Source organism: Pinus tabuliformis, chromosome 7 (genome assembly GCF_031772625.1).
Source record: "Pinus tabuliformis cultivar Carrire ecotype Pingquan chromosome 7, CPIR1, whole genome shotgun sequence".
In the NCBI taxonomy this organism is placed as follows: Eukaryota; Viridiplantae; Streptophyta; class Pinopsida; order Pinales; family Pinaceae; genus Pinus; species Pinus tabuliformis.
In genome coordinates this window covers 432,343,162-432,415,250 of record NC_142293.1, presented here as the reverse complement: position 1 = coordinate 432,415,250, position 72,089 = coordinate 432,343,162, and the positions used below count along the sequence as shown (strand labels likewise).

The 72,089-nt window shown below is 37.2% G+C and overlaps 1 protein-coding gene and 1 pseudogene across 1 annotated transcript; one reads left to right on the top strand and one right to left on the bottom strand.

Annotated features, from left to right (window-relative positions):
• Positions 1–10,257: 10,257 nt before the first annotated feature.
• LOC149247810 (pyrophosphate-energized vacuolar membrane proton pump 1 pseudogene) lies at positions 10,258–11,020 on the bottom strand (annotated as a pseudogene).
• Positions 11,021–17,198: 6,178 nt separating this feature from the next.
• LOC149247809 (uncharacterized) lies at positions 17,199–39,822 on the top strand. Its single transcript, XM_089445743.1, has 5 exons — positions 17,199–17,319; positions 36,421–36,744; positions 36,817–36,909; positions 37,054–39,348; positions 39,482–39,822. Exons 1-5 carry the CDS (start codon positions 17,199–17,201, stop codon positions 39,820–39,822), a joined length of 3,174 nt encoding a protein of 1,057 aa, XP_089301869.1.
• The last annotated feature ends 32,267 nt before the right edge of the window (positions 39,823–72,089 follow it).

Here is a 72,089-nt window from a genome sequence, read left to right as displayed (position 1 = left end):
ATAATAGCATAATGGCTGTATGAATGCATCTTTCTTTGAATAGACAACTTTCAGTCTGCTAGGGTTTCACCCAAAAAGCCCTAGGGGAGTAATTCCTTCTACCAGTTTTCATTACTCTATACATTTACAAGCAATTCTATTGTCATCATCCATATTGCCTATATTTTTTGTATATTTTCTTGTTCTCATGTTGACATTATTTGGCTCTGTAAAACCCCTTTCATCTGCAACATATTCTAATGAAGTTTTGTTGGAAACCTCACGAAAGTCATTGTCAAGCTCTACAAGCTAAAAAGATCTAATTTTGGCTTAGGGTTCTATAAAATTATCACTAAAAATGAGATTCTAAAGGAGCAATTTTAAAAAATGAATTCTTGTTTTGTTGCAAATATGAAAGCCCTCGTGCAAAATTATGTTTTAATTCATCCATAAACCCTTATACTCAACACTCAACTCCTTTATTCATCTATCATTTCAATGCCCCCACCATTACCCTATTTATGAGCTTAATCCCTCAAACCCTTTAAAAAATCCTAGCTCTGATAACTGCGTATCATGCCATTCTCAATTGTTTGAGCTATTGTAGCTATAAAATTTGAACAATTGCACTCAATTCCATAATTTTTGTGGTGTGCTATCAAATACAAAAAAAAATTGAGCCCATGATTAAAAAAAGGAAACAATAGGAGTTAATATCATAATGGCATTTGCCTAAAGAAAAATAAATAGCATGCATATTTGAAGAATTTTGAAAAGGGTTTTATCGCCTCGTTCTATCCTGTGTTACTATTTTTAATTGTACTTGTCTTTCACTCCATGAAACCTCATTTCCCCTGAAACAAAGCTAGTTGGTCAATATTCTTAATGCAAAGCTTACTGTAGAAATTTTGAAGGGAAATGTATTGGTAGTTTAAATATTGACTTACAATTTTAGCTATATATTATTGTTAATTTTTACAGCTCACTTTGCAAAAATTATCTTTCATTCTTGTTGACCACGATGGTCCATGGCAGAGGGAATAGGCTTCATGGTTTGTGGGAAAGTGGAAGTAGGAAGAAAAATATTTTTTATGTTCATTTTAATGTATACTCAAAGGGATTCCAACAATTGACCACTACTGGGAACTTCTTTTTAGGTTCCCCTAATATCACTTGTCAACCTTTACTATTTCAAAAAAGTGCTTCTTCTCGTATGCACCCCCATCCTAATGTTCATGAGATCCCTGTACAAAACCCTACCACTAATGTTTGGGATAATGATTTTAATGATGGGTGGAATCCTTTTCCTGACACTTCTCATGAAAATATAAAGTTTGGAGACAAATTGTTACAAGCCCTACTTTTCATGTGCTTGATCACATTCATTCCTCTATTGGTTATACTCAGTCTTCTCCGTCTAAAGCATCCATCCCTAATTCCAATATTAAACATATTTTTCCTATTGTTACTGAAATTGTTAATCCCACTCCAACTAATATTGTTGTTACTAAAGCTATTTTTGTTGTTCATCCAACTCCTAAATTTTCTAATTTAGCTAATCTCGGTCCTTTTCTAGTAATTTTTGTCAAACTTGATGTTGAAAAGTCCATTGCTAATCTTGAACACTTTAATTCAAATCTTCTTTCTACAATTGCATCCTTTAAAGAAAAGGTAAAAGGAAAGGAGGTTGTGCCTAACATAAATTTGTAGAGTCATCTATAGGGCAGCCAATGATTACAATTGAGAATTTTGTTTTTGAAACAACATATAACTCAATTTTTTTCTCATGCTTATTTTGACATACAAGATGGATCTTTCTCATTTGTAAAGTTTTGATGACAGTTATATGATGGTTTAATTTTTTATGATCAGAACATATGGAAATTTTCTATGCACTTATTTGGATGGACACACACACACACATATTTGGAATCATTAGATGAAAGTAAATCTCTTAATGGTTGACCATAATGTGGTGCATGACTATGTGGGGGGACACAAGGTGTTATTGTGCATGATGCAAATTTTCTTTTAAAAAGAAAAGGGTATATTAAAATAAGCAACATGCTATGATAATGGAAGTGGGTCCTCACTTCCTCTTGATTCATGTGATGTTTCCTATTTTTTAAGAGTTCATCGTTTTAATTATGTTGAGAAATGGCAACAAGAAATTTGAGTTTAAATTTGTCCTTGAAATTAAACTGAGAATTAAAATTGAATTCTACTCTCATAGAAACTTGTAAATAACTAATTAAGTTTAATTAACTTAATTATCTTAGGAATTTGAATTTGGAAGTCTTTCTGAAGTCATGTATATGTTCTCCCTAATTTTTAGGGGTCCAAGATGAGTTTAATTGTGAGTTGTAATTAGATCACTCAGTTTACTGAGTTATGTTCAGTTAAATTAGTTCCAAACTGTTTGTGGAACTAATAGAGAGTTAACAGTCAGTTGGTGCACTAGTGCATCCACAAGTGTCACTCTAGTTAACTGAAGATTCCCTCATCAAAAACTCATGCATGTTGATTCTAAGAAATACCCGGCTGAGACTAGAGTGCAGGGACAGTGTACTATTATATGTATGATTTACTGAGTTGTAAATATCATACATACAATCAGAGAAGGACCTATGTTTGGATTGCACAATTTTGGAAGCATGAATTCCCTTTAAATATGGGTTATTCATCCTAGGAATTACGCAAGAGATTAGGGGCTTGGAGAGTTGCTGAATAGGCTAAGGATTTGGCTTGATCTAGCTTGTGAGCTGAGAGAGTTGAGCATACTTGTGAGAAATTGTTCTAGTGAGAACAAGCTTTGTATCTTTATTCATATTTCTGATATATATAATACATATAGGGGGGTTTTGAGTGGTGGCTTTCCCCAGATACATATTTTGTTATGTACCATTGATTTATCTTCTTCTTGTTCATATTGTTTTCATCGATCTATTGGATTCCGCTGGTTGAAAGTAGAAGTAGATTCTTGTCTTATGCTTTAGTACATTGCATGAGCTTGTGAATCTACAAGATTTTCTACAAACTATGTTACTTCTTACCTACTAAAGAGTCATTTTATTAATAAACCTAGGTAAAAGTAAAACATGAAACTATTGCATAACCATCTCATGTGAATATGATTACAAATACTTACATGGAGAAGTAAAATGAGATGGAATATTCACATAGGGTATGGTATGAATGAGTGCGATTTTTTCAGTTTTGGGATAATTTGCGGTGTTACTTAGATATTTGAGTCTCACGAAACTTTTGTTATAAGACTTCTTTTAAATAGTAGCAATGAATGGAGGTTTAAAAGTTTGCCTTGCTAAGGTATATTTCACTTTGGTCATTGATGATATTAATCAATGTTGTTTATCTATCATTACTAATCATAGAATTTTTTTATAGTAGTCATACCAACGGCCAAAAGGTCTCACTGAGCTAGTTGCAGTAGGGCCAATGATTTTCTTTTCATTGCTACTTGCATTTGACTCATATGGTTTATAGACATTGTCATTTTTCAAGTGTATTATTGTCACAAATTATTATTAATTTGTTAAGTTTGGCTCATTATATTTGATCAATATTTTCAAATATACTCAATGAAGGATCTTTTTCTTATCTTACCATCCTATGTCTAATTCTTGTTGTTTCTTTTCTTCACTTTTCTAATTTCAGTATCTTTTGTCTTGTACATAACATCTCTTTTGTTGATAAATTTCTATTTTAAATACAAACAATGAATGTTTTTAAGGTTGATTCAACATGGTTATAGCTACTTGCCTTAACAACTTACTATGCATGTTTTATGTTTTGTATTTGTAAATACATTTTCTATCATATGTTTGATTTAGTTTCTTTGAAGCTTTTTAGTAGCATTTATGGTTGGTGCATGCATGCTAATATAACGATCGTATTAATGTTGTTGGTTTTTATTTATTGGGTAGTTACTTCGAAGTTGTAATATATATAAAGAAGGCTATAAATTTTGGGATACATTCCCATTTTTTTCAGTCTAGATCACCAAGGATTCAAAAAATATTTAATGAATAAAATTTCTCTTTTGGACATCAATAATATGAGCTTTATTTTTTTAAAAGAAGCCACATGAAGAGCTTTGATTTTGGCATACAGGAGAAATTCCAAAGTCTCTTTTCCCACCAAGGAGGAGGAAGCATTTTTTGTTGTTGAGTAAGGGATAAATACCCAAAATTTGGGTTGTAGCGACCTGAGGGGACCAATAACCAGACCAAAGTATCATTAGTTGGTGATAATGAGATGAGACTTAGCTCAAATGATTCAATGTAATGTGATCATTCTGTATCTATATCATCTTCAACATGTAGCTCTTGTGCTCCTTTCCAAGATTCCAATCCTTAGAACCCAAATCTATTTGAAACTTGGTGAAGATAGAAAAAAACCTTATTCATTTAAGATATGAATAAGGTGATCAAAAAGGATATGAGTATCCATGCTCCCAATCCATGGATATTTTCCAATGAAAATATTTTTTCCATCACCCACTTACCATATAAGATCAATTATGAAGAGATACATCGATTTTATGATGATCCTCCACATAATAAATCCATTTTATGATCATTTCTTAGGAGTTTTGATCCATTAGAGAAAAGAGGAAGGGAAAATGTATTTCTTTTCCATGATATGAGACCAAAGTCCATTCCTATTTATAATTTTCCAAGATCTTTTTTCTGCTAAAGCCTTTGAAGCCATGTGAATTTCTTTACACCCCATCCTCCCAAGGATTTTGGGAGGGAAATTGAGGACAAAGTAGTTAAAGAAAAAGTTATTTGATCTTGTTTTCCAGCTCAAAGACATCTCAATGATATTTTCTTTATATAGTTTTATATTCCCTTTGGAATCCAAGCTAAGGAGGCCCAATACATTGGGATAACTTCCAAAACATACTTACATAAAACAAGCTTTCCTACCCTAGAAATCCATCTATTTCACCAACTTCTAATTATAAGTTCCACTTTTGCAGTAAGCCAGGCCCAATCTTCTTTCTTGAACTTATTTAGTTTTATAAAGAAGCCCAAATATTTTAGTGGATCTCCCAAGGGAAATGGAACCTTAGATAGAACCCTATGGACAAGATCAAATTCTTCCTTATCAAGGGCATTCCCAAGAAGAGATATTTCTCATGATTTATCATCATACCTGTGGCCAAGGTGAAAGAATCCAAAATATGATTTATGTCCTAGAGGCTTCCAAAATCCAATTCAATAAGCTAATGATGTCATCCAAAAATAGTATATGCATCAGGGAAAATTTTTGAGTAATTGTAATTCCTCTTAAAATATGTCTTCTTTTTGCATCAAGAATGGCTATGCTAAGGGATTCAACAACCAAGAGGAAAATGAGAGGGGACAATGGGCATCCTTGTTAGAGCCCTCTTTTAGGATTGAATAGTATGGAAGTTGAACCATTGATTAATAGTTCCATGAAATAGGATTTGATACAGTTGTATATCCAGTCCACAAATTGAGGATTGAGGCCTAGATGAAGTAAAATTAGTTTAATGTAGAGCCAGTCCACCTTGCCAAAAGATTTTGAAAGATTTAATTTATAGATGAGGAACTTTTTTTTTTGAATGTGAATGGAATGGAGACATTCCTAAGCTAATCAAATAGCCTCATGGATATGACAATCCCTTAAAAAGAAAAATTTCTCAGGGGAAATGTGTTTTGAAAGAATGGGCTTCAAACGAAGTGTAATAATTTTCAAGATAATTGTGTAAATAGAGTTGTATAAAGAGATAGGATGAAATTCATCAAAGGAATCAGACGTGTTTGATTTTGTAATTAGAACCAAGAAAATGGAATTAAAGGATGCTAAAATTCTTCCATTTATTCTGGAGTACTCAATGATACCCAATAAATTCTCCCGGAGGAATTCAAAGCATGCCAAATAGAATTCAATTGGGATACCATTAGGGCCTGTGATTTTGTATTTTTAAAAGCTCTTCATCACGAGTTTTAACTCCTATCTTGTGTCCTCCCTCATTAGATCATCATTATTCTTCATCAACAAATCTAGACAAGTAACTAATCATTTGCAGGATTTTGTCAATATTAGCTCAATCATTCATTTTGAAAATATTTTGAAAATAGGAGAATCCTTCCTCAATGATGTCATTGAAGGTGGAAACCTTGATCCATCATATTTGAAATTTCCCATTTAGTATTAATGGAATTCCTGTGATTGGAAACTAAGTGAAATTAATTTTTGTTTTCAACCCCTAACTGGAGCCATAGAGCTATACTTTTTAACCTCCACTCATTTTCCTCTTCAAGAAAAATATTCCCCTTTTTCTTCTCAAGAGATTTTAGGATTGTTCTTTGATCATCAATGAAGGAGGAATGATTCAAGTTGGAGTGGAGGTTTTGTAGCTTTCTTTCTATATCAAAGAGTAGTTTCTCATCTTGAAATTTTTTTTCCTTTTCCCAAATGATTTTCTTTTCCTTTTTTAAATTATCCTAGAACTGAATAGGAGGAGAGGATCCAAGGGAAGGGTTGAAATGAACCCATGCCTCAAATTTTTCTGTGAGGGAGGGATGATCAAACCATCCTGGGTTTAATTTGACCCATAGGATTTTCAAGACTTGAGTCCATGTCTAGGATAATAGGTTTATGACTCGACTCTCCTCCCAAGGAAATCCATTGTCTGATTTGGAGATTGATATCCAACAAAATTTTATAGATGAGAAAATGGTCCAAGATATTTGCTATATAAGCATTCCAAGTTCTGTTATTTGATCAAGTGGGAGGGATTTTTGCAGGGAGGATGTCCACAAACCCCAAAGAGTCCAAAATACCCACAAAATAATCCTCCAAGGGATTAGATCGGGTCAAAGTTTACCATATTTATGAATGACCTGTAGTGAAATTTAGATTTCCCCCGATTCAAATAAGATCAAATCTAAAACAAGAAAGATAGAACATGTTGTGCCAGAATAATTCCCTTTCATTATATGGACCATATATGTTTAGACCAGTGAATGAGAAACTATTATCCTTGTGGATGAAGGTTGTAGCTAAACATGGCTAGGACGCCCATGCCTGAGAATAATGAAGGAGATAGGCCTTCCAACCAGTAATAAGCCCTCACGATTTACCCAAAGCCTTCTGTGTGATGGATGGACCAAGCATGAAGAAAAGACAAGAAGATAGATTCCACTTTTCCACGCTCAATCATAGTTTCCTGAATGAAAATAACTTGAGGAGAGAGGGAGGAGATCAATATTTGAAGGGTTATAGTTTTGTTGGGGTTGGCCAATCCCCTGAAGTTAAATATAATATTCTCATCCTAAATCCTTTACAGGGGTTTTATCTCTAAGCGGCCTAAGGATGGACTTTTGCTTCCCCAACTTAACCCTAAAGAGTCTTTCTTCATGGATAAAGAATTAAGTGACTTTCTTCTTTGATTAGAGGCTTGTAGAAATTGGTCATCTAAGAACCATAAACCTCCACCAGGATCAGGGAAAAAATATTCCAAATATGAGCATCCTTCGGCCTGTAGGGAAGAGTGTGATCACTAGTAGTATAAATGGGAGGCTGCTGAGACCAAGGAAAGACTGGTGGGCTCCAGTATTGTAGCAATAATGCTACAACTCCTGGAACTCCCTTCTTTAATTTTATCAACCCGGTAGTTCGTAACAAACTTGGAAGCGACGGTGTTGTATGCACAAGTACTAGCTCTTGCCGCAGCTGTCACTTGGTCAGCTGGCACAAGTCCGCTAGGGGCTCAAGCCAGCTTCTATGAGCTCTTAGAAGAAGCTTTTTAACTGATGGACGAAAGCTAACTCAAAGGAAGCTAATCTACTTCCGGAAAGAAACTGAAAGCCAAAAAGAAACGCAAACCCTAGCAAACCCTAGCAAACCCTAATTCTACCAACTAGTCGTACTGATGCAAAAATGAGAATGCAAACTATGAGAAGAGATTCCACTACTTCTAGGAAGGTAAAATGCATGTGTCTAAGTTATCACTATCTGAAGAAAACATCTTTTTGTATTTTTTATTAAGTTATAAGAATTGTCATGCATGTGCTTTTAACTAGTTTTCCACCGTGCAGGGATGGATCAAGGGATGAAATGCTTTGGGAAAGGCTGGGATGGTACAGAGAGGGTCTAAGGGATACCTGACATTCTCTCTGAGAGTTTCACAAAGTTTGGATGACATGCAACCATGTTTATGAACTTCTACAGGAAGTCTGCAGGGGTTTCTACAGGAAGTTTCTACAGGATGTTCTGTAATTCTTCTACAGGATGTTTACGAATTGGATTTTTGAGGATGGATGGTTGATGGAAGATGCATGGATGGTTATGGAGGTAGGATGGGGGTCTGGAGTGACCTAGGAACTGATGGATGGAGTGGTGAGATGATGTGGAAGGCTGACTTGCATCAACGAAGGTTCTGTAATTCTTCTACAGGATGTTTACGAATTGGATTTTTGAGGATGGATGGTTGATGGAAGATGCATGGATGGTTATGGAGGTAGGATGGGGGTCTGAAGTGACCTAGGAACTGATGGATGGAGTGGTGAGATGATGTGGAAGGCTGACTTGCATCAACGAAGGTTTAGGCAATGGAAAAGCAAGAAGGTAGGGTTACGTGGCAAAAGAGCAGATGGGAGATGAAGAAACAGACTTGGTGATGGAGGAGCTGACCTGAACGAGGCTCAGATGAACGAGGAGGTGATGAAGGTGATAGAGATGCCCTGCACAATGCTCATTCAAACAAATCAATGAATTCTTGCAAACAAACCAAGTCCTAGCTAACTCAATCCAACTGTTAATGAATGAATAAACAACAACCTTGTTTGAAAAGAGAACCATATACATCATAGGAGCAAGAACATGCCAAAAGATCTAAATGCATACAAACTCCTACCAATCGATTCTAAGCATAAAAAGCTACGTTACCCATCAAAACCAACTACAATGACAAAGCAAGATCTAAAGAGCAGATTTTATTTCAAGAACGCAGCAAACACATGAATATAAACAAGGGAGGTACTGGGCGCTTGAGATGGGCCCAACCCCAAGAGCTACAGCCTCCCAAGAGAGATTTAGAGCTGGTGCAAAGCTGGATCCATCTTTATTAATCAAGAAATGAAAAGTTACATCAAAACTGTCCACAAGGAGAGCTTGAGCATGAGCTGAAAGCAAAGCTATTCTATTGCATAAAAATCGAACTACAAACTAGCTAACTAAACAAAATGACTAATTGGCTAACCAAATTGACTAACTAGCTAATACCAAAGATGACTACCAACTAGCTACAAAATGAGGCCCTAAGCCTTCTTATTTATACAATTTGAGGACCCAACAGTCCTCCTAAAATTTAGGGACTTGGCTGCCCAAGACTTGTAGTTAACAGCAGTCCAACTTGACTTGCTTGGCTGCCCTTGAGCTGATTGCTTCGGTGGCCCTTGAACTCCGAGCTGATGGTGGAGAATTCGAGGTAAGGGCCCATAAATGAGGGGGACACCTTCCTACAAATCCTCTAGCTTGTTCTCCCACGAATTTGGCTGCCAAGTGCTCATTAAGACCTTCAATTTTGTCTCCAAGTTGACCAAAAAGGCTACACAAAGCACCCATTAGACTTGTTGGCATAATGACTAACCAAATTCACTCTATTAACATAAAAATAATCAAAAACATGCAATAAACAAATGAGAATGGTGGACTAAGCCAAATTAGGAGGTTGAATGAGCCCAAATAATTGTACATTTTTGGGGCTCATCATCACCCCCTACTGAAAGTGTTGCTCATCCTCTGAGCAACCAAATCTCTCCCCTTGTCCTTGATGGCCCTGGTGACTTCCTTGGCTAGCATCTCGGCCGATTTCTCCTTTGGCTTCCCGCTTTTCAAACTTTCCTGTAGAAACTGTTCGCTGGCTTCCTGTAGAAACAGTCTCTGTCTTCCTGTAGAAACAGTCTGCTAGCTTCCTGTAGAAACAGTCTGCTAGCTTCCTGTAGAACCAATTTCACTGATTTTACTTGCTTGGCTGGGGGTGCCTTCTCCTTGAACTGCGCTGCCTGAAAGCTGACGAATCCAACACAAATGGCAAGTCTAATGTATTATAAAAGCACACACTTACAATGAACTGCCCGAGAATAGATATTGCATGCCGAAGCTGGATGGGAAAAAAGTGTTTCCAGGCCTTTAAATCACTGTTTTTCCATTGGTTAACGTTGATTCACGTTTCTGTTCCTGACATGACAATACTTTCCGACTGCGGCCGCTTTCTTTTCTTCAGAAAATGCTTACTGCAATAGCAAATATGGGAATAATAATAGATTTGTATCCCAAAGCCAACCCAAATATAACATTAGTTGCTTCTTCCAGTCCTGCATGAATCGACAACATCTTGGACAGGGCTGTAAGCATTACTAGTGTAGTATTCAGTGACAAAACCAATAACAAGGCCAGACCACAAACCAATAGCACCACAGAAGAAAAGCTCCCAGTTCTTTACAACCTTCTGGGCACCAAAATTGAAGATAGTGAAGGATGAAGGCAATGCAACTAGGCTTACAGCAGCAATGCCAATAGTCATCACTACTGTGGAGATAATAAGTTGCTTTTTCAATGCAGGCTCAATTTCCTTCACAGCCTTGATCTCAAATATGTTAGTTGCAAATAGAGTTGTGATTAAGCAAGCAATGATACCCATTGAACTAATAAGCAAGGGATAACACATGGCAGTAAGATCATGAGAGTTTCCAAATGATGATATGGATGCAACAACCAGAGCTGCACAGGAAGATTCAGCATAGGACCCAAATAGATCTGATCCCATACCAGCGATATCTCCAACATTGTCACCAACATTATCAACAATGACAGCTGGGTTGCGTGGATCGTCTTTAGGAATGTTCCTCTCAACCTTTCCAACAAGATCAACACCTACATCTGCTGCTTTGGTGTAAATACCACCACCTACGCTGCCAAACAGAGCCATGGAAGAACCGCCAAGACCATATTTGAAGATGTTGAAATAAGTTTTGCTAACCATTTCATATATTTTTCTTCAAGATGTTCTGCTAATTTTCGTTTATCTCCATCTTGAGACAAGACAAACAATAGTTCCACAGCATGAGCTCGCATTTCAGAGTATGTAACTTCGCAAAAAGGGAAGCAATACCTGAATTTGAATACACTTCGAGTGAATCATGTTGCAAGTGCAAGTTGACTAACGGTCTTTGAACTTAAGCCGAGCGCTCAGTGATGTCTGCGTGATTTTTGGAGTGAGGTGGCACATACGTGTGCTGGCTTATGTGACTGTTGTCTCCACTGCAGTGTTTAACTATTTGTTTTCTGCTGTTAATCTCATCCATCAAGCATGCTGAAGTTTAACTGTCCATCACTACCTGTTTTCAATTTTCTTCCTGAGATGGCTGAGCGCACGTGTCTCATTCACCCACCAAGTGCTGTTGAACTGGATGAGGGTGGCCAGTTAGCTGGCCACCAATTTGTCTAAATCCAATCATCTCATTGTTCACGCAGTTCTCGAATTACATTCATGAAACAGAGGAATTAGTTTAGTCACGTACCTGCAAGTCAACTGGCTGCTATGAAGCTTTTTGCTGCATGCATGTGTTGATCTTCATTTGCTGCATGTATGGTGGCTTGACTGATGATTTATGGATGTTTTTTCTTGTGCAGGTGTCCTCTGGACAGATCTAAGCTGCAGGAGTTCATTTCCACGTTCAACTCTGCCCGTTCAAGCTGCTGCTGCTGCATGGTCACAAAACCAGAACTTCTTTTTGCCATTTCTCCCAAACGGTAGATCGGTTTGATCTGAAACTCAGTGAGCATGTTCCTACCATCATTATGCGTCCCCCATAGAAAATTCGTGATCAATGGATGCACAGATTTCGAGAAAAATGGAAAATGGCTGAAGATTTCAGAGCTCGATTTCTCGGAAACCGTGCATCGGAATCGGCTGAAACTGCTTGGGTAGGTTACCATCACTCATATGCATATCCCCATGAAACAGGTTTTGAAACGGATGCACGGTTATGGAGAAAATGCAAAAATGGCTGATGGTGATGGAGGCTGATTTCTTGGAAACCGTGCACCGGAATTGCATGAAACTGCTCAGGCATGTTGTCATCAATCTTGTACAATTCCCCATAAAACGGTTTGTCAAATGGATGCATGGTTTTCAAGTTATGGCAAAAACAAATTCTGCTCTATGTGTTTTTGCTTCAAGGCACTTTGCATTTTGGTTGCATGGGATGACAAAATGAATTTTGGTTGTGATGCAGGTATAGAGATGATGGAAGAGGAGTTGGAAGACTGCATGAGGACTTCTGAACCCTTGAGGAAGCTACCATGTTCGCCAAACCACTTTTTGAAATGCATGCCTAGTTTCCCACAATTTCTACAGGAAGTTCCTGTAGAAGCACAATGAGAAGCACAAGGAGGTGAAAAAATGATGGATGAAGGCAAGGGATGGACACACAAGTGCTTGTAGGCCTAATCAACAGATTCCCACCATCAGATTCACTTTTGAAATTGGATTTGGCTCGTCCAAAGGTTCTACAGGATGTTTCCTGTAGAAATACAGAGCTTCCTGTAGAAGGCACAATAAAGAGTCCTTTGACCTTGATTTGAGTGCTCCTCCTGTCATGAAACGCCCTTCTTTAACCTGCAATGTCATTGCTGCAACATGAAATAGTTCAATGGAGATTAGCTTTATTTTTCTTTTTCTTTTTTTTTTTTTTTTTTTTTTTTTTTTGAAAAACAACTAGGGCGCCTCATGGAGGTTTTCACCCTAATTGCCTGCCCTGGGTGCCTCCAAGGGAGGTTTTCACCCAGAGATCTTATTCTCTTTTATTTTCTCTTTTTCCAACCCATTGACCGCCTCATGGAGGTTTTCAATCAATGAGCCAATCTAAGGCGCCTCCAAGGAGGTTTTCACCTTAGATTTTTATTTTTCTCTTTTTTCATTTTTTTCTTTTTGTTTTTTCTCTTTTTTCTTTTTTTTTCTACCCTACCCTACTTGAAAAACAAAATCATTCTCAAGTATAAGAATACTTCCAATGGAGCCATGTGCACATCGAGATTAGAGACAAGATGATGTAAAGGCTCGGAATGCATGCTTTGACAACTATCCAACTTTCAGAGACAAAATGATCTGACTTTGAAAGTACAAAACATAGCTGAGGAGGAGAGTACTGCTGCAACTTAGTGACCTTCTGAAACCATATCTCAATATAGCTTTGATATCCTTGGTTCTTTTGCTGATCTGGATCATTCTTCATGTCACCTTCTATCATGACCTTCTGATCTTCCTCTTTTTGTTGATCTTTCTCTTGAATACATGGAAGATTTGATGGTAACCATGAAGGATCTTTCTTTATCTCTGATTCTGATCTCTTCTCTTCATCAAGTGCAGCCCATGGTTCTTTGATCTCCTCTTTGGAATCTTCTTTTTCCTTTGGTCCTTCAATAGAATCTTTGTTTTGCAACACTCTTCCTGAGCTTTGGTGAACATCGTTGAGCTCAAGAGGAGTCATTTGCACATGTTGTGCCTCAGATTTGCAATGGGGTTGAGCTGCTCCATTGTGTGGTTTTGGAAATGGTACGGGTAGTTGAGTGGAGGTGTGAAATTGAGATGGAGATGGATGGCATTGTGGTTGGGTAGGCATTTGGGGTTGCCTTGGTGGAGGAGGAGGCGATGGTTGTGGATGAGCAGGTGGTGGAGGAAAATGAGCGGGATGAGAGTTGTACTGGGGCCTCCACCCCTGATAAGGTGCATTCCACTAAGGCTGTGGCTGAGCATAAGAGTGAAATGAATGAGCAACTGGTTGGGCATAATATGGATCCGTGAAGGAACAAGGAGAATATGACCAAGGAGGAGGTGTAGACCAGGAAGGATGAGCAGGGGGATCCCAAGAAGGCATGAAAGTGGCTTGATAAGGGTCATAATAGGTCTCGGGTATCCCTTGCAGTTCCTGCTGGTAAGATCTAGGTCCATGTGGCCTCCTTTGGTTCATATAATAGAGTGATTCAGTGGCTCCCTTGGCTCTTTGATATGCAGCTTTGATTCTGGGCAAGGAAGGGCACTGATCTGTAGGATGGTATTCTTCACAGATGAAACACACTTCTAGGGAGTGCATTGGACATTCGTTCCTAGGATGCTTTCTAGTGCACCTAGGACAAAAGATGACCAAAGCCCTCTTGGCTTCCTCTTGCTTCTTTTGGATCCACAAGGTATCCAGTTGCATGGCAAGAAACTGCCTCATATCACTCTTGAAATCTTTGATCTGATTTTCAAATTCATCTTTGGACAAGATGTTGCTCCCAACATCTCTACTTGTAGCCATTTGCTCCAGAGGAATGTTTTCTTCTTCTTCTCCACTAGAGGTTCTTTAAATATGCCTTGATGTCCACCCAGGGGTTCTTCTTAGTCACAGCCATCGAAGAAGAGCGAAGGCTGTGTGAAGTAGTGGGGGGTTGTGCGATCATTTTTCTAACTTATCTCTACTCCTACAAGACATGAAATGAAATCTTTTTGATTGATTTTTGTTTTTTTCCTACTTCTACATGCAAAACTGAAAAAATTGAACTGCAACTAACTATCTTGCGAAAATGAAAATGCGGAATTGAAATGAAAGCAGGAAAGGACTAATCTATTTTGCTCAAATGAATTTGCAGGAATGGAAATGCTAGTCTACGCTTGCGGAATTGAAATGCTAATCTACGCTTGCAGAAATGAAATTGTGGAATTGAAATGCTAATCTATGAAAGCAAGAAATGCTAATCTACTTTTGCATAAATGAAATTGCATAATGGAAATGAAATATACTACATAGCAGAAGGTTGTAGTAGAAAATAGAAGAATAGCAACAATCACCAATACTCTGCCGCTTCCCCGGCAACGGCGCCAAAAAGATGGTCGGCTCCAGTATTGTAGCAATAATGCTACAACTCCTGGAACTCCCTTCTTTAATTTTATCAACCCGGTAGTTCGTAACAAACTTGGAAGCGACGGTGTTGTATGCACAAGTACTAGCTCTTGCCGCGACTGTCACTTGGTTAGCTGGCACAAGTCCGCTAGGGGCTCAAGCCAGCTTCTATGAGCTCTTAGAAGAAGCTTTTTAACTGATGGACGAAAGCTAACTCAAAGGAAGCTAATCTACTTGCAGAAAGAAACTGAAAGCCAAAAAGAAACGCAAACCCTAGCAAACCCTAATTCTACCAACTAGTCCTACTGATGCAAAAATGAGAATGCAAACTATGAGAAGAGATGCCACTACTTCTAGGAAGGTAAAATGCATGTGTCTAAGTTATCACTATCTGAAGAAAACATCTTTTTGTATTTTTTATTAAGTTATAAGAATTGTCATGCATGTGCTTTTAACTAGTTTTCCACCGTGCAGGGATGGATCAAGGGATGAAATGCTTTGGGAAAGGCTGGGATGGTACAGAGAGGGTCTAAGGGATACCTGACATTCTCTCTGAGAGTTTCACAAAGTTTGGATGACATGCAACCGTGTTTATGAACTTCTACAGGAAGTCTGCAGGGGTTTCTACAGGAAGTTTCTACAGGATGTTCTGTAATTCTTCTACAGGATGTTTACGAATTGGATTTTTGAGGATGGATGGTTGATGGAAGATGCATGGATGGTTATGGAGGTAGGATGGGGGTCTGGAGTGACCTAGGAACTGATGGATGGAGTGGTGAGATGATGTGGAAGGCTGACTTGCATCAACGAAGGTTCTGTAATTCTTCTACAGGATGTTTACGAATTGGATTTTTGAGGATGGATGGTTGATGGAAGATGCATGGATGGTTATGGAGGTAGGATGGGGGTCTGAAGTGACCTAGGAACTGATGGATGGAGTGGTGAGATGATGTGGAAGGCTGACTTGCATCAACGAAGGTTTAGGCAATGGAAAAGCAAGAAGGTAGCGTTACGTGGCAAAAGAGCAAATGGGAGATGAAGAAACAGACTTGGTGATGGAGGAGCTGACCTGAACGAGGCTCAGATGAACGAGGAGGTGATGAAGGTGATAGAGATGCCCTGCACAATGCTCATTCAAACAAATCAATGAATTCTTGCAAACAAACCAAGTCCTAGCTAACTCAATCCAACTGTTAATGAATGAATAAACAACAGCCTTGTTTGAAAAGAGAACCATATACATCACGGGAGCAAGAACATGCCAAAAGATCTAAATGCATACAAACTCCTACCAATCGATTCTAAGCATAAAAAGTTACGTTACCCATCAAAACCAACTACAATGACAAAGCAAGATCTAAAGAGCAGATTTTATTTCAAGAACGCAGCAAACACATGAATATAAACAAGGGAGGTACTGGGCGCTTGAGATGGGCCCAACCCCAAGAGCTACAGCCTCCCAAGAGAGATTTAGAGCTGGTGCAAAGCTGGATCCATCTTTATTAATCAAGAAATGAAAAGTTACATCAAAACTGTCCACAAGGAGAGCTTGAGCATGAGCTGAAAGCAAAGCTATTCTATTGCATAAAAATCAAACTACAAACTAGCTAACTCAAACAAAATGACTAATTGGCTAACCAAATTGACTAACTAGCTAATACCAAAGATGACTACCAACTAGCTACAAAATGAGGCCCTAAGCCTTCTTATTTATACAATTTGAGGACCCAACAGTCCTCCTAAAATTTAGGGACTTGGCTGCCCAAGACTTGTAGTTAACAGCAGTCCAACTTGACTTGCTTGGCTGCCCTTGAGCTGATTGCTTCGGTGGCCCTTGAACTCCGAGCTGATGGTGGAGAATTCGAGGTAAGGGCCCATAAATGAGGGGGACACTTTCCTACAAATCCTCTAGCTTGTTCTCCCACGAATTTGGCTGCCAAGTGCTCATTAAGACCTTCAATTTTGTCTCCAAGTTGACCAAAAAGGCTACACAAAGCACCCATTAGACTTGTTGGCATAATGACTAACCAAATTCACTCTATTAACATAAAAATAATCAAAAACATGCAATAAACAAATGAGAATGGTGGACTAAGCCAAATTAGGAGGTTGAATGAGCCCAAATAATTGTACATTTTTGGGGCTCATCAAAGACAGGGACTTTTCAGTAGAATATAAAGGTTTGATATAGGAAACAAAGGATTGAGAGGGATTGGGCAGGGGTAAAGGGGAATACCATAGGAGGTAGGAGGAATAATAATCTTTTGGCAGATTGAAATGGCGCAAACAATAGAGGAATCAGGGGATGAATCAACATTGCAAGGAGGGGAACAAACATTAAAAGAAAAGGAGGGAGAAGAGGAGTTGTTTTGTGCATATATTCCTTCTGCAGATAGAAGTAATCTCCCTCGACCTAGTGGCTTAGCCTAGAAACAACCAAGACAAAAATACAATGTTTTCCTTAGATATGTTTGAAATAGGGAAGGAAAGCCTACTTGGGATCCAATGCCAACTTCCTCCTTCTCCTTACTTAGCTGTAGTTGCAACTCCAATTTCTATAAGTGGAACCTGCAAATCCTCCAAAAAAATCAAGAGAACCAAATATACAATATAACATATACAAACAAATATAAACAAGAAGTCAAGGATTCATGTCCTACATATACATAAACAAGACATAATGTATAAGAGAACAAAGAACTTTTCTATTAATAAAGGAAGGAAAATATTACAAACCTTGTAGGCCTTGGCCTTGTAAATTTCTCCCAACTATCTTGTCCTTCCTTTGCCACAATAGAAATCCTTCAATCACACCTCAAGCACATGGATGGATTCTCAATCTCTAGGCACAAATGAGCAACATGAGGGCATAACTAAGAGTCTCAAAAAGCAAACTCAGACTCTATGGGAGGTAGTGAATTTATAGGGTAAATGAGGTGTTTTGGGATTTACTATTCTAGGGCTTAGATCCACATAAGGGGGAGGTAAGTTCTAGGAGATAAGAGATAAGACCTCAATATTAGGAGTTTGAGATCTGATCCAATAGTAAATGGTTAAAACCACTTCTGAAGCTTCTAAAAAGAGAAACTTCGATTTTTTTTTTTTTACTCATTTCTAGCTATCATCGCACTTTTTGAGAAAGAAACTTACATTGACCAGCACATTTTTCATGTGTGCAAACCATGCCATCGCAGATTTCCCTAAAGGGAAGTGCGTTGATTCACAAAAATAGGGTTTTTAGCCAATGTAATTCAAGTTCTTAGAGCTTATAGAAAGGACATGCTTTTATATTTGTAGGGGATGATTTCAAAGTGTGAATGGATTATGATTGTTCCAGACTCAAGGCCATTTGGTTGGATGTGGAAAAATCATGTGTAACGGATTGCTCCCTAAAGTACAAATTCATAAGTTGTGGTTGAGGACTGAAGTGCTTTACCATGTGAAAAGTTTAGATCAATAATCGACTAGTTGAGATCACCAATTGATTGTTACAATACATTATCATCATGATATCACTTTTTAGGTAGGCATACCCGTACTCAACATATAAGCTAGTTTATATGTATAATGATCAAAGTCACGTCCACTAATGACATATTGTGGACCCATGATTGGATGAGTTTCTATATGACCATAGCCATCATAATTTGTAAATCTTGTATTAATCCCAAAATCATAGCTCGGATGGATGAAACTAGATCTTAGGTCTTCTACCTCATCACTCGATTGTATGAGTCTAACCATGTGAATAGATGTGCTGGATTCGAACATGGTAGACACCATATAATTACCGACCAATGATGAAAGGCATTAACAGATGAGTGAGGAACCACCAATAATGATAATGGCCCTCAAGACACAAGAATGCAATCTATGAGGTGTGAATAGATGAGATGAAGTTGAACACCACACAAAATCTTCAAGTCAAAGGCCAGATGAGAACCTATCTCCGAAAGCGAGGAGACTTTCCATTGAGGTATGCAAGTTCTAAGGCACTGGAGGGAGTTTCTAAGTCAAATTCCTGAATAATGTGTTGATGTCGATAGTAAGCGACTTGTCGTAGGAGGGCCTTAATGCATCCCCCATTAATGACACAAAACAAGAATCAAGATTTGAGATAGAATGTGATGATCTAGAGCTGGTTCAAGGGTGGTAGAGATGAAATAATGATAAAGGTATTGTAGTAGATGTAAACTAAAGGTAGTATTCTCTTGAACATATCGGCGACACTTTTGTGGATTTGGCTACATTAACTCAAATACCATCATGAAGGATTTCAATGAGGTGTGATCAATAGAGAGGCAAGTAGATTCCCCAAACCAAAACAATCATGAAGGTGAAAGAGTGTCATGTCTAAGAGTGACTCGCTAACATAAATAGGATTTGTACCCTATTTTTCCCAATTTCCCCACCATTTATGGAAAGTACCTCTTTATTTTTAACAAGCTTGAGGAGGATGAAATATGCTTGATCTATAACTTCACCCTTCAAATGAATCCTTCCAAGTATTTTTAACGAACCCTGGGAAGAAGTGGTTTGGTATCATCATGCTTGATGAATCCTATGATGTTTATAGTTTTACGAGCCCAGTGAAGGTATAACTTGACTTCTTTTTCATGTTTAGAGAGTTTGAAAAGGTGGCAAAAAATAAAATTCCAAAAGGTTCATTTTCGTGTATTTAGTCTCTTAGGCCCAAAACTTGCATAAAGAAACACCCAGGAGAACCTTTTAGCCATGTTTGACTAAAGTATTCTTTTTTTATAAATAGTCCAACCAGTCCAGAAAAGGGTTAAACTTATACTGGGCATATGTCCTTTCATTTACTTTAACCACTGTGAAAGAGACAAGTACTCGGCAATATTTTCATATTTTAGGAGTCTAAAAAGAGCTTAAAGAGGACTCCACCTAGAGGAATGAGTGGTATAAAGGGTAGCAACTGGTTCTGGTCACGATGGAACTACTCAAAACAAGTAGAGTTAAAGAGGTGGGCTAATAAGACCACTCATCGTAGTGATTCCTCCAAGAAAGGGTAAAACACCAAGTGAAAGTGAATGAGAGGCCAAGCATATGGTGACAATGGAATGAGAAAAACAAGGCTCATCTTGCAAAAACAGGTAGATAAAAAGTGGAAATCATGAGGGATAAACTGTGGAATCCTTCTAGGGTAAATCCATAAATATGACAAAGAAGAGGGAAAAGGGTTTAGATTCTAGATCATAGCAGGTCAGAGGAGGGATTTCAAAAATATAAAATGACTGCATGGATACCTAGATGGAAAAAATGTGTTATGGTAGGGAATCCATGATTAGGTAGTCTCTACCATCAAGCTATGACATGCATAAGAGAGAGGGATAATTTCACAACTTGATAGGGTCAGACCTAAGGCACAATGATGGCGAACCAAGACTAAGCTCAGAATAGGTTTCATTTTTACACAACCTTGAAACAAAGAAAAACTATGCTTGAGAGAAATACATTTCCCCTAGAAAAATGGTAGAGGCATTCCCCCCCAACTTCATTTCATCTTCCAACTCTTCTCATGGACCTAGATAGACTGTTGGTTACTAATAGAAATATTTTCACTAGGAAGGGAGGAAGAGGATCATGTGATATGGGGGGGTGAAATGAAGGTGAACAGAAAAATAACTATGTTCATAGGTTTGTTTCATTTTTATGGGAGCTTGAAACATAGAATAATCCATGCTCATAGTCACTTGTTTCATCTTTTAATGAGCTTGACATAGTGAAAGAACTATGCTCATGGAACCTTTTTTCATTTTTTAACGAGCTTGACACAAAAAAGGGAACCCTTCTCATAGGTTTGTTATTTACCTTTTTCATGGATTCCAAGAGGCCAAGGTTATGGAAGGAATACATGTCAAAGGCTTAATCATGGATTCCAAGAGGTTTTCATCAGATGGAAGAACAATATTCTGAAAGGAATACATATCACCTACTAGATCGAGGTTAAAAAAATTCGATAAAACAGTACGTTCTTCTTCATCAATAGGTGTAGGCACGAGATAGGTTGCCACATAATTAACCTATCACTAGGGGGATACCACTTGCATATTAGGAATGTTTAGGGAATTTCGATGGTTGGAAATTAAATTAGGAGCAATGAATGAAAGTCGGTCAATAGTCACAATTTTTTCATCATGTGGGAAAGACATCACTTGAACTGAGTGTGGGCATGACAACATTAATGGAATAAAATAGTCTTGCCCAAGGATCAAATTGAAATACAAGGGGCCTTACACTACCATAGAATAAATACAAATAGTTTTTCCTTCTAAGGTAATAGTAAGTTGAGGAAGGATCCCTAAAGGTTCACTATTTCTTCTGTTGAAAGCCAAGAGATTCTGACTAATGGATGCAATTTGCAGGGAACCTAAAGCTTGTCAAGTAGGCAAGGATAGAATACTAACAAAATTTCCTTCGTCTATAACAATACGATATATGTTCTTATCACAATCCTTCACCATGATTTGGAAGGGCATGTAGTTGTTTCCAATCAAAGAAAATGACCTCATTACTTGGATGGGATTCCATGAGAACAAGAGAAATGCCCCCTTGTTCAGTGTGATATGAAGTAACAAGAAGAACCTGAGTGGTATTAACTTCACTCTCTAAAGGGAGAGTACAATTTACAGAAGATGAAAATGAGTCGATAACTTTCTCAACCAATGGTTGGATGGAAAATGAATCATGGGATTAACGCTCAGGGAGAGTAGGATTGACTGGAGATGGATTTTGTAGAAATTAATGTGTATATTCTAAATTGCTCATGAAATTTACTAAATCACAAGACTAGAAGCTACTCTATTGATCTGCATAAGAAAATTCATGATCGGGAACACAAATCATTAACATGAAAGAAGAAACATCACACATGCACATATATTTATATAGGAGAAAGAAATTTCTTAAAACCACTTACTATTTGTATTTCATTAATCAAAGAATCTTGATGAATACAATATGCTTGCTCAAGCTTGAGCACAACCTGCACATGTATCTTCTATCCTTTGCCTAACTAAATGAACCTGACCAATACTTAACCAAAATTTCAAGCCTCTAAGATCCTATTTCCTTGCACTATTCATTGAGGAATTATCCCCTTCTTTTTAGGTAAATTCCTCAATTAGATTACATAATTCCTGTAGGCCCGTCCTTTGACTGCATGCACCACTTGTACAACTTTGATTAGTTTACAACTAATAGTGCATTGCCCTTGAAGTCCAATATCAACCGGGTAACTCGAATTCTTTGCATACATTAGTTATTTTGAGTTGATTGATCAGTTAATAGATTGATCATTCAGTGTGGTTGAAGTTTCACTTCCACAACTTGACCTCCACAAGTTTCTCCAACAGTTGGAACTAGTTTAACTAACAATAACTCAACTTAACTGAAATAGATTGCTACAAATTAGCAATCAATCATTTAAAACTGAAATCAAGTGTCTCCAACTCAAATTGACTAAGTTAACTGAGTGACAAGAGCCATGTCACCTCAGTTAACCACCTCTAGGTATTATGATGAAATTGAAATTCGAATTTTAATCTAGTTTGACCAAGGAAAAGTCAAAACTAGATTTTCTTGATGCATTTTCAACACTCCCTCTTAGAAAGAAAGGGATTATCTGCCACCCCAATCTTGCCTCTATGGAACTCGAATTTACCTCTTGACAATTTTTTTGTCAAAATGTCTACATCTTGTTCCTCTGTCAGAATGTACTGCAACAACATGATCTGCCTCTACACACAATATCATAGATGGTGGTACTGGATATCTATGTGCTTGGATCGATCGTGAAAATAATTATTTTCAGAGAGTTTGATGTAACTCTAATTATCACAGTAAATCACAGTAGGATCCATCATCTGACCAAATAACCCAACAAGAGTCTTTCTCATCCAAATCGCCTGACATGCTACTTGAATGGTAGCCATGTACTCTACTTTTGCTAAGTTGAGTGCCACAGATCTCTGCTTCCTACTATACCAAGAAACTGCTACAGACCCAACACTAAAAATTCCTCTTGATGTGCTCTTATGGTTTGATGGACTCCCTACCTAATCTGCATTTGTGATGCCACATAGCTTTACTCTACTATCCATCTATACCATAGTCCAAACTGAGTAGTGCCACTGAGGTACCATAGAACATGTTTAGCATCCCTCCAAAATAATTTGGTTGGTCGAACCATGGCTTGGCTCAACTGGTTGACTACACAACACATGTTTGGCTGTGTGTTATGCTCTTTCCACTTCCTCACCTAAAGTGGCATGTTCTTTCCTCCAATTGGTCACTAGATGAGTCTCCATGGTTTTGCATCTATCCATGCAAAACTTGTGAAGTATCTCGTTGGTATACTTTCCCTAAGAGACAAACAATTCCCCTTCTCCTTTCCATACTTCCTAACTAAGGAAATAGTGCACGAGACCCATGTCCTTCATTTTGAAATCTCTTGCAAGGACCTCCTTGCAAGACTTGATAAGTTGTTCATCATCGCTCAAAATCAAGTCATCAGCATATAAGACAATAATACAAAATTTACCTTTTACCAAAATGTGGTAAAGGTTTCCATCTGCTTCACTTTTGGTGAATCCCAAACTGGTGAGGTAGCTATTGATCCTAGTGTAACAAGTACAGGGTGCTTGCTTCAACCCATACAATGCTCACTTGAGTTTGCACACTTGTGACTCTCTGTCAAAGGTCTCAAAACCTTCATATTGTTTGATGTACATATCCTCCTCAATAACTCCATTGAGGAATTTTTTATTCACATCCATCTAGTGGATCTTCCACCCAATTTATTCAGGCAAAGCAAGAATTGATTTGATGGAAGAGTACCTTGCTACAGGATCAAAGGTCTCTTCATAGTCAATTGCTTCTACCTAAGAGTACCGCTTGGCCACAAAATGGCCTTGTGCTTCTCTACGATTCCTTTTGCTACATGATTTACCTTGTAAATCCATCTTGAACCTACCACTAATTTTTCTGCTGGTCTTGGGACCACTTACCAAACACTATTTCTGACAATGGAATCATATTCCTCTACCATAACATCAACCCATACATGCTTCTCTACTACTTCCTTGAATGAGGTTGGTTATGTCTCTACTAGCTTAGTCATCAGTGCCATGTAGTCGGTGTATCGATCCAGTGACCTCCTCTACCTGTGTTGTGATGTGGGTGTTCTCACATTCTCTCTAACATCCTGCAATAATCCATTAGCTTCCCTACTTTGTTTTCTTGATTCTCTGGATATCTCTGCTTGATGGCTATCTCTACTCTTTGCTCCTCTGCTTGTGGCTGCTCCACAAATTCTTGAGGTTCTTCCTTTGGAGTCAAAAGATCTTTATCTACATGAAATTGAAGCTCCCTCTCAAGAGAACACCTCATTTCCTTTTCCTCATTGAACTTCACATCCCTTCGAACATCTGTCATTTTGAGTGATGGCAGGTACACATGATAATTGTGAGGTGTATTATTGTACCCCACAAATATCCCCAACTCTGTTGTTGGCTCTAGCTTTTTCCTTGCTTCCTTCAAGACATGGAAATATATTGATGCTCCAAAGATCCTAAAGTGTGACACATCTAGTTTATTCCCTTTAAAATCTTCTTGTTTTGAACTCATCCCAAAAATCCAATGAGGATCCCTGTTCTAAAAATAAACTGTCGTGTTGCATGCTTTAACCCACAAGTGCAGAGGTAGGCCTTATCCATGAAACATCGCCCTTTATTCTCCCACAATACTTCTATTCTTCCTCTCAGCCACCCCATTTTTTTGTGGGTTGTGGGTTGCTTCCAACTCCCATCGAATGTCTTCCTTTGCACTTTTTTTTAATGTCATTCGACATGAACTCACCTTTGTTATTGCTCCTTAGAGTCTTCACTTTCTTGCCAGCTCCTTTCTCAACAAGTCCTTTAAATTCAATAAACTCGGAGAATTTTTGTTATTTCTTCTGCATGAAGAAAATCCAACACTTTTGTGAGAAATCTTCTACAAATATAACATAATACCTATGCTTGGCGGTCGAGGTTGTCGAGAAAGGTCCATAAACATCAAATGGGATCCTCTCAAGGGTTGCATGCACCCTGTTGTCCTGATCATTGAAGGTGGATTTTGTGTACTTCCTAAAGGTACACCCTTTGCATATATTATGTTGCTCTAGTGCTCCTTTGGGGAGGCCCGCGGTGATCTCCTGCATGATATTCAAAGCTCCATGATGAAAATGGCCAAGTCTTCTATACCATAATCCGGTGACATCTCAGATCTGCACCTTCTCTGCATTTGTGCTCAAAGTAACACAATCTTCCACATCTAGCTTGTAGAGCTTCTTCACTCGAACCCCAATTTGCTTCACTTTCCCCATGGCGATGTGTCATGGGAATGAATTTCCTTTGCTGAATATCACATCGTAGCCATGGTCTTCCAACACCATGACAGAAACAAGATTATTCTTTAGACCCAGTACAAACTTCACATCCTTGAGCCTGAGAGGGGAGTCTGACTCCCTCTGAAAGGTGATTGTGCCAATACCGGTCGCGTTGTACCTTCCATCATCTCCCATCTCAATGTGCATCTGGAGATCTTTCTCCTCCAAGTCACTGAAAAAATCTTTGTTCCCCGTCATATGGAATGAGGCACCGCTATCGAGATACCACAAACTTCCCATCACTGTGTTGGCCATGCATGCAATGAGAGTAAAATCAAGCTCGAATTGTGAAGCCAAAGCTTCACCTACTGCTCCTCCTGAGGTCTTCTTTATTTTATTCTTGTGTGGAGATTTCATGACATAATGCGTGAATTCATGACAGTGAAGGCACTTGATTCTGGACAAGTCTCTCTTATTGCCCCCTTGACTAGATTCCACTTTGGATTGGGATTTCTTTCCTTTCCCTTTATTTTCCTTTCCATCCAAGGCACAATTCTCCTCATCCTCGCCCTTGGATGAAGTCTCGTCTTTGGTATTCTTCCTTATTTCTTCCTGCACTAGATCAGATCATAATCGCTCCCAAATTGGTAGTTTCTCTCTACCATTTACTGAATCCTGATAACTATGTCAGCTCTTGTGAATACCCAAAAGGATTAGCTACCATGTCTTAGTCAGGGAAATTAACATCGACCCTGCCAAGTTCATCATGACGCTGTGTAAACCTGCTCAAGTACTGCAGAATTGTGTCATTCTTTTTCATCTTAATGCTTTGAAGCTTTTTCTTGAGTGCCAACTTCCTGTGGTCACTATTGTTCTCGAGAAACTCTGTCAATATTTTCTACATCGCGAACAGAGTCTCTTTCTCATGGAGATTCGAGAAAATATCATCCCATACTCCCTCCAATAAGATTCTCCTCACTTTAGGCACATCCTTCTTCCATTAAGCAACCCATTTTCATCCAATACTTCCTCCACGTGGTCCTTCAAAGCAACAAAGTTTGATGTGCCTTCCAAGGCATACTCGAGCATGAGTCCATTGAAACCCATCTTCCCAGTCCTGAAGAAAACCTATAACAATAATCTTCAAATTCAAATCTCTTGCAAATACAACTTTGAAATATCTTCTCTACTGTGAAACTACCTCTGATACCATGTAGAAATTAATGTGTAGATTCTAAACTCCTCTAGAAATTTATTAAATCACAATACTATAAGCTACTCTACTGATCTATGGAAGCAAATTCATGATATGGAAGCAAATCCAAATCGTTAACATGTAAGAAGAAACATCACACGTGCACAGAGATTTATCTAGGGGAAAGAAACTTCTAAAATCCCCTTACTATCTGCATTGTATTGATCAAAGTATCTGGATGAATACAATATGCTTTCTCAAGCTTGAGCACAACCTGCACTTGTTTCTTCTATCCTCCACCTGACTGACTAAATCTGACCAATATTTAGCCAAATTTTGAAGCCTCCAAGCTCCTATTTCCTTGCATTGTTCATTGAGGAATTAGCCCCTATTTTTTAGGGAAATTCCTCAATTGGATTGTGCAATTCCTGTAGGCCCATCCTTTGACTACATGCACCACCTATACAACTTGGATTAGTTTACAATTGGTATTGTGCTTCCCTTCAACTCCAATCTCAGTTGGGTAACTTGAATTCTTTGCATGCATCAAATATTTTGGTTTGATTGATTAGTTAACTAGCTGATCACTCAGTTTGGTTGAAGTTCCACTTCCACAACTTGACCTACACTAGTTTTCCCAACAGTTGGAACTAGTTTAACTAAAAATAACTAAACTTAATTGAAATAGATTCCTACAAAATAACAATCAATCATGTAGAAATGAACTCAAGTGTCTCCAAATCGAATTAATTGAGTTAACTTAGTGAAAAGAACCATGTTACCTCAGTTAACTACCTCCAAGTATTTTGCTGAAATTCAAATTCAAATTTTAATCTAGCTTAACCAAGGCAAAGTCAAAACTAGATTTTCTTGCTACATTTTCAACAGATTCAGATCAATCACTTCATCCACTAATGGAGGATTGGGGGAAAGCTTGCGCTAACGAGTTAGAAGTTGCTGTTGAGAAATATTAAGGTTTTCCAACAATTTTTAGGATTCATCCATATAAGGGAAAAGTTGAGTTTGATGACTTCCTTCACATAACCTATAGGGAAATTTAGCTTTATCCTTTTTTCCCGTAAACCTTATTATCACTAGTTGATGGTTTGTCACTAGCATGATCTCCATATGCTAATGAAAAGGGTTGATGTGAGCCTCTAGACCACACTTCTAATACTCGGGGAATACTAGGGAAATCTCTAAGAAGCGACCATGCAATAAATTCCTTTTGCGAACAAAAGCAATTTCCCTAGGCCTAGTGGCTAATCCTAGAAACAACCAAGACAAAACTGCAATTTTTTCCTTTGAGACATTTGAAAACAACTTGGGATAAAATGAAAGCTTGCTCCTTCTCCTTACTTGTTATCTCTAGCTCCAACTCCAATTTCTATAAGTGGAACCTGCAAATCATCGAAAACAAACAAGCAAACCAAATATACAAGATAACATATACAAACAACTCTAAACAAGAATTCAAGGATTCATGTTCTAAATATGCATAAGTAAGACATAATGTATAGGAGAAACAAAGAACTTTTGTATTAATAAAGATAGGAAAAGATTACAACCCTTGTAGGCCTTGACCTTTTAGATCTCTCCCAACTATCTTCTCCTTCCTTTGCAATAATAGCAAGCCTTCAATCACACCTCAAGTACATGGATGGATTATGGGCCTATAGGCACAAATGAGAAGCAGGAGGGCATAACTAAGAGTCTCCAAAAGGCAACCCAGACTTTATGGGAGGTAGTGAATTTATAGGGTAAATGAGGTGGTTTGGGATTTACCATTCTAGGGCTTAGATCCACATAAGGGGGAGGTAAGTTCTAGGAGATAAGAGATAATACCTCAATATTAGGAGCTCGATATTTGATCCAACAGTAAATGGTTAAAACCACTTTTGAAGATTCTAGAAAGGGAAAATTCGAAAGTAATTTTTTTTTACTCATTTCTAGCTATCATCGCACTTTTTAAGAAAGCAACCTACACTGATAAACACAGTTTTCATGTGTGCAAATTATGCCATCACAGATTTCCCTAAAGGGAAGTCCGCTAATCCACAAAAATAGGGTTTTGGGCCAATGTAATCCGGGATTCTTGGAACTTGAAAGGAAGTTATTTTTTCTTTGTAGGGGATGATTGCAAAGTGTGAATGGATGATGATTGATCTGGATTCAAGGCCATTTGGTTGGATATGACAAAATGACCTATAACATGCGGAAACATCCATACCCAAAATAGAAACCATTGTTTCCAATTTGTGGAACCTTTGAGATAGAGATTCGCTCTAGAGGAGGTTCCAATGCATCCATCGATGCTTTTGAATTTGATATCATGGGTAAAATTTAGTTGTAGGAAGGAATCAAATCAAATCCTTTTTCCCTATCCTTGCTCATAATCCTCTGAAATTGGAGAAGGGAAACTACTAGAGTTCAAGGCCTTTGGAATTTTTCTTACCAACTTCTTCCTTGAATTATCGAGTGTGAAATATTCTCTGAGATTCCCATACGAGTGACACCTCACACATTTATATAGAATCCCTTCGTATTCTAGTTTCTGTTTGTGAATATTTGAGTTGGTCTGAATTGAGATGGTAGAAGGGAGCCTAAAAGAAAAATTTAAGCCCACCGGGATTCTAGCCATGCGATGTATCATGTCTTCTTGTAAGAATTATCTGCTTCATAGTAGAAGCCCAAAATGTTCCTAATTTTCTCTAGATACATCGTCTGACTAGAAATATGGAGGGAGGGCCAACAAATGTACCTAAATGGGCACCACCAAGAGCCTTTCTAAATGGGCATCGAGTTTAGTCGATCAATTATTTAAGAAGAGTGTCTCCAAACCACACTACCATCACAATTGGAGAAGCTTTTCCAAATATTCTTTTGATTCCATGAGCCAACCCATCCAACCCTTGGCTAGAATTAGACTTTAAGGTGAGTAGCCCAGAATGGGGGAAATTTTTTTGTTTCCAATTCCTCATCATAGACATAATCATCGTCTTGCTTGCAAAATTCCTAACCACAGTTGTCTCTTCCATTCTGGAAATGTTGTTGAGCTTTATCCCTTCACTTAATACAAGATTTGGCTCTTCTGCCTTATGTTTTACACAATTTTTGTTGATATTCATTACATCCTTCCCTTCCAACTAGAGGGATGATTATCAGGTAGGATATGGATCCCCACTATGCATTTCCCACATCAAAAAGTCACACAGGAAACTGGAAGAAGGATGGGAGGAGAAACAGGTAGGAACCAAACCAAAATGGGGATGTGTGGCTGGGTCCTTGATATCAGTTCTCGGGGAAGTCTGTATGCATGTCAGAGGTTCTTAACCAAGTGGCAAGGGAAAATTTTGAGCTACTTCACGCTAGTGGGCCCAAAAATCGACGTATTCATATGGGTCCTCTAAGTCAACGAGTTTGTCCTCCATGACATAGTGTATACAAACTATGTGCCAAGGATGAGGGAGGCGTTTGTCGTGGCAGGCCCCAAATCTAGGAAGAGGGACCCTAGATCATATGAGGGCTTGGCATAAAAAAAAATTCATAGTTGCATAGCCAAATCCAACCATTTTCATTGACATAATTTACTTAACAATATATATTGAAATATTTTATTTATGGTAGATGCCGATTTTTTTTTATTAATATTTTTTGAATGTCACATATCCATTTCATATTAAAAATTAATATTAAGTATGCAACTATGGAATAAGGATTCAAATCATATTAAAAATTAATATCAAGTACCCAACCATTGACTAGGTATTCAACAAGAACACGTCTATGGATTCCACCATGTTGATGAACAAGATTTTGGATACTTACTAGGTTTTCAGGGAGGTTCAAGAATCGTTGAGTGCTAACTAATGCTCCTTGTTATCTAGGTAAATTTAAATCTCCAAGTTCAACCATTGAAATTGGTATGTTATTTGTGTGTAGGTGACCAAATTTGAATAATGTGTGTTTTCTCAACTATGAGAAATGTGTGTGGAGACATGTTTGATAATCTGATAATTAACCAAGCAACCTATGCTCATCCTTACCCTCCAATGAACCACCCACAATGTCATGCATCCCCTGAAAACCCCAACCACTGTGTTCCTCATGCTGCTGCATTGGGGGACATATCTACTTTCCAAACTGGATTGACTACATCCTCTGGGCAACTGCCTAGGTTGTAGCTAAGGTGAGCCAATGCCACTACTTATTTTTCTTTATTCCCATCTAGTCATCAAATCTCACTTGGTGTGAAAATATGAATGTTTGATTACTCATAATATAGTAATTGGAGTCAAGATGAAAACTTAGGAAATAGATTAAAAGAGAAACCATGGAAAAGTTGAAATGACTGTTAATGGATTCAAGCATAGTAGATACAATTTTTTTCATCACTAGCATTGGCATGAGGAGTCTTCGGTTGAAGTTGTTGTAGTTAGCAACAATAGTGCTATAAAAAATATAAGTTAAAATAAGAGAAAACCCTGTTCAATATCTATTGTTTGTTTTTGTGGGGAATAACTAGATTTGGCCACCTATTTATGAAGCAAAATTACCTGTACATTTCAATTTTAGAAATATTTTTATAGATATATAAATATGATTAATTATATCGTATAATCTCCTGTGAACTAAAATAAGTGAACCAAATTCAAATATTTTAGGATTTTTGTTTGAACTTTTACCTTATGAAGACTAAAAAGTCCTTCGAAGTTGCATGCCTATGATTACTCTATAAGAGTAGTTTAAGGAGGCCACAAATTCGCTTGGAAAATAGTGGGAATTCGGCATGATTTTTGCGAAAATTCGACATAAATTTTGGGAAATCTGAGTTACAACTGTCAAACTTCAGGATTTTGGGTGCCTAGGGAGTTTTTGATTGTGACGAATCCATTTCCACCATCAAAAAAATGATTCAAACGCCCCTATGATCATATTTTTTGAAAATAAAAATCACAAGATTCCAACGAAAAATAACTTTCTAGGTGAATTTGTGGCCTCAATAGACAATGCCTTACTCTATATATGATCAATTTCTCATAGGAGCTATACTGTAATAGAAGATGAAGTCTAGAATTAGTGAGATAAGCTTGTTTTAGCTAACATTTGTTGCATGTCTCACTCTATCACCATTTGTTTGGGTTATAATCATAAGAATGATAGGGAACTTGCTTGTTTCTCTTCTAAGATTAAGTGTTTAAGGTATACACACAATGATAATTAAGGAAACGTGTGTAAATGGTTAGAATTTTCTCATTAGAGATTTGTTTCAAGTAAAATGAAATATAAAATTGTAAAATGTTACTCCGAGTGGAGTGCCAAGAGAAAGAATTTTCTTTGAAGATATTTGGATGGAATACATGGTCGGCACGAGCATGATAGGGGATTTGTTTCCATTAAAATAAAACATGAAATCACATGTAATTATTAAGAGCTGAGTTTTGAGACATGGAAAAAAAAATTCTGAAGATATTTAGCTTGAATACAGGGGTGGCACTAGAGGGACAGATAGGGCTTTTTTTTTGGGAAGATATTGGTTGAATACAAGATTAGCACTAGCGTTTATTTGTGGATAAATGGGTAGTAGTGATTTGCGGATGTTTTTTTAAGGCGAGTATTAGAAATTGAGATCCAGATCACATAGTGCAATTGCACACAACACAAATCACTCTTCAATGTTTTATTGATCACAAGAATTACAAATATATAGGACATAATACACTGACTATGACACATCTGGATCATGATTCCAACTCACAACATAGGAATCAATAGCTTCTAGACTGATGCCTAGGGACTCACAATGACAACTACATATGACATGGAAGCATTACTTCCAACACCCTCCCTTAATTCTTACATGGAAAACATATTACAACAACAATAAATAAATATATGTCTGACTGGTCTTCATCAACACCCACATCCACTCTGGAATCTCGCAAACACCGCTCTTTCACCACCACATCTTCGAGCTGTTACTTGACCTCCATTTAAAATGTAACCACCTCTGACCATCGTTGATGAACTTTGCAAGATCAACAATATTGACACCTCAACTTGTTGGGGCTTCCGCGATAAGAGCTGTCAAGTAATGAACCATCCTATGGACCAACCACCATCTGTCAGATATTTCTCTTTCGGCTATCCGTCAGTTGATAGGATGGAGGTTTGGATACTGAATGTGCTCAAGAGTTGATCAAACAACTTGACCTTACACAAGAATTGATGTTTCGAATACCGGCGCTTCCAGTTTAAGAACCACCAACCCTTTTTTATAACGAACATTACAAACATACAAGAATTGATGTTTTAGACACCGGGGCTTCCATTTTAAGAACCATCAATTTTATAACCAATAAAAAACACACAATCAACTCACACCACACAATAGAAGAACTTAAATCTCTTTTACTTTTAAAATAGCTTGAGAGGTGATTCCGATGGCCACTCATCACTATCTGATTCTGACATGTCATCCATGTTGGCTATGTTTGCAGTTTCCTTTCCATTTAGAATATCCCTTGCACGAGTTCTACAATTCTAGGCGGTATGTCCATATTTGTGACAGTAGAAGAATTATGTTGAACCCTTTGTTTTTTTCATTTTGCCTTTGGAAAATAGTGCAAGTTCATGTTGACCGCCAGCCTGAACCTTCCTTTTGTATTTGCCCTTTTTTCCTCAGCGAAAATTGATGATACCATTCCTTCTAATGATTGAGAAGACATTTGGCTTAATGTGAATACAATATTGCTATATTTGGGAGATAAGCTATTTAATAGAATTGCTTTAGCATCATCTGTTTCTACCTTAGCACCAATTTTAGCCAATTTCCCAAAGAGAGACATTAACTCATTTATATGATTAGAGAGAGGTGTCTCATCATGCATTTTGAGACTAAAGAGATGCAGTTTTAAGGAGAACTTTGCATTCATAGCCTTTTCCCCAAATAGCTTACTCAAATGTTCCTAGATTTCATAAGCTGATTTTGTTAAATCAATCAAATGCATTTGAGTGTTGGAAAGACCCAATCCAATTATAGCCTTAGCCTTGTCTTCTTTCTTTTCCCATTCAACGAAAAGCTTGGCATCAATAGGAGCCTTTTCGGTTCCTTTTACTATACTCCACAAACCTCTATTCATAAGATGCATTTGAATTTTAACTTTCCAGGTATGAAAATTGATGCCATTAAATTTCTCTAAAGGAAGAGAGTCCATGTTACCTTTTTTTTTTTTCAAATCTGAGATCTACGGATCTGATTCTTCTCCCACGTTACTGGCACCAGATTGACCGTATTTGCTTGAAACTGATGATACTGGAGAAATTATGCAATCTCTCTGTGGCCAATAGAGCTCATACTCAAACTGAGATCATGAGATTGAACCGCTCTGCAATTTAGCTTGCAACACGTGAATTTCCCTCGATCGATTTGATCTGATCTGATAAATGTCAACGCTTCCTCCCGTGGAGCTTCACCTTAACACCTCCACTCGCAACAACAACAACCAAATCTCTATACTCGCAGATCCAGCCAACAAAGCATAACAACGTTCAACAACTTTCAACTGAATCGTCCTACGTCAACATTTGATCCTCAAAATCTGACAGCGATGACACACTGTCTCTTATCGGCTTGCAACTACAAAAATTGCATAGATCCGCTGCTCCTCAAACTTTAACTGAAACAGTGATGTTGCACAGATCACATCAAAATGAGAAGACACCCATACAGGCATACAACCAACACTGCAGCGTATGCATCAAAAAATAAAACGGCTGCAAAAATCTATTAGAAAAACACAGATTGCATTAACACAGAGTGTTGGTGGGTTAAATTTGCAGCATGCCTTTTCTAGTTCGCAATTTTCTCAATGCTCAGCTAATCCTAAATTCTGACACATATTCTCTACACAATCTCAGTCATCGATCCAAAGAAGTTCCACTTTCGGCTGCCAAAGACAAATGCCCTTTTGTTGGTCAAATATCAGTTTACCATATTAGAAATTGAGATCCAAAGTACAGAGTGTAATTGCACACAATACAAATCACTCTTCAGTATTTTTTTATCACAAGAATTATAAATATATAGGACATAATACATGGCTATGACACATTTGAATCATGAGTCCAACTGACAACATAAGAATCAGTAGCTTCTAAACTGATGCCTAGAGACTCACTATATGAAATAGAAACATTAATTTCAACAAGAAGTTGGATTCCAAATTTTAAATAATCTCTTTTCGAATATTAGGAAAAGCATGGTAAAAAAATCTTGCTGACTACCAAGAACGTGGGTATATTAAATAGTACACTTTACATTCTACAGGATCAAATTAGGCTAGACACTCTACATTCTACGAGGTCAAATTAGGCTCCCTCCTCCTTTTGTTAATGTCAATTATTTTTATGTAAGTTGTTTAGATTTTGTTTTGAAAAGAACCTATGCAATTTAGTGGTGTTATTAAAGAGTAACTAATTTTTGAATGCAATGCTGTAACTATTGAGAATGTGGACATATTAAATAATTTTAGAGAGTGTAAGTGGTTGTCAAGGAGAACAATAGATGTGCAGATTCTGCATTTTTATGAATATTATATGACATTAACTTGGGCCTTTTTTTTGGTGGTCAAAGCCTATATATTTATATATTTTTATGTAGGGTTTTTTTAGAGTTTGTTTTGAAAAGACAAGAACTAATTTATTGGCATATTAAATAGTAGTTTATGAAATTTTTACTTTGATACTTTGCTATTTTACAAGAGAAATTAATTTATTGTGATTATTTTAAAAAAAAAATGTGTTTTATATGGTATGGTTTTTTAATTTTAAATTAAGAATATATATTATTTAAAATAATATGAATTTTATTTTTTATTTTTTTGTTGGACAATAAATTTATATATAGCTAAGAATCCATTTTTTTAAAACTTAAAAAATAAGTTAACCACCAAAAATATAGAAGCATCTACCGAAATGAAACTCTGCTCCTTTTTAATTGATCAACAATTCCAAATAATATAATTTTCTCCTTTGTAACATTATGCATGAATCAATATTAGTAAATAAAATTAAGAAAATAACACATCTATGTAATTAATCAATCTGTCAGGTTCCCACTTCATTTATTTAAAAAAAATATCCTCAACTCATGATCTATATATAAACCCTAATTTATATCTAAACTTGACTGTCTTGTCTCACAACATCACTTATGTTTGTACATATTTGTACTACACTTGGGACTATGGATGTTTATGTAGTATAAGGTGTCTAATTAATAGAGTATTGATTGTGTATTTCTAATTTCTCCATGATAACCATATGGAAACCATCCATGAGTTGATATCTAATGATCTATGGCATCATTAATTTTCCAATTATTCAAATAAAAGTGATTGATATACCCTGTAGGCACTCTTAATGGTTAAAGCAATAATCTAATTCTTTTATGTTTGGGCTATTTTGATAATAATTTGTTCCAAAAGTTAAAATTACAAACCCCAATTTTGAAATCAAGTTAAAATGACAAACTCCAATTTTGAAATTTTCATAATTCAAGTAATCTAAATGACAAGGTAAAACATTACTGTGGTCATGACAGTGAATTACAGCGTAGGGTATGGTTACCGTCTATCACGACGACCAAAGAAATAATTAGAGGTCTCAATTATAACGGATGTTTCCTGGTCAAAGACGGCACGTTCTCTCTCTCTCTATGAATATGTGGGTTTTTCTGTCCAGCGAAAGATGGCAGGTTGACTCCGTCTCTTTTGAATTGTATGCGATAGCACCGCACTGGCCAATATATTACTCAAGTAACAGTTACCCAATTCGTGATCCTATACTAGTTTTATGATCCAAGCATCAGAGCATGATGAGATTGAAAGGATATAATTTTCTGTTTTTGATAGTGTTTCTACTTTGCAATGCTTTCCACTATTTTGGCGGATTACCTGCACTCATTTGCTGCGTTAACGCTCTGTCGGCAGATGGAGCCGCGCTTTTAGAAATCAAGTCATCCTTTGTGGTTCCAAAGAATGTTCTTTCAAGCTGGACAAACGACAGCTCCTCCGATGTGGATCCATGTAAGTGGGAAGGTGTGCAGTGCAGCACCCATGTAAGGCGGGTTATTTCAATTTCCCTACCAAATAGAGGTCTGTCTGGCCGTCTTTCCAGTGCAATAGGAAAGATGCCTGCCCTGCAGAAGCTCGATCTTTCGGGCAATAACTTGTCGGGTGCTATTCCTGGCCAAATAGCCAACTGCTCTCAGCTTCGTCAACTCAATCTCGCTAACAATTCCTTCACAGGCTTCATCCCTCCGGATATCGGGAACTGCAGCCTTCTTACCGTTCTGAATATCAGTACCAATGATATTTCTGGTTTTATTCCATCTGAACTGGGTAATCTCGTAAGCCTGACTACTCTGTCGTTAAATACAAATAAACTCAGTGGTGTCATTCCATCGTCTCTGGGAAGGCTTGCCAATCTCGATACCATTAGGGCAGAGTCCAACTACTTCAGTGGCTCTGTACCACCCGAAATAGGCAATTGCACTAAACTGCGCATTTTGATCTTGAAAGAATCAGGATTGCGAGGAAGGATTCCTTGGGAAATTGGGAATTTGAAAAATCTTGTTACGTTGTCCCTGTTCGGCAACAATTTGACGGGTACTATCCCTCGTTCTATCGGCAACTGCAGCAGCCTTGAAACCATTGCTGTTTACAAGAACTTGTTACATGGTACGATACCAAGGGAGATAGCTCGGTTGGAAAATCTGAGACATCTATGGTTTTATCAGAACCATCTTACAGGCTCAATTCCTGCAGGATTTTTCAGCGGACTGCTGAAATTGGAGTCGTTTGATGCATCTACCAATAATCTGACTGGGACTATACCAAATGAAATGGGCTGGCTGAAGATTTTGACACACTTGTCCTTTGCTTCCAATAACATGTCTGGCTCGATCCCCTCATCTTTTTCCAATCTTACAAGCCTGCAGCAGCTAGATTTATCAGAGAATAAGTTTGAAGACACTTTGCCTCAAGGAATCGGCCGTCTTCCCAATCTGACAGAGTTGTTTCTCTACGATAACAACTTCGAAGGTCCGCTGCCTTCTGGACTTGGCAGCTTCAGCAACCTGGAGTACCTGGAATCATTTTCCAGCGGACTGAATGGATCCATTCCTTCGGGGTTGTGCAGCGGTAGGTCGTTGACCCAGCTTGCCATCTTCGACAATCGGCTGGAGGGGAACATCACCGGCCTTCTACAAGACTGCGTCTCACTACAACGCGTCCGCCTGCAGAACAACCTCTTCACGGGCTTCATACCGAGTAACATCTCTAAGCTCTCCGACTTGAATTACTTTGAGATTTCTCATAACAAAATCCATGGAAGTATACCCTCTTCCGTAGGACAGATGGAGAACCTTACTAATCTTCTGCTCGCGGACAATAATCTCTGCGGCGTCATTCCTGCTGAAATAGGAGACTTGAGAAAACTGGGAAAACTGGATCTGAGCCGAAATAATCTCACTGGAACGATTCCTCCAGAAATAGGAAATTTAATTAATTTAGAGGTTTTAAATCTCAGCGCAAACTCGTTGGAAGGCAGCATACCGGCAGCAGTTGGTCACCTTCAGATGCTGGAGAAATTAAATTTGAGCGTAAACGCACTGACAGGAAGGATCCCCGGTTCATTGGGGAATTGCAGACGATTAGGCGAGCTATACCTGGCTAGAAATAAACTGAGCATGACCATTCCTTTGGAGTTGGGAATGCTAGCAGACACTCTCATATATGGGTTAGATCTAAGCTGGAACAATCTTTCAGGATCTCTTCCTCCTCAGATTGGAAGCTTGACGTTACTTGAATCCTTGGACGTCTCCCATAACCAGCTCTCCGGTCAGATTCCTCAGTCTTTCCTAGACATGAGGAGCCTGGATCATTTCAATTTCTCTTTCAACCTTTTTACAGGGAGCATTCCTTCATTGAGGAAATTTTTACAAGGTCCGCAGAATGCATTTGAGGGAAATCCAGGTCTCTGTGGACCTCCGACAACCAAGAATTGTTCCGATGCAGAAGTTGCACGTAATAAGAAAAGAATAAGCTCGGTGGGAGTGGCGGGGATTACCATCGCCTGTTTTGGGACCATAATCATTTTCAGCCTTGCGCTGATGTACATGATAAAAATATCAAGGTCGAGGAAGGAGCGACAGAACAATGAAGATGCTACAGTGGGTATTAATTCGGCAGATGGGCGAGGTATAATCAAATACAGAGATATAGTAGAAGCTACTGAGAACTTCAGCGATGATTACGTCATCGGCTCTGGCACATCCGGGATGGTGTACAAGGTCGTTATTCCAGGACGAGACAAAATCCTTGCGGCCAAGTGCTTAAAAGTAGACGATAATGGATATCGCAGTCTGAGGCACGAGATCGAATCCTTGAAGCACGCCCGTCACAGAAACATCCTGCGTCATCGGGACCTGATAACAGAGCATGATGGAACGAATGAGGTAATAGTTCTTTTGTGTGACTACATGGTCAATGGATCGTTGTGGGAATATCTGGGCGGAGCATCGAAACGTCCTAATCAGAGGCTGGACTGGAGGACTCGGTACAACATTGCAGTGGGCGTGGCAGAGGGACTCAAATATCTACACCACGACTGCGAACCTCCAATAATTCACTGCGACATAAAGTCTGCCAACATATTGCTGGATGATGAATATGTAGCACACATAGCAGATTTTGGACTTGCCAGGCTACTGAAAAATCCATCAATAGATTCTGAATCAAGTTCTCTCTTTGGAGGAACTCTTGGCTACATTGCACCCGGTACTAAATCTCCATACGTTTTCTCTTTACAAAGCTAAATGATTCGCACTCATTATTGTTATTACTGTGCTAGTAAATCATATTCCATTTCATGCGAATAGTCATAAACTCCGAAGATTAATGTTTTGTGCAGAATGTGGGTATGGAGTGAAAGCATCAACGAAGCAAGACGTGTATAGCTTCGGAGTGGTGTTATTTGAGATGGTAAGCGGAAAGCCTCCAGCGGTAGAAGACGACGATCAAGAATTTGTACATCTGACTACACGGGTTGCGAGCATGTCGAACGAAGGGAGATTGGATGCAATAATTGACGAGGATTTGAGAAGTAGCAGTGATTATAATAACGTGAAGGATGAAATGGTGAAGATGATGGAGATTGCCACATTTTGCACTCGATCTGCTCCCAATCTCAGGCCGCCGATGAACGTAGTGCTTGACATGCTTATTCGTCTAAAATCCTCTCCGTCCCAGTAGGTATCAGTAGTTCATAATTTAGATAGAGTAACTGCAATTACTGTAGGAAGGAACTCTCCATCCTCAGTGGGTATCAATAGTTCATATTTTAGATAGAGTAACTGCAATTGCCGTAGGAAGGACCTTTGCTAGCTGCACTTTTGATGATGCTTTTATTTATTAAAGATGTTTAGCTATCAAAGAGTATTTTTTTAAAGTTATTTTACTGCGTTGTCTAATTATTATGCCTGCAGCCGGTTATATTTTTTATTATTTTGGTCAACAAGGGTTTTCTATTTTTTTTACTAGTTTGAAAACTTTGTATTAGTGAAAGAAACATAAATATATAGATAAATTATTGTGGGATAAGGGAATTCCAATAGAATAATTTTGCTTCTTTGGCATAGACCTAACAAAAACTAGTTACTAATATACTAATATTTACATATACACTATTGAGTTGGACTTACAAGCTTAGCGAAAACTCAAAAAACATTACATTATCAAATAGATATATAGGCAACCAAAGCTTCCTCTCAAAACATATGTAATAGGAGACACAATGACATTTGGAAACTGAAGGCACATGGCCAACACCAAATACTAGGCTGCAACATCATACATCGTCGTAATCCCTCTGGAGCAATGCCCATACTAGGCCAAATTGGAGCAAGAGAACCACCATCTAGGAAATCGACCACTACCAACCAACTGCATCACTTCAAAACTAGTCCATGAATGCTAGAACCAGGCAGGTCACCATGGTCACCACCTTCCAAATTGCAAGGTACATGGCTCTCAACATGTCTCAAGCATGCATCAATTTCGTCCACATTCAAGCATAGGTTCCTTAACATTCTCTTGACATCCTCGAGAGATGCAAAGATATGGTATATCTTGACTTGTTTGTCTCTCAGAACTAAGTCCAATAGTGTTTTCATTTACCAATGAAGAGCCTCTGAATTCAAAAAATGTTTTTCTTGCCTCTAGTGTGTTCAGGATCTAGGACCCATCCACCCAAATCTTCAAGCAATTTCAAATTAGATAGTGACTTCCTTTCTTCTCCCACCTTCACCTCTAATTCTCTTATTTCCAGATGCATGTCAGGAGGGACAATGTTGAAATAGGATGCCACAGATTCATGGGGAAACAATTTCGCGCCTCTCTACCCATGTCGAGCATCACTTCCACCACCCCTTATGCTTCTCTGACGTTGCCTTGGAGGCATGCCAAATTCATTGAGGGGTTCAGTGATATCTTTATAGGGATTACCCTACCTACAAAAGGACAAACATAGCAGACTCTATCTTCTACGACCAGGCTAGGACACCAACACAATGAGTCATCACAATAGCCCCAAATGAAGCAACTATACTTGGAAAGCAGACTGCCAACACAAACATGAGGCAACACAAACTCAATACACATGCCTTATATTCTCCACCATTTGACTAATATAACACATGTTCTCGACACCAAACCAACAACAAACCTAGAATCAGAGGTCCACAACATAGCTCTTTAACCCAAGCATAATACCACGGGAGGCTTGTGCAACCCTCCACAAAAGACCACTGGTGCCAACCACCCACAACACAACACAAATAAAGTTTGTTAGAAATATTGAGAGGGGGAGGAGGGTGAATCAGTATTTCATTTCCAAATTATACTTCACGTAACTTATTCTTTCAATTCACATGTATCATTAAACCATTACTTCATTTAGCAGATCATAATGTTATATATAACTTATTCAATAAACCATGAACAACATCAAGAATAAAAAATGTAAACCATAAGACACATCAACACATCAAACATATATGGATCTTATTCATGATTGATAAGTTATTGAATGGTTGATGAATGTATGGGCTAACAAGTTTTGTTGCAACAACTAGCTAGAGAGGGCATAGAGCCTTCTTGGTGATTCTCAGATGAATATCAGACCCTTATGATCATATATGCACTCATGACCTATAGATTTCATGATTACTATATGTTTGAGGAAATTCCTATCATGGATTAGGCATGTCTAGGTCAAGATCTGGGTTAAGTTTTGATTGTTCATAATTTTTATCATTAATGCCATGGTTCTGGAAAGTTACAAGTTGTTTTGGGTAGTGGTATGGAGGCTAGCTTGAAAAGTAGCATAGATTTCATGACCGCATGCACAAAACAGGGGATTTTGGGTAATAACCACTGCTAGGCAGGCTTTTGGGTGCGGTTGGGACCTCATAACTGCATGCATGAAGGGTCAAAGGTGCGATTGTGGAGTAAACCTATTGAAAAATGTTCCAATTGAGGGATTGACCACCTGGGGTGGTTTGCATCTTCATGAGTGGTCTGTGGTCTCTGAGGGATGTCAGTTGGTTGAGCAAAAAGGAGAAGAGTATTCTCCTGACATAGTAGGTACATCGAGATGTTTGAAGGAAAAAAATAGAATTTGTAAGGCAAATAACAATAGGTTGATTGAGACATAAGAAAGGATTTCTAGAGCTCAAGTAAAGCAAGCAGAGGTTGATACAGTCATCCTTCAGAGTCTTTTAGATTTGCAGAAACAAGGATAACTAAGGATCAGTCATGGAGACAGGCAGGAGGAAAATACTAATGGGGCATATGGTAGTAGGTCTCAATCAAGATACAGGTTGGACATAAATGACATAATCAGAGGTGGTAGATAATTGGATACAACTGACACAAGGGGTAGTGCCTATGGGTTCTATTCTAGTTCTAGCTCTGAGAGACATCATCACCATCACTGCCATCATCCTTATAGGAGGAGTGAGAAGCAATATTTTCCAGAAGAGTTCAAGAAATCCAAGCCTCCTACATTTGATGGAGAGATGAAGGGGTCACAAGATGAAGAAGAATGGTTGCTTGGGATGAAGAAGTTCTTCAAATTTCATGAGTACTCAGAGAACATGAAAGCCAAGATAGCTACCTTCAATGTTAAAGGGAAAGAAAATATATGGTAAGAAGATGTGAAGAATGTTATAAGCATTAAAGAAGAGGAGTTGGTTTGGGATGAGTTTGAGAGACTTTTCAAGGAGAAGTACCTATCCGAAAGGTATTATGATGATAGGGCTAAGGTGTTTTATGAGCTAAATATAGGTTCTATGGAAGATGATGAGGACACTCGCAGATTCCTAGAGTAGTTGAGGTATGTACCTTATCTTAAGGAAGAGAAAGAAAAAATTCAAAGTTTCATCACTGGGTTGCTAGTAGCATTTAAATATAGGATTGAGTTTGACCAACCTCAGTAATTGGAGGAAGCCATAAAAAAGCTAAAGCATTGTTATGAACAATCAAAGCACAAATCTAAGTCTAAGAAGGATTGGAAAGGAATGAGAAGGCTAAAGGAAATTGGGCTAAGAAGCGAGGGAGACTTCAAGATGTGGGTGATAAGGAGAATGTAGTGTCGTACAATAAATTCAATGAAGTTGGCAGAGGACATGGGTGTTAGCCTAAGAGACAGAATACAGGTGATGGAAGAAAGTCTTTGAGGTGTTGGAATTGTGGTGGAGAGCATTGACAGAGTGATTTTCCATCACATTAGGGTGGCAGACTTCAGATTTACAATGCTCATGAGGCACAAAAATTTGCAGACGTTGGTCATAGTATTCCTCATATTTATGCAACAATAGATCATAGGTAGGTATATCATCAAACATCCATTATCAAGATGAAAGGTAAGCTTCATGATCAAGTTGTTTCTATTTTGATTGATCTTAGATATAACTATAGTTATATCAGTCCTGACTTGGTGGATAAGTGTGGCTTGAATAAAAAAGTGCATGCATAATCTTGGTTGGTGTAGTTAGCTACAGGGACTAAGAGAAGAGTTCATCATTGGGTGAGATCTTGTGCATTTGAGGTGAACGGTATGCCTACATCAACACATCTGAATGTGCTTCCTTTGGGTTCATACAATATGCTTTTAGGCATGGACTGGTTGTTAATTCACAGGCATAAAATGTATTTCTATGACAAGGTGATTGAGTGTTTGGATGATGATGGAGAAAAGAGAACTTTGCAAGGAAATAAGAATCCTACATTAGTAAGAATTGTTACAACTATGCAAGAAAAGCACAACCACAGGAAATGATGTTTATTATTTGCAATGCATATTTCTAGTGAAAAGGGAAGGATGTTGAGGATGAGGAAGTCTTGAAGAAGTATCATATTTTGCAACAGTTTCAAGATGTGTTTCCTGCGGAGATTCCAAAGTTACCACCTCATATGGAAGTGGATTTCTCTATTGAGTTGGTACCAGGAGTAGCACCAACATCAAAAGCCCGTACAAGATGAGCACTCTAGAGTTGGTGGAATTGAAGTTTCATCTTAAGGAAATGCTTGATAGGGGATACATAAGGCCAAGTGTATCACCTTGGGGTTCACCAGTGTTGTTTGTAAGGAAGAAGGATCGTATTCAGATTGTGCATAGATTACAGACAGCAAAACAAGGTGACTATCAAGAACCTGTATCCATTGTCGAGGATTGCTAACTATTTTTTATTAGTTGAAGGGAGTAGTAGTGTTCTGAAAGATTGATATGAGATCAAGATATCAATAGGTACACATCAAAGAAGAATACATCTATAAGATTGCATTCTATACGAGGTATGTGCATTATGAGTTCGTAGTGGTTCCTTTTTCCTTACTAATTTTTCGGTTACATTCATGTGTTTGGTGAATGGTGCGTTATGTCCTTATCTAGACAAGTTTGTGATAGTTTTTGTTAATGAAATATTGATATATTCTAAGAATGAGGAGGAGCATGCAAAGCAATTGGTAGTAGTATTCATATTGTTGAGAGAACACTAGTTGTATGCCAAACTCAACAAGTCTAGTTTCTTTTAGTCTTGGATTCATTACTTGGGACATGTTGTTTCCAAGGAAGGCACAGTAGTGGACCTGGAAAATATTAAAGTTATCATGGAGTGGCTAGCTCTTAGGAAGGTGGATAAGGTCAAATCATTCATGGGAATAACATGTTGTTACAGGAGGTTCATTAGGAACTTCTCAAAGATTGGCTATCCTGTCACATCTTTGTAGAGATAAGGGAATGAGTTTGAATGGATTGGGAATGTGCATAAACATCTGAGCAGTTGAAGCATTTGCTTACAAATGCTCTAGTATTAAATATTGTAGATTGTGATAAGGAGTTTGTAGTATGTGCATTTGCTTGCAAGGAAGGACTTTGTAGAGTCTTGATGCAGGAAGGACAAGTGGCATGTTATGAGTCAAGGAAGTTGAATGAGGAAGAGAAGAACTATATGACTCATGATATTGAGTTGGCATCGATCATTCATGCATTGAACATGGGGAGACATTATCTTCTTGGAAAGAGGTTTGTTCTGATGAATGATCATAGTGGCTGAGGTACTCGTTTAACCAACCCAATCTGAATTCAAGGAAAACTAGATGGTTGGCTACCCTTAGTGAGTTTGACTTTGAGATTAGGTACATCAAAGGCAAGGAGAGAAGGGTTTCGTATGCTGTTAGTAGGAGAGTACAAGTGAATCACATTACAGTTGTAAGCTCATATGGGACATATTTAAAGAAGTGGATCTTGCATGCAGGACAACAAGATGACAAGTACCAACAGCTGAAGCAGAGGTTGCAATAGCAAGGTGAAGGTGATAGGGATGAGGAATATCACCTCATGATAGATGGTTTGGTTAAATTTAAGAATAGGATTTATGTGCCAAAGAATAATGAGCTGAAGAAGCTCATCTTGAGGGTGTTTCATGTCAATTCATATTCATGCCACTCGAGATACCATAAGATTTTGATAACTATTAAGAAGTTCTATCATTGGCCAAACCTAAATAAGGAAGTGGTTGAGTTTGTTACAAGATGTTTAGAATGCAAACAAGTGAAATTTGAGTGTAAGCACCCAGTTGGTCTATTTCAGCCTATTTTGATTCCAGAATGGAAATGGGAGGTCATTTCCATGGACTTCATTACAATTTTGTCGAGGAAATTGAGACAACATGATTCCATCATGGGTGTGGTTGAAAGGTTGAGCAAGGTTGCTCACTTCATTTCAGTGAACTCTATGAATTCAGCTAGTGAGGTAGCTCAGATCTTCTTCAGGGAGATGGTGAGGTTGCATGGTGTTCCCAAGAAGGTCATATCAGACAGAGATTCAAAGTTCACTTCCAAGTTTTGGAAGGAGTTGTTTGCAAGCTTGGGGATAGAGTTAGATTTTAGTACAACTTATCATCCATAGACAAATGCACAGACATAGAGGTTTAACAAGATTCTCAAGGATATGTTAAGGATGCATGCCATGCATCAGTAGAGGAAGTGGGAGGAGCATCTTCCACTGGTAGAGTTTCCATATAATAACATTGTGTATTATGAATCCTTGAGGATGAGTCCATTGAGGCTCTTTATGGGTGGATTTGTAATACTCATATTAGCTAGAATGATCCAGCGAACAAGGTGTTGATTGGACCGGATATAATGGATGAGATGGAGCAGGAGATGCAGGTTATTAAAAGGAATTTAGATGTAGCACATGATAGGAGAAATCCTTATTCGGATCAACATAGATCATTCAAGGATTTTTAGGTTGGAGAGCATGTGTTCTTGCGCACCAAGCCCAAGAGGATCTCCTTGAGGATTGGATCATGTGCCAAGATAACACCTCAGTATTGCGGGCCTTTTGAGATCCTTGAGAGGATTGGAGTAGTGGCCTATAAACTTACACTACCACCAATAGTGAAATTCAATGATTTTTTCCATGTTTCGTTGCTTAAGAGATATGTCCAAAATATTGATCATGTGATTGATTGGTCTGTATTGCGGGTAGAACTAGAGGGAGAGTTCAAGCTAGAACCTCAGTGAATTTTGCAGTAGGGCATCTCATACCCCAGAACTGAGTAATAGAGAAATTTAAAGTGCAATGGAATCACTTTGGGCCTGATGAAGCTACATGGGACATGGCTAATTAGATGCGGGCTATGTATCCTTTCTTATTTGTCGATTGAGCATATGTGTTTGGTACATGTGTTTTTATTTATATTTATATATGTATACATGTATTGTAAATACTACAATGAGTTGTGTTATAAAGCTCCAATAAGTGGTGTGTCGATCTTATTTTCAGTAGTTGGCATGTTGTAAATGTTGCATTTAGTTGTGTTACAAAGCTCCATAGGTAGCATGTTTTGCTAGTCATAAGTGTCATAGAACACCAAGGACGGTTTTTTCCTTGGGGGGGTGGGGTTTGTAATAGCCCTTGGTTGATTTTCCATATAAATAAAATAAGACCGATGTCACGGGACATGTATTCCAAGCTAAATGTTGGGAAAAAAATTATAGTGGGCATCATTTGTCATTTATTAATGGCTATGGAAATTAACAAAGAAAAAAAGACATTAATTGGCATTTCATTATGAAAATAAAGGAAAATAGGAGAAAAGGGAGGTGACGAGACAAAAATGTGCATGCAAGGGAAATTAGAGGAAAAATGAAGGAAAATGAAGAAAATAGAGACATCAATAATAAAAAGGCATAAGAGAAACAATTGTTAGAATTTTTGGATAGTTTTGAGTTAAGCTCTTGTTTATTCTTTCATACTCTTGCACACTTAGAGTATTCTTAGAGCACTCTAGGATTTACTGGGATTGGAAGAAGACAAGCTAGAAAGAAAAAGGGAAGGCAAAGGAAAGCAAGGGAGCGCAGGGAGACAGTTGGATTAACAACTATAATAAGGATACTTTGCAGGTAATAGGTTGAATGTGTGATTTCCTTATTGGTCTATGGATGCATGATGCATGCATATGATTCCTTGGTTATGTGTTTTCATTGGCATGGAGGAGTTCCTGGATTGACAATGGTTTCAACCTTGTCTTTCCATTTCCTGGATAATCTTGGTGTAGTGGGTTCCCCTTTTGGATTTTTTTATTGGCTCTCTGATTCCTTATGGTTGTGGGTGGGAAAAAACACTTTGAACCCCTAAAACAATTTGGGTTACCTAGAGGTTATTAGTAGAGTTACTAGTCTATGGAGCCTACAGGTTGGGACAAACACTCCGGAGCCATATAACAACTTAGGTTCCCTAGAGTCCATGGGTTGAGTTACAAGTTCCTGGGGCCCTAGAAGCTTGGGTAAAGGCCAATCTAGTTAATGGTTAATGATTTTTGGACTATATAAGTGAGATCACTATGGTTGAGGTGGTTTGGCATAAGGAATCCCTTGTTGGTTTTGTTTTGATTTAACCCTTATGATCTCACTGTCATGCTTGGAATATGGCATGGGGGTAATTGTATGAAAGAGAGATTTGGTTCAGCCCAATATATGGTCAAGTGGTACGTGGAAGTCCCTAACTAGGTTGGCATTTGCATATGTTGATATGAGTTATTTTCCCATTGTAACTAATGAGAACATCTACTTGTTATTGTGTTGTTATTATGGATGATTTTTCATGGTTTCTATTTTGGTTATATACTTGGTTATATGATGTGCTCTATCTATGGATATTATTCGTTATTGATAAGTTATTGAATGGTTGATGAATGCATGGACTAACAAGTGTTGTTGCATCTAGCTAGAGAGGGCATAGAGTCTTCTTGGTGATTCTCAGATGAATTTCAGACCCTTATGATCAGATATGCATTCATGACTTATAGTTTTCATGTTTTCTATATGTTTAACGAAATGTTTATCATAGATTAGGCATGTCTAGGTCAAGATCTGGATTAAGTTTTTATTGTTCATAATTGTTATCATCATTGTCATTATTATGGAAAGTTATAACCTATTTTGGGTTGTGGTTTGGAGGCTAGCCTGAAAAGTGGCATAGATCTCGCGACTGGATGGGTAGAACAGGGGATTTTGGGTCATACTTGTAGGCAGTTAGCCTTCTATGTGTGGTCTGGATCTCATAATCACATGCATGAAGTGTTAAGTGTTCGATTGTGGTGTAAACCTAGTGAAAAAGGTTCTAGCTTAGGGATTGATGTCCTAGGGTGGTTTGTAGTCTTCTGAGTGGTATGTGGTCTCTCAGGAATATCAGTTAGTTGTTGGTTTGTAGGCACCACTTCCATAACTGGAACATGGAGGTCGGGTCATATCATAGTGACACTCAACTCATGTTTACTTTGAAGAACTTGTAAAAGTGGGTAAATTTGGGGTGAACACTTGTTAGTCTAGTTATATAAATTAAATTGTTGGTAAATAATGATATGCATCAATATATGATAAATATAAAAACACTTATTTTATAATACATTTCAAATTATTAAAATAAAAAAGTCATAAAACTAACTAAATTATAACTTTATTGTTATTTTTAAAATAATTAATATATAAGTTAAATATATGTACATTAATTTAAATTTTTGATTTGTGTATACTATGTTAAATCCCTACTATCCATCTAATTATAAGCCTAAGCATGAGAGCATCAAAGAGAATTGACCTCGTGAACTCCCATTTACAAGGTACTTTAAGAACAAGAACCAAACAACTTGAGCTAACTCTCAAGGCTCTTATATGATATTATAATTTATTTTAAATGTTAGAAATATAGCAAAAAGGAATTTGAACATGAGACCTTGTATTCACATTTACTTTAAGTTTTTACCATATTTCCAACTAAACTTCTCAAAAAACTTATTTCCTTTCTTCTATAATCAGTTTTTAGTATGAAGGAGATATGTAATTCCTTCATTGATTAGTTCATACCAAGGTAAAATTCTAAATCTTTTTTTTTCCAATATATATAAACCAATTTGTAAGATTAGCTCATCTTTATGCATTAGAGCATTATGAAATAATCGTTCTTTCAACTCAATTCTATACCACTATCAATTTTTTTTTCAAACTTTATCACTATCATTTCCCCCGGCGATTCTTTCTAAAGAATTCTATGACACTACGAAGTCTTTTGCAAATTCTATCACTATTATTACTCCCAGCGATTCTTTTTAAAGAGTTCACAGGCAGTTGACAGCTACTATAGAGGTATGACATGATATTATCTATTTCGTCAACAACTCTCATCTCTGCAATAATAAATTTGGTTTTTTGGTTCATTTGCTTCATTTTTATTTGATTAATTTATTTCGTTAATATGTGGTAGACAGTTAGGTTTCAATGGCCTCCGTCTACCTGAATGTAACTGTATTTTTATTTATGGTTGTTCATGCATAAAAAAAGATGACATTGAATTTGCAATTAATTATTATTGAATTCTAGTAACTCTGGTCGCAATGCACTTGGGGTCTGTGAGCATGGCTGTCGTGTGGATCAGAAGGATTTGAGAGTGAGAGTAGACGTTGTAAGTCCCATTTTATTTTGTTCCGCTTCTCAGACCTTTTATTTTATTTTTATTTTAATTTGAAATTTTTTCTGTATATTTCATTCTTTTTCATCAATCGTTTACATCTGAATTTTTTGAATGTTTCATAGAAAAAATATGCGCAATAAATAAATGAATTTAGCAAACTTGTTTACGGGAAATGGTTGTCTTGCATCATGGATGGATCTGGTTAATAAATATGTCAATTCATCACCCATATTTCATATGGTTAACACATATTTTAACAACATCATTTTAATTTAATTTACATCTGAAATTTCTGTATGTTTCATAGAAATATTTTTTTTCAGAAGGAAAAAATCGGCATGTTATATATTGAGTAAAATATATAGATCATGTTACATTTTGAGGACCATAATCCGAATGAGCGCATATGGTTGCGTCGGATATTCAACAGAATGAGTGCCAGATAGGGAGAAGGACGGCGCATGAGTCGACCTGTAAGTATAATAGAAAGAGCATTTGCTATGCATGTAGAAGCATCATAAACGGTGGAGATAGAATGAGGGCGTATTTGTCGACCAGAATATCAAAAAATGATAGAGCATCTGCTGTGCTTGAGACAGCGGCAGATCAATGGAAATACAGGAAAAACAAACATGTAAAAGCATCATAAACGATGGAAAGAGAATGAGGGCGTATTTGTCGACCAGAGTATCAAAAAATGATAGAGCATCTGCTGTGCTTGAGACAGCGGCAGATCAATGGAAATACAGATACAGGAAAAACGAACATGTAACAGCCATATAGAAAGAGAGAAACATATACATATATGCAGAACCCTGTGTACCAACGCATGGAGAAGAAGCTTCTTCAGTCAGCCTGAGAGGGCATGGATCCCATGATAAGTGGCAGAATAGAGAGCAGGGGCAGGCAGGAGGCCTGAAAAATGCGCCGGTTCCGCCATGTCCAAATATTCCAGCATGTGAGGCAGAAGAGGGCTTGTCTAGCGGAGCTTTGATCCGCCCACCATAAAAAAGCATATGGTTATAAATAAATGAATTTGTGAAATTTGTTTATGAGAAAGGACTATATCTTGCATCATGGATGAATCTGGTTAATAAATGCGTAATTTATGTTAACACATATTTTCGCAACATCATTTTATATTTTAATTTTAATTAATTATCGTTTTATATTAATTTTGATTGTGTAATAAAATAGTTAATATGATTTTAGTTGTTATAATAGTAAATTAATTATCATGTTAGATTATTTTGATTGTGTAATAAAGTAGTCAAGATGATATTGATACAATCAGTCTAGTTAAAGAGGTGTGCACAGGGTGTCAGGTTTACATTTAATATACATATGTAATTTCTTGTCATCCTATAAACGTGGAGATTAGTACACAAGTCTTATGGTTTAAACTTTAATCAACAATGTGTTATGGAATTACACAACAGGTCCGCACCAGCAACGAAATCTTGGTCGACATTGATGTCATTCTGGACAGAGGGCACTGTCCATTGTATTTATAACCATGTTTAGCGAACATCTATCCTCCATAGGGTTTTGATCGTACAAACGATTGGCTTGTTGAGAATCAAGATCTGAATGGATCATCTCATGAATTTGAAGTAATAAACTCGTATCCTCTGCAATATTAGAATGAAGGTAATCTTCCATTGTCCATTCTGTTAACAACCATGTTTAGCCCGCATCTTTCTTGCATAGGGTAATATTCATATTGAATTTTATAAAAATATCCTTTTGAAGTAGATTAGATTATGATATGAATGGATGGACCATACAGTTGCATCAAAATTTTGTTGAGCAAATAACATGGCATGTAAATATGGTGGGATGTTTATTGCATTATAATGTTTATGATCTCTAGTAAGTTTATAATCTTTCTATAATAATCATTTCTAACGTTTTTGATAATTTCTATTTTCAAGGAGAAAAAAAAACTTCAACACTATATATATGTGTGTTATTGTTACTATTTTTTAAATATATTTGGCGGGGACTACTCTATCATGCAACAATTGTTTAATATGGACTTGATATATGACATGTATTGAATGTTCATATTATTGAGCTTAGAGATTTATTCTACAACCTAGTATGATGTGTAACCTAGACTACTCTATCAAGCAACAATTGTTTAATATGGACTTGTTATGTGACGTGTATTGAATGTTCATATTATTGAGCTGAGAGGTTTATTCTACAACCCAGTATGATGTGTATCCCTGTCATCATTAAAGTTGAAATTGGGCTCATATCTGCCAAAAAAAAAAAAAACTATATAAAACATTTAAATAATGTTGGCTCATAAAAAAATTGCAGGCGAAGAAACTAGATCCCTCTAGGCTCATGTTAGGCTCATGTTAGATCCGTATGTTGGTATTAAGTAACAAAATTTTATATAGAGAGAAATGTTAGGCTCATGTTATATCCGTAGGTTGGTATTAAGTAAGAAAATTTTATATAGAGAGAAATAAAGTAATTTGTTATTTAATGGTTATTATGGAGTTTACATCTAACATTTTAAAAAAATATATTTAAAAATAAAAAATGACGGTTAAATTATTTTATTATTGTGTTTGAGATGAATGAGATGTGCAATTCCTTCATAGATGTTTATTAGGGGGATTTTTTTTTTTTTTTTAATTTTACACTTTTTTCTTTGTTGGCTTGACCCACAGGGGATTTGAACTTTGAATCTTATGGTTTACATAGTACTTCATAACACAATAATCATCAATTAAGCTATCCATTGAGATTTTCAAATTTTGTACCTTAAAAAAAATTTGCCCCTCTAAAAATTTGATTCATATAAAACATGGGTTAACATGGATCTATAATAGTCTTTAATATTAGTAATATCATTAAAATGACTAATAATATATTATTAATAAAACTTAAATTATTAATATATTTATTTATAATGTAATTAATTTAAAATTTAGGATTTAAAATTTTTAAATTATTTGTATAGTCGGAAACTCAATTAAATAATATGAAAAACAAATTATTAATCTAATTATATTTGTTCACTTTTATTGTTATAATTTAATAATTTAATTAAAATATGAATTAATATTAAATTATTTATTTTATATATTTATGAAATGTAAATTAGATAATAACAAGGTATATTATTTTATTTATTTGTTTTTATGTGGTTCAAGATTTCTTGAGATTAGTCACTGTTATGTTCACTAAATATTTATATGAGGTAGATTCACTCAAAAAAAATTACTCATACATATTTAACTACAAAACTTTACCTTGAGCATATGGAGAAAATTGAACCTCTCAAGAGTCGAGGCACTTTAACACTAATTAAACTAACTTTCGAAACTAGTAACATGCTAAGATATTCTTTATATTAAAATTTTAAATAAAAACTCTTTAAATATAATTTTAATCTATTAAGAATACAATCAAGCTCATACATAGAATTTTTTAATTAATATTAATCTTTTTGGGAATATTATGATATTTTTATTTTAAATAGTAAATTTTTAATATTATTGAAATCTATATATATTATATAAAAAACTTATCATTTTTATTATTAATTTATATTAATGGGCACTTTACTAATATATTATGTAAATCAATCTTAAGATAAACTGACTTTATTTTAATTTTAGGAATAAGTATATAATTTTGTAATAAAATGAATTTATTTTAATTTTAGGTCTAAGTAGAGTTTAAATTTTGTACATGTTGAAATAAAAAAAATAAAAAATAAAAAAATCTAATTAGGTTGCAAAAAATATTACTAGTACTTAAAAAATCTAATTAGCTTGCAAAAAATATGACTAGTACTTTTTTTTCCTTCTTCTAGTTTTTTTTATTTACATTGTGTCCATTTGCAAGGAAAAAGTATGTAACAAATTTCTTTTAGAATCCTCTAACATACTTCCTATTTTATTCTTGATGGCTGAAGTAGAAGGTGAAGAACTTACCAAACCTTGTATAGATTTTCCTCTTTTCTTTGTAGCCCTAGAGTGGTTCTTGAACACTATCTTGTTGTCCTCATAATTAAGCTGGTAAATATCTCCATTAGACAACATGTTGGGGTTCTCCATCAACTGTTCTCTGACCCCTTGGAGTAACACTAACTTCATGGATTTTAGATGAAGGTGCAATTAACTCTACAGTATAAATTTGCTGAAATATTTCTTGGAAGTCCTGGAGGGACTCATTTGGCTCTTGAGTCATCGTGAATACTTTTTCCCTTGTGTCCCTTTCTCTACAATAATATTTGTATTTTTTGTTGAATGCTTGTTGCATCTGAGCCCAAGTAGTGATGTTTCCTCCTTCTAAACTCATAAACCAATTGAAAGTTAGATTCTTGAGGGTGGAAGGAAAAAACATGAGTTTCTACTCACCAAAGGTGTAATCATAGGCCCTATATACAACAAAAAATTAAAACATGAAGGTGTTAGGGTACTTAGAAGCTAACCCATGAAAGTGTGGAAGAGAAGTGGGGCTAATTTTCTTCATTCTAGCTTCCCCATTTGTCTATCTAATAGGAAAGAGTTCAGACTGCTTGTTTCCAGCCATCTCCTTAGTGAGTGATGTAGGTTCCTCCGCCCCTATAGGCTCCTCAAAAATATCTGGTTGCTTACACAAAAGGTTTTGCAAATCCTTTGTGGTCAGTCATCGTGAATATTTTTTCCCTTGTGCCCCTTTCTCTACAATAATCTTTGTATTTTTTGTTGAATGCTTGTTGCATCTAAACCCAAGTAGTGATGTTTCCTCCTTCTAAACTCATAAACCAATGCAAGGTTAGATTCTTGAGGGTGGAAGAAAAAAACATGAGTTTCTACTCACCAAAGGTGTAATCATAGGCCCTATAGACAACAAAAAATTAAAACATGAAGGTGTCAGGGTACTTAGAAGCTAAGCCATGAAAGTGTGGAAGAGAAGTGGGGCTAATTTTCTTCATTCTAGCCTCCCCATTTGTCTATCTAATAGGAAAGAGTTCAGCCTACTTGTTTCCAGCCATCTCCTTAGTGAGTGATGTAGGTTCCTCTGCCCCTATAGGCTCCTCAAAAATATCTGGTTGCTCACACAAAAGGTTCTCCAAATCCTTTGTGGTCATTCATCATGAATATTTTTTCCCTTGTCTCCCTTTCTCTACAATAATCTTTGTATTTTTTGTTGAATGCTTGTTGCATCTAAGCCCAAGTAGTGATCTTTCCTCCTTCTAAACTCATAAACCAATGCAAGGTTAGATTCTTGAGCGTGGAAGGAAAAAACATGAGTTTCTACTCACCAAAGGCGTAATCATAGGCCCCATAGACAACAAAAAATTAAAACATGAAGGTGTCAGGGTACTTAGAAGCTAAGCCATGAAAGTGTGGAAGAGAAGTGGGGCTAATTTTCTTCATTCTAGCCTCCCCATTTGTTTATCTAATAGGAAAGAGTTCAGACTACTTGTTTCCAGCCATCTCCTTAGGGAGTGATGTAGGTTCCTCCACCCCTATAGGCTCCTCAAAAATATCTGGTTGCTCACACAAAAGGTTCTCCAAATCCTTTGTGGTCAGTCATCATGAATATTTTTTCCCTTGTGTCCCTTTCTCTACAATAATCTTTGTAGTTTTTGTTGAATGCTTATTGCATATGAGCCCAACTAGTGATGTTTCCTCCTTCTAAACTCATAAACCAATCAAACTGCTTGTTTCCAGCCATCTCCTTAGTAAGTGATGTAGGTTCCTTTGCCCCTATAAGCTCCTCAAAAATATCTGGTTGCTCACACAAAAGTTTCTCCAAATCCTTTGTGGTCAGAGTAGGAGGTTCACAGTCACCAAGAAGTGAAGGTCCCTGAGGTGTCCCTAGCCCTATGAGGCATGAAAAGAATGATTTTTTTCATTTTTATGGATTTTTAGAAAAACACACACACACACATACATATATATATTTTTATTATTATTTATTTATTTATGTTTTATAGGAAATGGAATGGAAAATAATGCAAGTTAAAGAATAAAAAAATACCTACTTCAGAACCTCCCTATAAAAGTAATGAGTCCTAGTATTACAACAAGAATTCTACAACTCCTAGGGCTACCAACTTTAATTTATCAATTTGGAGTTCGTACAAACTAAAGAGGTGATAGTGTTATATGCACAACAAGCAAGATTCTACCTAAGCTGCTCTGAAGTAATGAATTGAACTTTTATTTATCAATTTGGAGTTCATACAAACTTAAGAGGTGATAATGTTATATGCACAACAAGCAAGCTTCTACCTAAGTTGCCCTGAAGTAGTGAATTGAACTGAGATGTGCAAAGACCAATTTGAAAATTTTCAAAAGGGAAAACTATTGAACTTAACTTTGCAAGAAAAAAGATAATGAAAGCATTACTTGTCCTACTTCATTAAAGAAACACTAATCTATTTCTATGGAAGGAAATGCTAGAAAATAAATTCCAGACTATTTTTCAGAGGAAAAATAACAGGAAAGTAACCCTAGGCTAGTTGTAGGAAAGTTAATTCCATGAAAGTGACTCTAATCTATCTGGAAATAAAATAAATCTATTCTATTGAAATCAAATCAAATCCTATTTTACTTGCAAAGAATAATGAAATATTCCAAATTGATCAAGGCAAACTATTTTTATGTTGCTTAACTCATAGCCAAACAATATACCCTAGTTTCAAAATTGAAACTACAACAATGAAAGGAAGGTATTCAAAAGGGTTTCTAATATTCTCAAGTTGGTTTTAAAGGCTTAGAGGATGTTTTGTAGCGATGAGAAGTGAAAATAAAGATTTAGAGGCAATTCTGGGTGCATTCTAAAGAATTATGTGTAATGCTACAAGCCTGCTATAGAATTGCTACAAGATGCCCTGTTTTCCTACAAGATTTCATTCTAGAGCAATCTAAAGGTTCCAGGAGCAGTATAAAGGTGGAATAAGGTAATAGGAAGCTACAAAACGGTCAAAGAGGCATTACCAAGCCTAGATATACTAAGTAGACTAACTTGTGAAAGGAGAAAAGAAAACTAACAGTCTTCATGTAGCTTGGCGAGGCAATTTCCAATATGCAGACAATTTGCATTAAGGAGTAGGAATAAAAGGTTGGATGTTGAAGGAGGTGATTTTTATTAAAGGAAATTATGTTATTTTACTCTAGGAACCAATAGATTTCATCTTCACATAAAAAAATGTTCAGCTAATGAAATAAAAATGATCACTGACTACCAAAACAATAATTGCAGAGAATAAAATGCATGTGAAAGGATGAGTTGAATTTGGAATAGAATCTAATTATTACATCAAATGAAACCTATTTTTGGTGCTTTTCCACCCACTATATATAGCCAAGATTTCCAAGAAATATCATTCACCAACCTGCAAAGATATTCTTTATAAACCAAATTTGTAGAAGATAACCACAACTAGAATAAGTGCATGCAAAAGAAATACAAAAAATAAATATACAGAAGAAGGGGCTTGAGTACTTTGTGTTGGGACCTAACCCAAGGAAACTCATCTCCCTTAAAGCAAGCTATGTATGGAAGAAAAATGATGTTTTTCATTAATCTCAAAATTGTTCAAATGTGTAACATGACAATGGGAATCTAGTAGTCAATATCTTGCCTCTAAAATTGGAATCCTATTGAGCTTCTAGGCTCTCTTATTTATACAAAATAAAGTGAGGGTAATAATCCCTATAGGGGGGATTATTCCCTCCAAAATGCCTACAAAAGTCGATTTGGTCTCTTAGTGTACTCGCAGTCACTGAAGGGTAGTAACCGCTCATGAGCAAACCGAGTTGTTGATGGGACGATGTAAGGAACAAGCTTCCTAAATCTTCTCCTACTGGTCTACAATGTGTTCTACATAATAAATCCTTTTTTTCCTACACATTCAATGCATTAGGCTATAGAATATGGAAAATAGTCCCTAACCTTCCTAAGAACACATTATATCTTGAAAAATATATTATCAAATGAAAAAACAAAGGTTAAAATGTGTCAAAGGGTGGTCATATGGACCTTGAATTGTACATATTTGGGAGGCCCATCAATACCATAGGAGATTCATTAGAAATTTATCCAAAATTTGCTATCTAATCACAACATTGCAAAAGAAACGAAAAACTTTAAATAGACAATTGAGTGTAAAACAAGCTTTGATCAGTTGAAGCAATTTCTCACCAATGCACTAGTACTAAGAAGCGGATCCAAATAAGGATTTTGTGGTGTGAAAAGATGTCTGAAAAGAGATAATTGATGGATTCTTGATATAGGAAGGTCAAGTGGTTGCTATGAATCACAAAAAGTTGAACAAGTATGACCAAAACTATGTAACTCATGACTTGGTGTTGGTTTCCATCATTCACACATTAAAAATGTGGACATATTATCTCCTTGGCAGGAGATTTAATTTAATGAATGAGCATGGAGAGTTGAAATATTTTTTTGATTAGCCTAAATTGAATTCCAAGAAAGCTAATTGGCTAGCCACACTTAGTGAGTTTGATTTTGAAATTAAATACATAAAAGGAAAATAAAATAGAGTTGTTTAATGCACTCAACAAGAGAGTGAAAATGTTTGAGGTAACAACCATAAATTCTTATGCACAGGGGATTCACTCAATGAACCTCTGACATAACACATGCGTTCATGACATACTAAACTATACCCTTAATTTGACTACATATTGGAAAATCCTCTAAAAGACACATTATTTAACCCCCTACCAATACGAACCCAATACATATTTCCATTTTAAAAAACCCCTACTTTCACTAGATATTGTAGGTATCCATTTTATCATTAACATTTTTTATACCCCTTTATATTTTTGTGTTAATTTTGAGCTCCATTTTTTATACTTGTCAATATAAAAACCCTTTACCCCCTATTATATGATCAATATATTATGTCTTTTTTTCTTGAATATATATCCCCCAATATGAATACACGTGGTACAATATTGCTCCCCCAGTGAAGCCCCCATGTTCTTATGGAACTGACCTAGAAGAAATAATTAGAAATGCAGTGAAGCATGATGAAAAATATTATCAAATAAAGGAAAAGATACAACAAGAGTTTGAGAGTGGAAAGGACAAGAAATGTTGTCTCTCAAAAAATAGATTTATTAGATTCAAGAATAGAATCTATGTGCCAAATCATAGTAATCTAAAGAAGCTAATATTAAAAGAGTTTCATACAAAAACCTACTATGGCCACCCAGGCTACCAAAATACTATCACAACAATCAAAAGGTTCTATTATTTTCCATATTTAAAAAGAGAAGTGGCTAATTTCGTTTCCAAGTGCATTGAGTGTCAACATGTGAAAACTAAGTGCAAGAACCCATATGGTTTATTGAAAACTATTCCCATCTTGGAATAGAAGTGGGAAGTGATATCCATGGACTTGATTATAGGGCTTCCAATAAATTATAAACAACATGATGCATTAATCATGGTAGTGGTTGACAAATTGAGTAAAGTTTCTCATTTTGTGGTTGTGAAATCCATTAACTCGGCAAGTGACGTGGCTCAAATTTTTATAAAGGAGAATGTGGGATTGCATGGATTTCCTAAGAATATCCTCACTTATAGAGATGAAAATTTGACTCCAAGGTTTTGGAAATAATTATTTGCATGCCTGGGGACAAAGTTGGATTTTATCACAACTTACCATCCACATATTCATAGGAAAATAGAGAGGACAAATAGAATACATGAGGACACATGTTGAGAATGTATGTAATGCACTAGCCAAGGAAATGGGAAGAATATCTTACACTTGTCGAATTTGAATACAATAATGGGTACTAGGAGTCTTTGAAAATGAACCCATTTGAAGCTCTCTATGGGAGGAGTTGCAATTTTCCTATCAGCGGGTGTTATTCAATGAATAAGGTTCCTATTGGGCCTGGTATGTTATGATAAATGAAACAAGGAATTATGACAATTAGGAGAAATTTAAGGGTGGCACAAGATATTCAAAAGAGCTATCCAGATCAACATAGAGTGCATAAATATTTCAAGGTTGGGGAGTATGTGAATTTTTGTGTTTGGCCCAAGAAGAGATATTTGAAAATTGAGTCATGTGCCAAGTTGGCACTATATTTTTGTGGACCATTTGAAGTTCTTTAAAGGATAGGGCCCATGGCCTGTAGGATATCCTTGCCACCATTAGTAAAATTTCCTGATGTTTTCCATGTTTCTTTGCTTAAGAGATATGTACAAGATGCTAATCATGTAATTGATTGGTTTGTGTTACAAGTAGAACCAAAGGGAGAGGTACAGTCGAAAAATCTACACATCCTGGATCAAAGGAAGCTCACCTTTCAAAATCAAACAATAGAGCAAGTAAAAGTGAAATGGAAGCACTTTAGGCTCAAATAAGCCACATGGGAAATGGCTAATCATATGTGGGAATCATATCCTTTTTGTTTGTTGGTAGAAGCAAATTTAAATAACTCTTATAAATGTTCTACAGAGCCATGTATCTAAAGCTCCAAATCAGTTATGCTTGGTTTTAAATTATGTTTTGGTTTTGAGTTTGGTTGTAAAACATTGAAGATGATGTTCCTCCAAGGGAGATGGGTTAGTGATAGCCCCCAAGTAAAACCCCCCTAATTCTAAATTTTGTAACCATTTTATTTTAATCTAAATATGACTGAGAATTGGGATATGAATTCTAGAGCTTGAGGAAGGAGAATGCTTTGGATTTAAGGAAAACTTTACTAATTTCTTATAGTGAGGGAAGGCTGGAAGAGATGCCATTAAATGAGACTGGTTGTAAAAATTAATGGGGTAGGAAGAAGGACATAGAGTCGATACTTCCTTGGATGAGTCTGCAATTCAAAACAAGAAATAATTAAAGAAGAGGATGGGCCACACTGGTAGGTCTGATAGGCAAAGTCAACCAATAGGAATATGGGCTAAGAAGATGACACAACAAATACCCATGACCAACAGAAACAAAACAACAAAAAATGGGTAATAAGGAAGAGGGGAATCAAAAAAATTAGAGGGTGTATCAGAGACATATTGTAGTAGAGCACATAAGGAGAAGATACATTTAGTCATGAAAAGGAAGTGGGAAAAGAGAACCATGAGAAGAAATCCAGAGACAACAAGGAAAAAGAGGAAGAAGGAAAATAATTGAGTGCAACACGGAAGAGAAAACAATAGATTGGCATTGTTATAGGACATGAGAATCAACAAGTCATTTGGTTGAGCATTAGAAGGCTAGAAGAAAATCTCACAGGTGAGGGAAGCACTTTTTGGATTCCATAGATGGATGGAGGGTGGAGATGGATGATCTCTAGATTCTCTTAATAGTTGGGGTGGAGACCTATCAAAGGATCCCTAGTAAGGAGAGTTCTAAAGCTTCCTTGCTTGTTTCATGGTTCTTGTAGTGCGCTCTAGATTCCCATGCTTGGGTGGAACCACTATGTATGCTTTTTTTGCTAAGGGTGCAGGTGTCAACCTCTATATCCCCTTGTGTTGCTAAGGGTGGAGGTGTTTGCCTCTAGAACCCCTTTTGTAGATAAGAGTGGAAGTGTCGACCTCTAGATTCCCTTGCACTGATGAGGGTGGAGGTGCCAACCTATGGATTCTCTTGTGTTGTTGTGTCGACCTATAGATTCCCTTCTATTTTTAAGGATGGAGGTGTCGACCTATGGACTTCATTGTTTGGTTGGTAGGTGGAGACTGGGAGAATTCTAAATTACCTATGTAAGATGGTGGAAAGAATAGTTGGTGGGTGGAGGTGTTCTACCTCTGCATTCCTAGTTTCAACTGGTTGAATTGAGTAGTTGGTCGATCAAGGTTTTGGGGACTCTGGAATCCTTGTTTCAGCTAGCAACATTAGTTCAACCCTTTGAGAAATCATCCTCAAACTCTGGCATATGGCTCAAGGCTGACAACTACAATACATACTTGGATGCAACTTGTCTAAGGTCGAGTGGAGTTTCTAAGTCCCAATCTTAGCTGCTAGCCATATTAAGCTAATAATATTTTTTTTTACTTGTATACTTGATTGCATTGAAAATATGAACATTGTTGTTGTGAGATGCATCCATGCTTTAACAGTATTAATGTATGAATGTGATATTTATGTTTTTCTACGATGAGATGGTGATATATATGTGTAATTCTCATGGTTACGAAGGGAATGGAGGCCTTGTGTGCTAAGCTAATATGTTCATGATGTGAAAATCTGATTGCATGGTCATCTATGACTGTAGGATATGGTCAAGTAATTTGTTATAGTGTGTGAATTCCATTGTTTTGTTACTGGTAATCTAGTTGATGGTGGAGAAATCCAACATGGCTCCGCTCTAAGTCGACTACAAGGTACTTGAAATTCTATGGTCAGTTGAGGCTTGAGTTAAGTCGATGTGTTGTGCCTTTTGTATTATGGGAAGGTGTCAAATTTCCACAATGATGGCTTAAAATCTAGTGATGGGCCTTGATGGGAGGTCGCAGATGGTTGGGCACCCCAATTCATTTGAGGGTCACTAACCAATGACGTATTGGCTTGATCTTCATTACGTGTTGCTGATGGGATGGAATGTACTGCCAATATCTAGGGGCTTTCCCTAGTGTGAAGTCCCAATTAGACATAACATTGTTTGGGATAGGAGCCCCATCTAGTATGTGGGCCCAACTACCACCATGAGTGTTTCACTCTTGGCTATAAAATGTGATGATGTTAGAGCAAGGGCAAGAAACAAATGGATGAACAATAGGAATGAGGTTAACCCGTGACTAACAACCTACAAAAAAATATACTACAATGCAATAGAAAAGAAACAAGAAAAAGCATGCCATAAGGACCAATGAGCTAAAATCATCGCAAACATACTTGAACAAAAACATGCCAAAGGTTAATTAAAAATTAGTTCACAATAGGTCAACGACATGGCATGGAATAGGTAAGCATAGATTCAAAGTGGACATGAAATCTATAAGATAAGAATGAGTTCATTAACATATGCCCACATGAAAGCACACATACAAGCATGATGGGGATACAAGAAAATCCAATACAACCATCGTATACATGCACGGGAATCCATACTGAAAGTATCTAACTTGTTATTAATGTTGCTGCAAATACAATTCCTAGTCTTGCAAATCATTAAGCCCAATAGTGGAACATGGGATACCCATACCATTATCCAATGCAAAACCATAGCCTCACCACAACTCACCCTAATAGCTTTGAAGAGTTGAGTGTCTCTAGCTTCTCAAGCATAAATTAGTTATGTAATGCTCATCCTAGTTCTAGTGCTAAAGTCCCCCTACAAATAAGGCATGAGGGTATTTTTATAGAGGTGAGGTGATTGCTCACCTACCGTGACTTCTCACCTACTTGCATGGCTCTTGAATTTCCTCACTACTCTCTCATTTTGAATGACTAATACATGCCTAATTGATCTCAGCATAGCTTTTGGCATCATGATGAGAAATATTTACATTATGATAGTAGAGAGGACATGAGGAGAGTACAGAGGGTTCTTGGAAACCATAAAATGCTTATTTCTAGCTAAGTTGTATTATTCACTCGCTTTTCTTGCTACTGCGCCTCATTTTCGTCCAACCAAATTTTGATGTCATGCCTTGGGAATTGCTAATTAGTTCTAGAAGTTTGTATGGATATAGATTTCTGGCTTGCCAGAACCCTATTTTCCTAGCCTTTGTGATAAACCCTAATTCCTTTTCATAGATTTTCATCCTTGCTCCTTTTCTTCTACCTGCAAACAAATTACATTGGTCATACATTTTGTAGACAAGGAATACTATTACAGATTTAACAAATTGGTTGAAAATGAGATATTAATTTGTACCATTGTATAGTCCCTTTCTACACCACAGTGTTGTTAATTCATGTGGTCTCTACAAGGTTTTCCTAGTCTTCAAAATTTTCACAACAGATCTCGAAAGAACTACCAACACTCATCTTTGTCCAAACATTAATAGCAATGCTTTCATTTCAGTTTAGGTAGCTCTCAAACCAGCCTTGCAAATCACATTGGAAGGGATCTTGTTCTCATACCTTCAAAGCCATTTCCTTGGACCTAAGTCATCTATTTCAGCACTTGTTCAATCCCAATAAGTGGCCCTGAACTTGACATGATCTAAATGTTACTCCGTCACATGGTGTGTTGTGCAAAATACCCAAGCTCTGCCATCATTTGTAGGCCTATAAATATTAATAAATCTTCCGGAGAAATTCCCAAAATCCTAAAGCCTTTGTAATGTTGATGGTCACAATTTTTTTTTCTTGCTTACAATATCCACTAGTAAGTGAGCTATAACAAAATTGGTTAAGCATATGTTGGAAAGTGTTTCCTTCATTAGATCCCTAACTTCCTACATTTTTACACCTTTGATTATACCATGTAGATAACTAAACTTGGTAAGCTTAGCCCAGGTAGATAACTAAAATTGGTAACAGACCTTGCTTCCATACCTCGATCATCTCCTTTGCCTAACAAAGACCATTGATAATTGTAGTGTACACAAAATAATCTGAAACAATACCTCTCTGCAAATGAAAATATTTTCCCAAATAATTTATCAATTTGAATGTTGTAAGTGACATTATTAGGTGAAAACTTTTTATACCTATTTTCTTCAACACGAGTTTTGCATCCTCCCACACTCCTCATGAAGTCAATCCTTATTATATGATGTGGTCTCCATGTATATTTTTATGTTGAGCACAAGGGGGGTCATTCTAGGAAAACACCACAACTTGGAGATGTGAATGTGACATGGTAAACATTGTAAAGGTGAATGGACAATAAAAAGTAAAATTCAACGTGTTCACCAACTAGAACACACATTACACCACTCCAGACCAATCATGGTGCACAAGACCTGCATTGATAGTCTGGGATGTATTTCTTGTTTACTATATGTAAGCTAGCTTTCACTTCCATCGTGTCAACTATGTTTGGATCACATTGGTTTTGCATGTCACATAATCCATTCATCCTCCAATCCTACCCAAATCTTTTCATGCGATGACCTTATACATCTTATGATCAAGAGCTCTCTTTCCATAATCACGATCATAGTTACATGCACTCAACGATAACCCAACCAAATGGTTATCTTGCATTAATTCTCCAAGGGATTATAATCTCTTAGAAAAAATTGAAGTAAACCAATGCTCCTCTTCCAATATGCATAAGCAAAGGCTGATATAAGTCCTAAATGATTGTTCTCCAATCAAGATTTCTTGTGTATACCCTATCATATAAACTGAGGCATGTGTAAAGGAGGTCGCATTTCTAGGTCACAGTGTTGATCGCAAGTTTGGATCATAAAGCAAGTCACATGTTCTAATTATGGCGGTGGGGACTAAAATGTAACTTGCCACCTCAGATGAGAAGATATAGTTTGGTCGCAAACACAGTTGAGAGTGGGGGTTGAAAATAGGAATGTGACTAAGGAAGAGATCACATTGAGAAATTGTGACTTGCTAGGAGGTCGCATTGTCAAACTATGACTTGTGGGATTTCATTTTGTCACATTTCAACACAGTCACATTTCCAGAATGTAGATGGGGAGCTCTCAGGTGTGATTGTGTGACTTGTGGAGGTCACATAGTCATAATTTATAGATAGTTCACACTTTTAGGTGTCGTGCATTGGTCGCACCCTTTCTCCACAATGTTCGACATACTATTAAGCAACCTATAGATTCAATTATTATAGCCTTCAAGGGATTCAATTCATCTCCTTCGCCGATAAAAACTATGAAAAATATTTATAGTATTCCACCTAGCAAAGGAGGGAAATCTCCAGGAAAACACTGAACAAATATTTTTATTACTGGCAAAGGGGATCTAGCCTTGCCTTCTCGTTAAAATTTCCAACAACTGCATCCAAAACATTAGCCACACCAACATAATGTAGGTGAAGGAAATTCACTCCACCTAAAAGGATCAATCGCTCGATTATTTCATTGCAACAAGTAAATGTTTAAGTGTCAATTCTAGAATAGATATAATAATTGGATATATATCTAACAGTTTAAAAACCAATGAAAGAACATAATTGAGGTTACTTTCCCATAACAACACTCCATTTTCTCGCAGATTGAGCTCATCTGGACTATTTATATCAATACTAAACTATAGAATAGGTAGCAACATGTTATAGGCCATAGGTGACTGAGAACCAAGAGCCACAACAAAATTTTTCACAATGCGTATAACTTGAATTCTCAGCAAATTTTCACCACTTGATTCATTTTTGAACTTTTGATCAAACTCTTGCACATTCTACATAGTTTGAGAGCACATGTCCAAGCCTACTAGTACCTACTCCACATAGTCTTCCTCATAGAATTTTGATCTATATGTTGTCCATGTTCATGGTGTTGAAGAGGGCAAACATGCTGGAAACTCACACCTCGAATTCTATTATTTTTCGAACTATCACTGGAAGATGCAAGTTGTGAACAACCTCTATAGATAGGAAAATGCAACAAACTTAGGATCTCCTTTTCCTACCAATTGTTGTGGTGTTTGAAACCTCTTAAAAAATATTTTTGTAACCTTGGATAGCTTGCTCAACCCAAACAACCTGTTGGCTTGATGAGGAGTAGACAATATGGAAACACAGCCCCAACAACCCCTTGTTCAATGCAAGTCTATTACATCTTCTTAAATTTCCAAGGGGATTTGTTTAAGATCATTTTTCCATATGTACTACTGCCTAACGCCATGAATTCTTCATGTGTTGGTCAAATTTCTTATAATGTTCTGCACTAGTCGAATATGATGGTCATATTGTTTTGTATTGGAAAGAAATTTCACGATGTCAGTGCTCATTATATTCCCATATATATTTAACACCTCCCTGGTGTCCTCCAACACATTTCATTTCTTCTATTGCTTAGATTTTTTCTTTGTGACCTTATTGTGTTCATAGGCATGTGGGCTATGAATACATATTGATGGTGTCTCCACTATAACCCTGTGGAATTGTTCAGATTGCATGTGTTAACGTGGTTGGAAACTTGTTATATAAAAATAACCTTTTGCCTTAATCTCATACACCTGAATAAATATATGATGGCCAACAACAAGAGTCAATTTAGTGTTTTAATGTGACCACATGGATTTGTGTTGCACACCTTTGAAATGTGAACCTTTTAATCACCTTCAATGTATAGATGTGTTGATGGTTCACATTCACTACTTATTTATATATTTTCAACCCATAGTGTTCTTTGTATACCATCATTTAATGGAAGCTTGAATGTATGTTAAGGATTTGGATTGTGGGTTTTATAAAAAAAATCTTCGATGTGTAATGTATGTCATCAAGTTCCCAAAACCACTAGCTCGTGTATCCCATGAATATATTCTTTCGAGACATGATGTCCATTGCAATATATGGTCGCGATATTTCGAATTGGTGGTTTAACTCAGCCTTCAAGTACAACTAGCACATGTTGCTAACATACACTTTCCATTAAATCTTGTATAACATCCCCATCGTGATATTATTGGGTCTATTCTTCATGACTCAACCTACATGCCATATTACAATATGAATTAGTGAAAGGGTGCTTCATGTAATAATGTCTTATAATTTAAAATTTAAAACCTTTGGTGATATGCGAACATAAAATTCAAGAAGTACCCTAATAAAAGGTCTAAATAATATATGATGGAAATGATTTTGTTTCCTTTTTGAGATGGAAATATTCCATGCCCTAATATTATGTTTATGAATAAAAATTCATACAAGCCTATTTATTCCATGAACATATGAATTAACTTTCTAGTCATGGTAGTGTTGATATTCCAAGTGATTCTCATCATGATATAATGATTCAATGTAAGTGCTATGTAATTCTAGCAAGAATGTGCCCCTAGAGGTCCATAGGTTAGGTAAAAACATGAAGGGGACTTCCATTTTGACAATACAGGGTTCAAGCATAGTAGCATCTTCCAAACCCTAACATAGTTAGAAAAATGAAAGTTAGAATGAAGTCTTGTCCATTGACACAAGTTACCTCCGCCGATTGTAACACATATTATTGAAAGATGAAACTTAGAAGTCACATGAGACTCTTATTGCATCATTAAAACAACAAATCCATTAAAACCAAAATGCACTCATAAGATAAATTACACTACTAGGAAAAGTTATATGTGTCACCAATGAGAGGGCACACCAAGAGGGTTTGATTTCAATTGAGTCATGGCTGGGAGATTGACCAATTCAAGACATGATTATAACACTTATGGCCTAGGGAAAACAAAGGGGTAGACCCAAATTTTTGGGTGTTGTTGTAGTGACTACAACAATTGGTGAACCATTAGAAGAATCAATCATTTTTGTCTATTTCCCTACAATAGATAGAGTTTCACTAATGATACAAGGAAGTATTGAATAGATACTATGGGCCCCTTTTTTGCCATTCAACATTTTTAGGCATATGCCTTTCCCCTGTGTCCTAGCCAGGTTTTGTCTGTCTTTACATACTAAAACAAGAGTTCACACATGTAAGCCTTCGATGATGATGCATATAACATGACAGAGAGCTTATTGTACATAGAATCTTAAAGCGAGTTTTTGATGTTGCTCCACTATTAGCAGGCCTATTCAGTACCCTAATAAAGTCACTCAAGAAATCACAAGCATTTCTTCATCACTAGTAGGCCTGTTCAGTACCCCTGCGAAGTTGTCTGCATCACCTCCCTACGTAGAAAGCCTTTCTATATCCTTTACCCTTTGTTTGATTTATTTCACCTTAGAGTGTACATTGGATCATTTATTAGGATTTTACTTTCTCCAGGGCATATGAGGGATCCATACTTATTTCACAGGTGGGAGAGATTGTTCCTTGATTGCTAGAAACTGGAATATTTTCTAATTTTTTGTTCTTCTCTCGTGCCACACTTCTACATCATATCTCCAACTAATAGATGGATAATGAAAAAATACTAGGAAATATTCAAGACCATGCTAGATATAGGGTCTAGGATAAAAATATAGGTCATTTGAACTTATTAGGGTTCCCCACAAGCACATCTTCATATTTTCCTCATTAATGAGATAAACTAATAGGAAATATTTTCAGGACACAATTTGTATGACTGGACCTATGAGAAGTTATGTCCCGGAGTATCCATTACAACGACACGCAACTGTTAAGGTTAGGGTTTCAACAATAGGAAAAAATGACTAGAGGATCTCTTCTAGGGTTTCATCGTCATTTTAGGGTTTCAGCATGTTCAGAGAAGGCATAAGGTAAGGTCTTCATGACATGCATGGTTGATCAGGAGCATGCATATAAAAAGGCTTGTGGAAGCTCATGTAGTGCCAGGCAACAAAGAGAACCAATGCTATTCTCAATAAACAAACAATGTATGCTATGTAAAATGAATGCATGATGTAATGCAGCAAGAAAAACTATATGTAATGCAGGGAAGAACAATGCAGTGCAATGCAATGTAATGTAAGAAACATCTAAGCCATGCAATGATAATACAAAAAATTCCTAAATGCATTGCAGTCAATGTAGGGAGATGGACACAAGAAAAACATACAATGTCATGAAGCAACTAAATTATCTATTGTTGGTTTGTTGGGGCCTAACCCAGGTTCGAAGTTAATCAGATAAACAAATCCCTATACTACTGGCCCTTTCGACAACAGTCCGCTGAGCGTGGACTGAGGTCTCACTCAAAGTAGTATGGGAGGGTGCTGGAACTACGTTTCCGCACCCTTGAGATGTCTGAGAGGTTCGACTGGTCCAACTGTTCGTCCCTGTGCGTGGGTCACTTTGCACACTTTCCTGTTCAGCACGCCCTGATATACTTCCTTCGTGTAGCCCTAACCAGGGGCTGTGGAGCTTCTACGCTGCTAGAGCAGTGCTCTGCAATATTACTCGAGATCTTACTTGTCTTCCTATACTATTTAATTACCTTCGCGTACTTGGATGTCTTATGTTATAGTAATTTACACAAAACATTCATATGTTTTCGCACATCAAATAAACAATATACTTGAAAATTATACCCAATCATACATTAAAACAGGAAAAGATACACAAAAATATGGTAAACTTCTCTTTATTGATTCTTCCAATAGTTACAGACTCGACCTACCTTGCGCACTCAGCTGCAGGGGTCCGGGCACTCAGCTGCGGACTACTAGGCCTCTACGCACTTAGCTGCAGAGCCTTCTCCTACTTTATGACCCAAAGACACACTTTACACTTCGACTCAATCACTCAGACTTCTCATGCTTCCCTTCCATTAATTATGCTATGCTCTCTTCTACACTTAGAGCCTCACTTTATTTATACAATCCCATGGTCTGCGGACCATGGGTAGGTCTATTAAGCCGACATTACTTTACAAAAATGAGGGCAGACAACCGTATGACTCTATTATGATTTTGCACTCCGCACCCGCAATTCGCGGAGATTTTACAAAAGGATTTGGTCAAAACTTGGGTTTTGAGCCCCAAAACATGCCTTAGGTGAATTCCATGCCCAACAGGCCCCCAACACAAACATCGTGACTTGCCCTTGAGTCACTCTATTGGTGCGGAGATCTTCGCACATAGTCCTTCCAACTCTACTCGAACTGCTACAAGGTCGGCAGCGCACTGAGCTGTTGCCTACTGGATCTGTTGTATGCGTTGTTCCGAGACCGCGGTGTCGGAACTGCTTCTCTGCATTTGTGCCTGTATCCCTTGCATTTGTACTAGCTTACCTTCAATTTCTGTTGTGATGGTGAAGGCCTCGTCGATCCAAGGCTAAACACGCGCCTTTAGGACTGCTTCCTTGTGTCGTGCTGCGTCCACCTATTCTTTCAGTTCTTTGGCCTATTGCATTTGCGCGAGCCTCTAAGTGAGGGCCACCTTCTGCGTAGTTCCTTTGACGTTGTCGTACTGTTGTTCGAGTTCTCGCTCTTCTTTCTCTAAGCGCTGGATGTTGGGGTCCTCCTGCAGATTCGTGAAGACCTGAAATGACTCTTCCAACATGCTAGTGCAGTCTCATACTACACTGCCAATCTCATCTAGTCCCGTTGTGATAGCACTGTCGTGCTGTTCTTTGACTTCCAGAGCGGTGGATGGTTGTGTCTTTAATCGCAACTCGGCGATCTGAAGGTTCAGCTCCAGATGAACCTTTGTCATTTCCTCCCATGCTTCATGCACCCCTGTTGCTAGCCTGTGGATGCGCGCCTCTGCTGGTGTGTCTGCTAGGATGGCTAGCTCATGGACACTTTGACAAGCTTCATCTAGTACCCGTACCAACTGTCAATTCTGCGACACCACTTCATCGCGTTGCAAGCTCAACTATTCCATGTTAATTTTCTGCTCGCTAAGGACTTGCAGTGTGTGGATCTCCCTAGCTTACAGTTCTGCAGCTATCCCATCATGTAGAATGTATAAGGTCTCCCATGGGAGTGCAGCCATGTTGATGTCAAGACCCTTCAACATGCTAACTGTAGGCCTCTCAGCCTCATTTGTTGTCATGAGTGCCCCTTCTGGTAGCACTATGGTATTCATCACCCGAGTGCGCAACATCTTTTCTGCTACCGTTGTTCTGACTACGAGGCTGGTCGAAAGGGTACCAACCTGAGGAGTGCACACCTGTAACTCCTGCAGCTATGCTCTGAGGGCCCCCAACACAATCTGGTTCTCCTACATAAAATTTTGGAGGGCCTCGGAGGTGACATCGTGCATTGTATCGTCGATGTCGTGCAGATCACCCTTGGTTAGGGTGATCGGGTCAATAGACAACTTCGATACCTTGACCTTCTTGCGCGGCCCTATCTGTTGGGTCGAGTGTTGGCGCTTCAAATGTTTTGACGTGGTTTGTGGGTCTGCGCCTCCCTATTCTTCCTCTTCTTCCTGCCCATGTGAAGGCGACGTTTGGTCCTCGTGCTTCTTCGCAGATACCTCCTGTGCAGCTGCTGCTACTATGGCCTTTTCCTGTTCAGTTGTTGTCTGTGCAG

Coding starts and splice junctions, on each gene's coding strand:
- LOC149247809 (XM_089445743.1), top strand. CDS start 17,199: ATGGCGCAAACAATAGAGGAATCAGGGGATGAATCAACATTGCAAGGA. Junction 36,745..36,816: donor TTCGGGCAATAACTTGTCGG/GTGCTATTCCTG, acceptor ATTCCTTCACAG/GCTTCATCCCTCCGGATATC. Junction 36,910..37,053: donor TTTTATTCCATCTGAACTGG/GTAATCTCGTAA, acceptor CACCCGAAATAG/GCAATTGCACTAAACTGCGC.